Source organism: Condylura cristata, unplaced genomic scaffold (genome assembly GCF_000260355.1).
Source record: "Condylura cristata isolate star-nosed mole 26May11 unplaced genomic scaffold, ConCri1.0 scaffold00008, whole genome shotgun sequence".
NCBI lineage: Eukaryota > Metazoa > Chordata > Mammalia > Eulipotyphla > Talpidae > Condylura > Condylura cristata.
The window spans coordinates 9,897,265-9,959,005 of NW_004567109.1; the positions used below are offsets into that span (position 1 = coordinate 9,897,265).

General features: G+C 54.6%; 3 protein-coding genes across 3 annotated transcripts; all 3 read left to right on the top strand.

Annotated features, from left to right (window-relative positions):
- The first annotated feature begins 8,592 nt into the window (after nucleotides 1-8,592).
- On the top strand, nucleotides 8,593-11,288 carry C1QA (complement component 1, q subcomponent, A chain). The gene is made up of 3 exons (XM_004678585.2): nucleotides 8,593-8,665; nucleotides 9,434-9,603; nucleotides 10,544-11,288. The coding sequence occupies exons 2-3, from the start codon at nucleotides 9,441-9,443 to the stop codon at nucleotides 11,116-11,118; spliced, it is 738 nt and encodes a 245-aa protein (XP_004678642.1). The 5' UTR covers nucleotides 8,593-8,665; nucleotides 9,434-9,440; the 3' UTR covers nucleotides 11,119-11,288.
- Nucleotides 11,289-14,169: 2,881 nt separating this feature from the next.
- Nucleotides 14,170-18,682, top strand: C1QC (complement component 1, q subcomponent, C chain). The gene is made up of 3 exons (XM_004678586.2): nucleotides 14,170-14,280; nucleotides 14,640-14,833; nucleotides 17,915-18,682. Exons 2-3 carry the CDS (start codon nucleotides 14,653-14,655, stop codon nucleotides 18,469-18,471), a joined length of 738 nt encoding a protein of 245 aa, XP_004678643.1. The 5' UTR covers nucleotides 14,170-14,280; nucleotides 14,640-14,652; the 3' UTR covers nucleotides 18,472-18,682.
- Nucleotides 18,683-21,991: 3,309 nt separating this feature from the next.
- C1QB (complement component 1, q subcomponent, B chain) lies at nucleotides 21,992-28,977 on the top strand. Its single transcript, XM_004679375.2, has 3 exons — nucleotides 21,992-22,143; nucleotides 27,034-27,236; nucleotides 28,286-28,977. The coding sequence occupies exons 1-3, from the start codon at nucleotides 22,016-22,018 to the stop codon at nucleotides 28,858-28,860; spliced, it is 906 nt and encodes a 301-aa protein (XP_004679432.2). The 5' UTR covers nucleotides 21,992-22,015; the 3' UTR covers nucleotides 28,861-28,977.
- The last annotated feature ends 32,764 nt before the right edge of the window (nucleotides 28,978-61,741 follow it).

Sequence of the window (61,741 nt, forward strand, 5' to 3'; positions counted from 1 at the left end):
ACGCTCACGATTAAGAGCCTCGTTTACCGCACACCTGCTGGGTGTCCGGCTACTCCTCACTTTGTGTACTGCCCAGCGTGCAGGACAAGCCTGAAAAGTGTGTGTTGCGATCCCCATCTGTGAACGAGAGAACTGTGGCTTCAGAAGTAAGTGGCCAAGGTCTCACAGGAAAGGGGGGCGGGGCTGAAACTGCTTCTCCACCTACCTCCCCCCATCCTCCAGACACAAACCCTGCAGCCTTCTGGGGACCCTGAAAGCGAGTCCCCCACCCCCATTCTCACCTCCAAGCGCCCCTAAACCTGAGGGGATCAGGGCCCGGTAGCTGGGCCACCGTCCCCAGCCTGTGCCTCTTCTGCAGGGCTTCTGGCTCTGACAGCCTCTCCCAGGAGCGGAGAGGCTGGTTTGCATACTACGACTGTCATTTGCATACTACTTAGGAAAAGCCTTCGCTCTTCCCACCTGCAGCAAACTCCAGGCTGATTAGTTCTCCCCACACTGGAGAGTTAATTACTCTCCCGTAGACCGGGTGTTTATTTGTAATCAGCAGAGGGCTGGGAGGAGGGGCGGGAGCGGGCAGGCGCAGCTGTCCTTAGCCCACATCCCAGGGCAGCGCCCTGGCAGAAGTGAGCCAGAACCCAGCTCTGCCCCAACACGTGACCTGGGCGTGTCCAGGCTCAGGAAAGAAGGACCCATGGGCGTAGCTCAGGGAGCTGCCCCAGAGATGCTGGCAAGACAGAGGCGAGACTCAGAAAGTCACGGTGAAGAAAGGCGCGGGAAGGGGAAAGCCTGGGCCAGGACGCCTTCCCGAGCCCCAGGGCCAGGCTGGTGGGGGTCCTCACCCCAGGGACCCAGACGGGCCAGCTCTCTGAGCTTTAGGTTTCCACCCATCACTGGGAGTGACAGCAGCAGCCCAAGGCCAGGGGCTGCGAAATACAGAAATCTCTACTTAGATGTGAGAACTATTTCTGAGCTCCCAGGTTGGGAAAGATCTAGGCCCCATGGGAGATTTAATTTTTTTTTAATTAATTGATTGATAGAACTGGGGTGTAGGTGAAAGGTGGGGATTGAGAGGATTCACCAGAGACAGAGTGGGGAGCAAAACAGGCAGATTGACTGAAACACACTGCTGAGGGAGCAGTGGGGAGACAGGAGAGGTCTGCTGTGCCCAGTGGGTCACTCCCTGGCTGGGACCCAACTCAGGCAGCGGTGGTGACAGCGCTGAGACTTAACCCCTAGGCCACCAGGGAGATTTAGTGACCTACCCTCCTCCTCTCCCCCAGCAAACCTAGCCTTGGCCTCCTCCATCAGGCTCGGGGCCTGCTTTCCACTTGTCAGACGCTAGAAGATCATGTCCAAATGTGTGGGGCTCCAAGGTCCAGCAAGCATGTCAACACTGCAGACACCCTCAGTCACTGACAGGGTTCCAGAAAGGTATGGGGGGGCTGTTTGGAGTCCCCAGGAACTTAGAAAAAGGCAGGAGCTCTGCCCCAGAGATCCTGCTGCGGCAGGTGGGAGTGCAGTTGGGACTCACAGCGCCCCCTGGGGGCCCCTGGGCGTTGCTGCTTTGGTTCACCCCCTCATGTGTTTATAGAAGGGGACAGAGAGGTGGTGCCAGGCGTTTCACCTCCCCTGCTAGCCTGCATGGCCCCTTGTTCCGCCTAGGATTTACTGCCTACCCGTGAGGCTGTGTTGGTGCAAAAGCACTGAGGAGGACAAGCATAGGCCACATGCACACCGGGCCGAGTGGCGTGGGCCCGGGCCGGGGCCAAGCCCGAGAGCACAGGACACGTGTCCTACCAGTACTGACACCCAGGCGGGCATCGACAGGGGGAAGTCAGAGGGGTCCCGGGTCTGGGGCTCGGAGCCTGCGGCCTCCCGCCATGGTCTACCTGGCCCTGCGTCAGCATCAAGGCCTGTCGCGTCTCGTCTCGCAAGGGCTCCCAGATCCTTGATCATTTGCCTGAATGCACAGTGACCCCGTGTGCCCTGGGCCCCCAGGGTGGTTTGCCAAGGAGGCCCACAGGGCAGGGAGAGAGCCCAGACCCTGCCCCGGGGCACACCAGCCCCTGCTGGAAGGTGGGGCAGAGAGAAGGGCCCGGCCACCGCCCTGGCAGCTATGGGGGGGGGCTCAGGTGGGGGCTGGAGCAGTGACCTGGGGGGGGGAGTTGAGGTGCCTGTTCTGGGAGGCGGAGGGGAGCGCGCCTGCCTTCCCAGGGGCCAGAGACAGGAAGAGCCACCGACAGGTTTTGTGACCTCTGGAGGTTGCCGGATAAACTGTCGGGGGTGTGTGTGTATTTAGTGTAAGTATATGTCAGACACACTGTTATTTATTTGAAATTCAAATTGAACTTGGCACCTTGTATTTTTATTTGTTAAATCTGGCAACCCTCGACCTGTGAGCCAGTCCCCTCACCTCTGGGTCTCCCTGAGGACACTGTAATTAGCGAGGTGGCGTATGGACACTGGCTGGCATGGGGCAAGCCCGTTTGTGCAGCTGGCAGATCATGGCTTCAGGGTGTCCGCAGTACCCGATCCCCCTCCTCCCCTTCCAGAGGCCCTGCTTCTAGACACATCACTGCTCTCTCCCACCACCATCTGCAGGAGGCCCGGGGTGCCGCAAAGACACCTGTTGTGGTGACCCCAGCTCTCCCACTGACAGCTGCTTGCCTTTGCGCCAGGCACCTCCCTTCTTAGAACCTCGGTTGTCTCCTCATAGCGCGACCCCCTGGACTCCTGGGCCCCAAGTGAGCTGGTATGTTAAGCACCACTGCTAAGCCTAGCAGCAGGGCTAAGTAACGCCCATTAATACCTTCAAATACACCAGGACACACTGCAATTGTAAAGCATTCCCAAGGGGCGATGCCTGGCCTGTGGAAACAGTGAGAAAGGTGGGGTTTCAGGGCCATGCCTATCCAGAAACAATGGGGAAGGTGGGGTCTCAGGGCGATGCCCATCTAGAAAGGTGGGGTCTCAGGGCGATGCCTATCCAGAAACAGTGGGGAAGGTGGGGTTTCAGGGCGATGCCGATCCAGAAAGGTGGGGTCTCAGGGCGATGCCTATCCAGAAACAGTGGGGACGGTGGGGTTTCCGGCGGTGATGGGCCGGTGTGGGAGGTCACTCCGGCACCTGGGGCTTCTCCCTGGCCACACTCTGCGGACTTCACAGCTGTGTGAGCTCCTTGGCAGCCAGCATTGTCCCGGCCCTTTGGGGACCGTGTTCCCTGGCTTCGCTGGCTGTGGGGTACCAAGAGCCCACAGGATGCAGGATGCAGCCCCCCAAGGCAGAGACAACCCCGGCTTGGCGCCCACTTCAGCTGTGTTTTCCAAACTCTCCTAATCCTTTCACTCTTGCATCTTACCTGCCTGCTGGCCAGGAGCTTCCATTAGCTGGATTTGCTGCTGGCTGCCCCGGCACCTCACAGGCTGCTGGAGGTCTTTCTTTCTGGGTGTTTTAGTTCTTTCCTTCTCTGAAGCTTCCCCAGGCCTCGAGGGTGCAGCCAGAGTGGGCGCCTTTTCTTCCTATTTTGTTTTATTCTCCCCCAAAGAAATCACATTTGCCTCATTTCGTCCTCTTGGAACCTTTTCTCCCCAGCATCTCGGTGCTTACCTGAGTGGCAAATGGGGAGAGGAGGAGACAGGACTTTTGCTCAATGCCACCACGTGCAGGCCCGGGGCTGTGCCACACCCCACCGTGTGGGGGTCAGCATCATCTCCCGTGTAGGGGAGATACAGGGGCTTTCCAGCCCCCCACTGCGAGTGCGGATGCCAGGGCCGAGGGGCCTGGGCACGGGGCACACACACCTTTAATCGTGGACACCTGGGCTTGAGAGCACAGGTGCACACATGTAAGTGCTCACACCTGTGCCAGAGGCCAAGCTAAAAGGACATGTCACTCGAGGGGGTGACGCTGGGAGGGGCCTGGCGGAGGCGAGCCCACCAGAGAGACCAGAGAAAGGCGCGCAGGCACGGAGAGGGGGCTTGGTTGCCTCCGGGGCCTTGAAGGCCCCTTGCCCGCCCGCTCACAGACTTGCCCCCACACCAGACACAGGCTTTCTTGGGGGCATGAGGCAAAGGGCGGGCAGAGGCCATGCTGCCTCCATCTCCACTCAAATTGCTGGTTTACAATCTCTGTTTTTTCATAAACAATCCCCAAAGCGTTTTAATTGACCAAGTGATGCAAAGAACAAAGAAGCTCTGAAGATGAGCCCAAGCTCCCACTGCTCCTGCCCCAGTTCCCAGGCCCCCCCCCCCAACAAAACCCTGATCCTGTTAGGGATGGGACAGTAGGAGAGGGCCAGAAGACCCAGGAGGAGGGAAGGGACTTAGCCAGGCGCCAGATTACCTTGATCTCCATCATAAAGAGCAGGGGGAAGGAGAAAAATGGGAGGATGGAGACCAGAGGGTCCAGGAGGTTTGATTTTTTCTTTTTATAACAGTTTGTTTTTACATCATTTTGTACATTTTTTTTTCCATCTCGATTGTAATCCCCGCGGGTTTCCCATCACCAAATCACCCATGTGCCACCACCATAGTCCCATGCATTTCCCTCTCTTCCTCCCCCCACCCCCCGTTTTTGATCCCATTCCCCACTCCACCCCCGCAAAATGTCTCTGGTATATGGTTGTTCATTATTCTTGTTATTTTCTCGCCTGGTCCATTATACTCCTGCTATGAGTGAAACCATCCGGTATTTTTCTTTCTCTTTCTGGCCTATCTCACTAAGCATGATCTTTTCCAGCTCCATCCAAGTTGCTGCAAAAGACATGTGTTTCTCTTTTTTGGTTGCTGAGTAATATTCCATTGTATATATGTACCACATCTTTTTTATCCAGTCATCTACTTTTGGGCATTTGGGCTGCTTCCATGTTTTTCCAATTGTAAATAAAGCAGCAATAAACATGGGGGTGCAGGTATCTTTTTCAGTCAGTGTTTTTGTGTCTTTTGGGTAGATACCTAGGAGTGGGATTGCTGGGTGTAGGGAAGCTCCATGTTTAGCAGTTTGAGGAACCCAGGAGGTGTGATTTTTGAGGAGCAGGAGGTGGGAGCAGTGGGGGGGAGGGACAAGTAAAGTCTATGCCCCTTTCCTGGCTTCATCCAGAGGATTGGGCATCTGTGCTGACCAGGCAACTGGCGAAGAGGGCTAGAGGAGGAACATGCTTGGAATCTCTATTCATCATAACCCAACATCCACCAGTGGCGGAGGGGCCCAGCGAGGGGCTACAGTGGAGTTCGAGTCAGCGTCAACACGGAGTGTCACAGGCCACAGTGGGGAGGCATCTTAGGAGCAGAGACGCCTAAGGCACACACACCGTGGATTCCATTTCCACAGAGGTCAAGAACGGGCAGAAGGACCCACGCAGCTAAAGCTGGAAACTGGCCACTCTGGCAAGGGGGTACTGTGGACTAGAAAGGGGCAGAGACAACCTGCATGGTGACAGAGATGCTCTGTACTTTGAGCTACATGGAGGTGCCTTCTACGACTGTACATTGCACCTCGATTTTTATAAACGAATAGAAAAGAAATGCAAGAATTTCAGAGTCGTGTTCTATGCACATTTGACAATCTGCATTTTGCCTAAGAAGCTTCAGAGAAGGAAAGAGCTAAAAACACCCTCTGAAATAAGATCAGGGTGCTGCCCAACCTGAGGAGCCTCCCGGAACCTGTTTCTGGAATGAGCATGGATGGGGACACCTAAGGACCCAGGCTCCCCAGAACTCCTCCCAGTCTAAACCCCTCACCTGAGTATGACTCCAGTCTTTAAAGTCTGGGGAGAAAGAGGATATGCATTAGGCTACAAGCACTCGAAGAAAGAAAAATCTGCTCTCTGTTAAAGCCAAAACTGACAGCAAAGAACTATTGCAACATGGCAACACATTCTCCAAAATAGCCTGCCCTAAGATTTTTTTCCCCAATGATAATATTGACCATTTACAATTTTTGCCTAATATGCTGATTTTGGACCCCTGCCCTTGAGTGAGATGTGACTCAGCCATGAAGAATTTGACTGGTTTGGAGTTTTGTATTATAGTCATTAATTTTTTGCTCGTTCTCTAAATCCCTGACCACCTGCTGAGATGGGGGGCTGGTGGGTCTTGGTGTGATGAGCCTTATGGGGTTTCCTCTCATCCCTACATCTGCCTGCCCTCCAGGAGCCTGGAGAAATGGAAGAAATTATAATCCACCCGAGGGGAAGAAGATGTCTCTGTGACAGTCACGGGTGGTATCACCTTCGGACTCATCTGCTTTTCCACACTAATGCTATGTTCATTACTATTGATGCCTTTTATTTCCTGGGAAGTGTTTGTACTCTTGCAACAGCCTGATAAGTAAAATCATCCAACACTTGGAAATAAGGCAAACAGATAACTGTCCTTTCAAAGTCAAATTACAACAGTGTCTCACGGCCCTCCTTAGGGGCCCACTCTAGGGAAATGTCACTTTGCTGGACTTATTATTTACTATTGATTAGGTCCCAGGCTCTGTAAAGATAGCTGGTAGCTGGTAGAAAACTGATAAGTTGCCAGTTATTTTTGTCTGGTTGAGATGCAAATGATTTCTTTCCCATAGAGAAGATCGCCCCAATGTTGTAATTTTTTTGCCCTGTAGAACCGAGCCTGTTTTATATCTAACTTGGCCATCTATGACTGGTCTGGGATTCTTATCTTTTTGGTTATTAACATTATTATTATTACTTAATAATTATGACTGTTGAATGTTTCTCACATTCATCATTAAGCTAGATTTATCATCCTGATGGTGCCTTAAATAATAAACTGTCAAAATAAATTGATACCCACTTACATATTTCTGTAAGAATTATGTGTAAGAGCTGATATTTCCTCATGCCAGCTCTGCTGTTTTGTGTGGCCTCGGGCAAGTCTTTCCTGGCCGTCAGTGTCTTCCCCGGTAGAATGGGAATGACAGGCTGCTAGGTGTGGCTGTGATGTGAGCTTCCTGACACCTGCAGGGGAGCCAGTTGCCATCAAGGAAGGTAGGGCACAGAGGGGTGCTCCAGGAGATTTAGGGCAAACTTCCTGCCTCCAAAATGACCCTCATCTTGATAGATGAAGAAAGTAAGGCTCAGAGAGGTTAGGTTCCTTATCCAAGGTCACAGAGATATTGTTCATAACAATGACTTATTTTTTTTTAGGGTTTTAAATTTTTTAAAATAATATAATAGGATATTTTTACATCATTTTGTGCCTTTTCCATCTCAGTTGTAATCCCCGTGGGCTTCCCATCACCATAGTCCCCACCCCCCACCCCGGTCCTTTATGCTCCTGCTTTGAGTGAAACGATCGTATTTTTCTTCTTCTTTCTGGCTTATTTCACTAAGCATGATCCCTTCCAGCTTCATCCATGTTGCTGCAAAAGGCATGAGTCTATCTTTTTTGATTGCTGTGTAATATTCCGTTGTATATATGTACCACATCTTTTTAATCCAGTCATGATGACTTATCTTAATATGGTTTGACCGTATAAACTTCCTGATAAGTTTGTAGACTTCCTTGGTAGCCCCATCTCAGATAAAGAAACTAAGATCCAGGGAATGGTGAATCTTGCCAAGCCCACTGTGAGTCAGATGTGGGCTGAGTTGGTGAGATTCCAGCTCCAGACTTCCAGCTCCTGAAGTCTGGGTGCCAGGAGGGGCTGGCGGACAGAGCATGGGCCCCAGGCCTGGTATCTGCTGGGTCTACACTGGGTGCCAAGATTGCAAAGGAAAAAGGAGCCCGAAGGTCTGAAAGCCTGGCCTTAGGCAACTTCACCCGTGCGTGTACAGCAGCCTTCTCTTTCTTCCTCCACCTCCTCCTCCCTCAAGGAAAAAAACAAACAAACACGGCCACAGGAAGAAGCAGAAAGATGAGTCAGTACAGGCCTGAACACCGGGGTCTCCAGATCTGGGCGAGACAGGGTTCCTCAACCTAAGGCCAAGTTCTCAAGACCGAAGTGAGCTGTGCTATCAGTACCGAGCTCCTGGTCTGTGAGAGAAAGCAAGGCTGGGTGACCTTCCGCTCCTAACAGCACTTCTCTAGATGGTAGAATCCTCCTTTTTAAGCCACGTCTCTGTGTTTTGTGTGTGTATTGTGTCATGGAGACTTCAGGGTAGCCCGGCGAAGTAAATCTTTGGTTCCCGGTTTACACATAAGAAAGCTGAGGCCCAAGAGGGCCGCTACCCGGGCTCCCCAGGGTTCCCCGAGGACAGGCCAGGCCACGGCAGGCCAGGGCAGGTTGCTGGGCTTCTCACCACATGCCACTGCTCCGTGTGCTTTGCTTTGCTCAACTTTTCCAAGCTTTTGACAATGACTACGCGTTGTTTTCACTATCAAGAAAGAGTCTTAGGACTTAGCAAACTCAAAGGAGCCTCTTTCCACGCTGATGGCTGTCTGGTTCTCACTGCCCCCGCCCCCAACCATGCAGACCCCCACCTCGCTGTCCTGCCCCCACGCAGCTGTGGCTGAAGAGGGACGTCAGTGTCCCGTTTTGCTGAGGTCAGCTTGCTGGGCTCTGGCTTCTGGGGAAAGGCCAGGGGCAGGCCCACGCCAGGAGACGGGAAGTGGGAAGGGATGTGAAACTTGGCCGCAGCTCAGCCCTGCCCTGCTGAGTGTCCCACAGGGGCCCCGGGTGGAGGTCAGGAGCGTCCAGTCGAGTTGACCACCCGAGGCAGGTGAGGCCAGCGCCTGGGGTCCGTGAAGCTCAGGGGACCAGGGAGCTGGGCTAGGAGACTTGACCACTGAGGCAGGGAGGGAGGCAGAGCACAGCTAGTGGATTCTGTGCCAGGACGGCACAGGGGGGAGCCCTTGATCCAGAGGGGCTGAGTGGGGGGAAATCTTGACTCTTTGGCTCAGAGCTTGGGGGAGAGCGGGAGGCTCAGATTCAGCAGCTCTAGTCAGAGTCCCTGGGCCTCACCCCCCAAAGCACAAGAAGCTGGTGAGGAAAGGGCCGGGTGTGCAGGAGAGAGCAGGTGTGTCGTGTCCGGTCTCCGAATCCCCGTGGCATGCACAGCCCTGCCAGCCGGGCGAGGGGCGTCAGTTAAATAAGAGCAGGTGCTCAGTAAATATTTGTCCAGTGGAATTGATCGTCGGTAGAAGTGTATGAATGTGTGTGTCCAGGAGAGTGAGGGATGGTGTCCATTTGGGGGTCAGTTTGTGTGTCCTGGACGTGGGGGAGATTTTTACTGCTTACCCTGTGATGTAGGGGTGCGGGTAAGAGTGTGTAGCTGGGGATGTGCTCAGTTGCGTGTATGCATCGAGTGAGTTCGTGGTTCTGTGTGTATGTAGGGGGCCCAGGGGCTGAGTGCAGGGGATGCCAAAGGGTCCCAGGCTTCGTGTGGGTGTCAGCACTGTGTGTATGTGGGCGGAGGGAGTCATTGTGAAAGCGAGGTGTGTCTGGGACTGCTGTCCAGCCTGCCGGGGCCCTGCCCGTGTCTCCACAGTGGCATCATGGGGGCCTCCAGGGGCTGGCTGGTGGCCGGCGTGCTGGCCCTGTACCTGGCCTCTGCAGTGACCCAGGACGTGTGCCGAGCACCAGACGGGACGAATGGGGCCGCAGGAATACCAGGCCGGCCTGGGAGGCCAGGCCTCAAGGGGGAGCGAGGGGAACCCGGTAAGCATTCCTTCTGCACCCCCAGCCCTGCACCCCTCCCCCTGCTCTGGGATCCAGGATGGAAGCTGGGGGGAGGGGCCCTGAGAACACTTGGGCCTCCACAGGACGCCCCTGGAGGGCCGCTGGTCCCAGAAATGAGGGGCCTTGGCTTTCTCTCTGGCCAAGTCTGCCGGCCCCTGAGCCTCTTCCTCATGGCCTGAGTCTCCAGAGAACAGGCTGCTACAGGCAATGAATGCTGACCCAGCCATTGGTCACTCAATTACCAGGATGATTAAGGCCCAGACACAAGGCTTAGGAGCGCTTGTCTCACTGTACAAGCTCAGCACGTTGCCTCCTTGAGCCTCCCTTGCCTCACCTATAAAATGGCAGCGATGTCCTGCCTGGCTCCGACAGGGCACGACCACCAGCCACCCCTTTGCTCCCTCCCATTCCCCCAGTGCTGCCCCTGTGTCCAGGTTCCTCGTCCCTTCAGCCTTCAGAAGCTCCACTTTCTGGACCAAAGGCTAGGGGTGAAGGAAAAGGGAGCTCGCCTGTAACCCCACTGGGCCTCCCAGCCCATGGCAATCCAGAACTTCTGCACCGACATTTGCAACAACTTACACCCAGGCACCCTCCACGTGGCCCCTGAACCTGAGGCCAGTGGGGCTGGTCGTCAGGGGTGCAGGTGCAGGGCAGGGCGGGAGCAGCCGGAGGAGCCAGGTTCTGCTTTTCCCGGAACCTGATCCCTTCCCAGGACCCTTGACGTTCCTCTCCACTTTCACAAGCAAAGCAGCTGAAACTCAGGCAGGTTGAGATGATTGCCGAAGCTCACACGGGGTCTCTGCCCGTGTCTGGAAGGCCCAGGCGCTGCCTTCTGCCCTCCCGCTGCCCTGGGCCCCGCCGTCCTCCTGAGGCCGGTAGACACTGGGCTCCCATTACTGATGTGCCTTTCTCCTGACAGGGGCTCCTGGCGTGAGGACGGGCATCCGAGGCCCTAAGGGCGACCGGGGGGACCCTGGACTCCCCGGAGTCCCTGGCATGATGGGCTACCCAGGGCCCAACGGCCTCTTAGGGAACCCTGGCGCCCCAGGAAGGAAAGGCATGAAGGGCAGCCCGGGGAACATCAAGGACCAGCCCCGGCCGGCCTTCTCGGCCGTGCGGCGGAACCCGCCCTTAGGGGGCAACGTGGTCATCTTCGACACGGTCATCACCAACCAGGAGAGCCCGTATCAGAACCACACGGGCCGCTTCGTCTGCGCCGTGCCCGGCTACTACTACTTCACCTTCCAGGTGGTGTCCAAGTGGGACATCTGCCTGTCCATCATGCGGCTCACGCAGGGCCACCAGCTCCGGCGCTTCTTGGGCTTCTGTGACACCAACAGCAAGGGCATCTTCCAGATCGTGTCGGGGGGTACGGTGCTCCAGCTGCAGCATGGGGACCAGGTCTGGGTCGAGAGGGACCCCAAGGGCCGCATCTACAACGGGCCCGAGGCAGACAGCGTCTTCAGCGGCTTCCTCATCTTCCCGTCTGCCTGACCCAAGGAAGGGGCCCCTTCTGCTGCCCGCTGTGGGACCCCCGTGACCCCAGTCCGCTCACTCCTGCTCTCTGGCGGCTACTCTGCTCCATGAAGTGGGAGGCTGTCGCTTTTGCTGCCCGAAGGGAGATTATTTCTGAGAACACGTCCTGGAATAAATACTAAAGTCCATGCCTTCTGAGCTTGAGATTCTGTTGGCAGGGGGTGTGGGCGTGACTGCCGGGCCGCAGGAGCAGGCCCGCACTCAGGCATTCGCGACCTGTGCTCAGAGGTCCCAGGAGTCTCATCGGCCTGGGTTCTAATCCGGGGTCCCCACTGGCCAGCCGTACCCACTCACGCACACGCACGAGTGCAGGTGACATAGCTTCCGTGAACCTTCGTCTCCTTACCTGTAAAGCGAGACTGACACTGGCACCTCCCGAAAGGTGCTGGGGGGGGTGACGTGATACATGAAAGCTGCCAGGCAGCGCCTGCTTCGCAGTAGGGCTGTGCACTTTGTAAGTTTTAGCTGCTTTTATTTTTCATTTAATCTCGATCAATGGCGAAGTGGAGGCCGGGTGATGGACAGATGAAAAGCCCTCGGCCAGCGTTTAAGGGGAGGATCTGGGATCTGGACCCATGTCGCACTGATGGCCAAGCTTGCGTGTCTGACTACGCCCTCCCCCCCCCCAGGTATGCACCTGACAAATGGCCACCTGCTTCCCAGCCCCAAAGCTATAAGGCCGGAGCGGGGTTCTGAGAGGGGGAGCGATCGGCCAAAGGGAATCCAGAATCCCCCCCCACCGCCGCGAAGCCACATTTCCTGGCTGACTGGAAGGCTTGAACTCTCCCTGCGGGCTGGAAGGGCCTCGATGGCTGTGGTGCCCACCCAGGTCCCACTTAGCCTGCACGGAGCCACTCGGCAGCAGAAGCCCCACTCCGGCCTCCGTCTGTGAGCACACCAGACCCTAGGCGTTGTCCAGTGTTGGAAGCATCCAGGAACATTCCCCCAAAGGAAGCCAGTTTCATTCTCCTGCTACGATCACATGTGCACCCAGCAGCCACAACTCGCACACACGCATGAGCACACCCCTACACGTGTGCCGTCCTCCCTTGAGGTGCACCTGAACGCCCGCCCCTTCAGACGCTCCCAGGCGCACCCTTGACACACACATTAAGTCACCCCTCAAATGCGCATACACACTGGGGGGTTGTATGTTGTCAGCGCTGCCTGCATGCACCCCGCAAGCCATCAGAGCGCTGTCGTGCATACCTCGAGAGCGTGTGCCAGACACACACTGGCACGCGTCTCACACATTGGCCTCCGTGTGCTCACACCCCAGGGCCCTTGGGACACGGGCGCCGCGGCTCCCGGCCTCTCCCTGACAGCCGAGTCCTCGCCACGCCGTCCCCACCCCCGCCTCCGGTTTCACTCCAGGCCCCTCGGCTGCCCTGTCCTGCCGCCTCTGGTGACCGGGAGAAGACAGAGCCCGACCCCCTGGGTCCCACTTGTGCCAAGGCTGCCCCTGCCCCCAGGACACACCCACCGGCTGGGTGAAGAGACACCTGGGAGCGCCTCCTCTATGCTGTTTATTTCCTCGTCAGGGACCAACTTAATCCGAGCCAAACAGGTGAGGATTTGGAGAGAGGGGACATCCACGCAAGGTCACACCACCAGAAACTGGCAGGGCTTCAATTTGAAGCAGCGCTGCCTGACTCCAAACTGCAGAGGGACAAGGGGAATGTCAGGTGGGGGCCTGGAAGTGGCCAGAGACAGTGGGTGTGAGGAGGACTTGGCCGTTCCTGTCCCCAAATCCCACCCATACCCACCCGGCGGGAGGCCCCTCACCAGCCCTGCTGCCAGAGCCCAGCTGGCCGGCGGGCAGGCGGGGCGGCGGAGCACGGGCCGATGGTGCCACCTGCTGGACGATCCAGGTGCAGGCGCAAAGGCGGCCAGGTGGAAACTGGGAGCCGGGTGGCAGGGCTCCACGTCCCCACTGTGCGGGTCATTTATGCTCTCCCAAGCCCTCGACCTGCTGGGGACTCCCAGGACCAAGTGCACGTACATCATGCTCTCGCTCGCATTCTGCATCCCTGCACCTCGTGGTGGAGTTGCAGATGGGGAGACTGAGGCCCTGCGGGGTCACCCAGAGAATCTGCGGCAAGGATCTGGACTGCTCATACCAGCAGGACTGAGCAGCGGGGGCGTCCTCCATGGAGTGTTCATCACTGTCCTGACGGGGCTGTCAGGACCCCCATTTACAGAGGACAGGGGCAGGGGTGAGGCAGCGGTCGGGGGCGGAGCTGAGGACGGCAGTGCTGGCAGGGAAGATGGACGATCGGGGACCCAGGGGCCCAGCAAGGAAAGCCAAGGGCCTCTGCCATCCCCACCCCCAGAATACAGATGGAAAGGTGGGCTGGAGGGGGCTGGGGTTGGCTGGAGGCCTCTGGGAAAGGGAGTGGGGGGCTGGAAGGAGGCCGAGGCTGCTGGCTGTGGCCAGAGACATCTGTCCCCCGGAGCAGCTGCCGGCCATCAATGCTTATCCACCTCAGGTGTCCACCTAAGTGCAGTAAGTGTGGGGGGGGCTGGAAGTTTCTAGAACAAGCCCTGCCACGTGACAAGTGCACCCAAGGCTGCTTCTTAGGAAAATCAAGCAGATGGGTCAGAACAAGGCTGTGGATCCCAAGAAACCACTCACTGTGTGACCTTGGGCAGTGACTTTCCCTCCCTGAGCCTCGGATTCCTCATCTGTAAAGGGGGATCCTGACCCCCCCGAAGATGTCATGGAACAACTCAGTTTGAGTTGGGGGGGGATGGGCTTTAGGGCTGGACTTGGCGGTAAGGGAAGTCAGCCAGGAGACTCCTGACACACGCACACACAGGCCCTTCACCAGATCCGGACAGAGGGCGTTTCCTCGTTTGGGACACGCATGACCCGGGAGTGGGGGACACAGAGGTTATCGCTGTGGTCAGCCTGGCTCAGCACTCAAGAGAAAGTGTTAAGTCAGGGAAAATAAAATGGGAAGGGGAGTGTGGGGCTGGGGGGAGGGTGAGAGGCGCAGAGGGCGGCCCAGCCTGCTCTGGCCCTTCCTCGCCGTGTCCACTGTCACCGTGTCCTCCTGCTGGGCGAAGGGAAGCAGGCCGAGGGCACCTCTCTGACCGGACCGGAAACCTCCAGCCCTGGTGAGTCTGGGACCCCTGCCCGAGGAGGGCATGTGGCCGCCCCCCTCCCCACCCTGAGCCTTCTCACGCGCCTGGACTAGAAGTCCCCACTCTCTTTGCATCATGTGGCCCTAAGGGGCAAGGGGCCTGGGGTCAGGATGGGCTTCTGAGAGCCCAGGACAGAGTGAGCAGCAAAAGGGCAGGCAGCGTGTGGGCCGGGCAGCGGGTGGGGCCAGCAGCACCTGGGGCCGGGCAGTGCATGGGGCCGGGCAGTGCATGGGGCCGGGCAGCGCCTGGGGCCGGGCAGCGCCTGGGGCCGGGCAGCGCCTGGGCCGGGCAGCGCCTGGGGCGGGCAGCCAACTCCGCTCTCTCCCATCCAGCTCCTTCCCCAGGATGGGCCTGGGCTCCCGCTCCTGGCTCCTCCTGGGGCTGAACCTCGTGCTGCTCCTGCTGGCACTGCCCCTGGGCAGCCAGGCCAGCACCAGCTGCTACGGGATTCCCGGATTGCCCGGGTTGCCCGGGACCCCAGGGAAGGACGGGCACGATGGACTGCAGGGGTCCAAGGGTGAGCCAGGTGAGTCTGCTGGCCAAGCCGGGTCCTGGGGCACAGGGGCGGGAGTGCCCACCGGGGCTGGCCCGGAGCTGGGAGCCGTAAGGACAGCAGGGCCGTTCCCAGGGCACAGGCTCAGCACTGGCCGGCTCGCCTCTCTGCTCCCAGTTCCCGCACCTGCCAGCAGGGTGAGAATCAGCACGCCTTTCCTGGCAGGTGGCAGGAGGGCGCGGAGAAGATCCAGGTGAAAACCTTTGGCAAACTTGAGAATGTAGCGCTGATTTTCTCCCCCCTCCCCCACTCCTTGTCCTGTGACATGACTCCTGGGGAAGGAGGGTCCCACCGCAGGAACATGTATGACTCAAGGAGGACCAGGCTTCCAATCCCAGCCCCGCCACTCCCCACTGCTGAACGCACGCCAATTCCTTAACCTCACAGTGCCTCGGTTTCCCCATCTGCAAAATGGGAGCTGGGAGGGCCAGTGCTCAGAGGCAGCTGTGATGATTAAACACCTCTGAACAGACACCTGCCCCAGCACAAGGCAGTGTGGGCTTTGCTGATAAAGATCCATCTCACCTGCCTCCCAAGGACCCTGGGTAGTTGGAGGGTGGGGGAGAGAAGACCACAGCCGTGGAATCTTCTGTCGGAGACTCACAGGTAACCCGTGACGTGAGCCCAGGGGATTGAGGACAGAATGGGCTGCTGTGGGAGCACTAGAGTCTGGGGAGCCTTGTCTGTGAGTTGGGGTACAACACAGAGGCTGCGTGTGTCTGTTGGGAATGGGCCTGCGTGAGATGCGTGGCCCTGGGCAGAGGTGATGGGGGAGGGAGAGAGAGGCTGGGGTGGGGGAGGGGAGCAGCGGAGGGGACCCCTTCTTAGGAATGTCCGGTCATCCTCCATCCCAGCAAGAGTGCGTTTTGCCCACATTCCAGAAGGAGCCCCAGGTCTGCCGTGTTCGGGGACCCTGCCACCCCACTGGCCAGGTGTCTGATGGCCAGCAATGACCGAGCTCCTACTAGGCTCCAGACACGATTCCAAATGCCCTGCACATATTTGCCTCGGAGGGCAGATAAAATGGTTAACTCTGGTCTATAAATGAGGACGCCGAGGCCACAATCCTTTAAAGAAGTGATTTACACCCCTTTTGTGATAGTCAAACTGGGGTTCAGAGAGACTGAGCAATGAACCTGAAGCCACACAGTGGACTCCTGTCCAACGTCAGAACATGCCCTTAATGTCCTCCAGGGTCCCCAGGGACCCCCGGCCCCCCCCACTGCTGCGTCCTGCCCTCCCAGTCGGCTGTGCGCAGACACCCTGGAGGGTGTGACTGGCCTGCTCGGAGTCACCTGGTGGCCTCCACAGGGGCCTGCCACGGCTGGGCACTCCCCAGGCGCTGCGCCACACGCAACCCCACCCCGTTCTCCAGCAGCCCTCTGGGGCCAGAGGTGCTACTCCTTCGTCTCAGTCCGGCACCCAGGCCCCGGGAGGAGCGATCACCTGACCTGAAGCCCATCTCTTTGGGGTCCTGACCCCTCACTCCTAAAAGGCACACAGAGCCAGGGGATCTGGCCCAGGAGGCCTGCACAGACCCCCAGTGCTGAGTCAGACGAGCCCACAGGGGTGGTCACAGAGGGCTCCCTGGGAGAGGACACTGGGGCCAGGTCCTACAAGATGAGCACAGTTTGGACAAGGAGAGAAGAATCTTGCAGAGACCAGATAACCAGGACCGGCACTCGGATTCAGGCAGCCTTGACTTTGGTCCACCTGCTCCTGGCCCTGTGGCCACAGGGGTCTCAGGGTCAGTTTCCTCACCTGTACAATGAGACCAGCGGTCATGAAGGGCTCAAGGGGGCCGAGTGGGACTGGGCGCAGTGCAGAGAGCAGGCCCCTTCGTGAGGGCTTGTCCTGGACTCGGGCCAGTGCTTCCCGCCCGCTGAGCTGGCCTGGGGTGATTCAGCTCCAAGGGGACACAGGTGGGAGTGGGCTTAGGCTTATGCAAAGCCGAGGCCCCTCTGTGGACAAGTAATACAGCATTTCGGCTAGATTTGACGTGGGGGTGGCAAGACTGGACAGCACACACGCACACAGATGAGTGTGTACGGGTGGAGCTTGTGGGGTGAGGCCGGTTCTGGTTTGATGCTCTGGTGACACAGGGTGGGCCGCTGGGGAAGGTATGTGGCGTTTCCTTTCCTTTTCTTTTTATTGCAATTTCCCACTGGCCTAGAATTATTTCCACATAAAAAGTTGACAAAAGTTATAAATACAGAATTAGGCAAAGGGCCTTGAGGGGTCAGTGAAAGTTAGTGGGGCCTGAAGCTTAAGTTTCATGAGATTTCAGGAATGTCCCTCCGGCCAGTCTTCTGATTTATATCAAGAAAAATTATCACCTAGACTTTTAAAGATTGATTTATTTATGCATTCAGAACTGGGGTACAGGCGAGGTGTGTGTGTATGGGGGGGGATGGTGTGAGAGGACTCACCAGAGACAGAGCGGGAAGCAGAACAAGCAGACTGATGAAGTACACTGCTGAGGCGAGCAGCGGGCGAGACGGGAGAGGTCTGCCGCGCCATGTGGCCAGGGATCAAACTCGTGCTACAGTGGCCATAGATAGCTTTGTAGTGCTGTGCTTCAACCCCTTGCGGCTCCAGGGAGGGCCCCTATCACCTAGACTTTTAAGTGAAGTCTACATGAATTAATGGGCTCGAGGTTAAAAAGTAAAAAAAACAGTGCCGGCCAAACAGAAGCTGTCTGAGCCTGCAGCCTGGGCCCCCCGGCATGATCTCCAAGGCCCTGGCCAGCTCGACACCTCCTAAGCGGGCTAGTCCAAGCCTCCAGATCACTAATGTGGACCCTGAGGCCGGGAGACGGGAGCACCTGGGTGCCTCCGAGGGCAGGGAGGCAGACCTGAACCTAGACCTCCCTCCCCTCTGGCCAACTTTTAACCTCCCTCTCCTTCCACTCCTTGCCTACTGCTTCCCGCTGGCAGGTGCATCTGGGGATGGAGGCTCCAGAGCCAAGACCCAGGGGTGCACTCCCTGGAGGATACCCCCAGCCTCCTTCTTCCCCATCCCTTGCCCATCATTTCCCTCCCACTCTCTCCCCAGGAATCCCAGCTATCCCTGGGACACAAGGACCCAAGGGTCAGAAGGGAGAAGCTGGCACACCTGGCCATCCTGGCAAAAATGGCCCCAGGGGAGCTGCTGGGCTTCCTGGATTCCCTGGCCCCATAGGACCCCCCGGGCCACCGGGCCTGGAGGGCAGGTACAAGCAGAAGTACCAGTCAGTGTTCTCCGTCACACGGCAGACAGTGCATTTCCCGGAACCCAATGCCCTGGTCAAGTTCAACTCGGTCATCACCAACCCCCAGGGGGACTATGACACGGGCACGGGCAAGTTCACCTGCAAAGTGCCCGGCCTCTACTACTTTGTCTACTACGTGTCACTGAAGGCCAACCTGTGCGTGCAGCTGTACCACAAGGGCATCAAGATAACCACCTTCTGTGACCACCTGACCAATAGCAAGCAGGTCAGCTCGGGCGGTGTGCTGCTGCAGCTGCAGACGGGCGAGGAGGTGTGGCTGACGGTCAACGACTACAACGGCATGGTGGGCACCGTTGGCTCCGACAGCGTCTTCTCCGGCTTCCTGCTCTTCCCCAACTAGGACGGGCAGCTCTGCCCCAGCCCCGCTCGCCCACCTCCCTCAGAGTCCCTGCCCCATCGCTGCCGTGGCCGGTCTCTGCGTCCTTACTCCAGTCTTTCTCTCTGCTGGGTGGACTCCTCCTCCAGGAAGCCCACCCTGACCCTCTGCCCCACAAATGCTCTCCCTCCACTGCTCTCCGTCAGAGCTACTGCTTTGACACTTAGCCAGCAATCCAAGAACGGCCCCCCGTTTCCCCCAAGAGGCAGGGAGATCTATCAATAAAGAATTGAATCAATAAACATGCATGACTCAGACTCTTCATTGCCAGTTCCTGGAAGAAGCAACTCTTCTTGCCTGCTCTTGTTTCCATGGCTTCTCAACCTTTGGGCTCAGGCCAAGGGCAGGTCTGCGTCTGCCTCAGCCGTCCATGGGCTCTGGGCTCAGACAGGGCATCCAGCTGGAGCTAATAAAGGTCAATGTCTCAAGACATGTGGCACCATTTGGCCATTTGGGAGAAGGAGCATTGAAGGAAACGGGTGTCTGCTGTCACTTGTTTGAGGCACCACTGTCAATGTAGGTATTTGTGCTCACAGGTCAATGGGAGTATGTTTGAACCCCCAGACCTATGTGGACCTATGTGGAATTTCAAAGGCGCCTGTCACAGAAGGGGTCTGGACTCAGGTAAGCCCAGAGCACTCATGATGTGTGATAGATCACTACGAAATTCATCAAATGAACGAATAAATGAGTGAGTGGGTAAATGAATGCCTAAAAGCAGAGTAAATGGATAAGTGAATAAAAAATAATAGTTCCGATTTATTGAGTGCTTAGAATGTATTATAAGCATTATAATGCATTATAGGCATTATGATAACACATTTATGAAATTGTTTCATATTCATGACTATTCAGAGAGGGGAATTAATGGGAGTGGTGATCTGGCCCTGGTTGATCCTTTGCCCCTGATATTCCTTCATCCTGGAGCTCCCAGGGGAGCCTCTGTCCACCGGGAGAAATATATTCAACTGTCAGGATTCAAACAGAGATCACCTCCTCCATGAAGCCGTCCCAGATTTTACCCTTTGTGTGCTAACAGTACCTTCCAAGTCTTGGACCACAAAGCCATCCTTTGGTAGAGCCAAATTTGGTGGTAAGACCTGCAGACTTATTTACAAAACAAAACAAAGAAATTTCTGGACCCAGTGCTGTTTTATAAAGGTTTGAGAATGACAGGACTGTGGGTAAGCTGGCAGTTTGGTCACATACAGGCTGAGCTCGCCGTTTCCTTGAGGGTGGGCCACTTTGATAAATGCCTGGCATATAGTAGGGGCACGGAAATGTATATACAGGCAGGAAACAGGCAGAGACCCACACGTTGATATAGAAAATCAGCAGTAAGGGCAAAGGAACTAGGTGACCCAGGCGGCCGGGCCCCTCTGGCAGGGACAGGGCTGTGATCACGGGTCCCTCTGCTCACGACTCTGTGCATCGAGCCCTTAGCAGTGTCCCAAACAACACACCTTTCTTCTCGGCTGTCTTTTGTTTAAAAAAATCAATACACTGCTTACATAGGCCACAGCGTCACATCAAAACCTGTACTTTTAGAAGTGACAACTTTGGGGGCCATTTTCATTTTCCCTAATTGTTTCCTTGTTGATCTGTTTGTCAGGAGGGACAAACATCTTTTCAAAACGCCAGCTTGCCTGCTGGGCCGAGGTGGGCAGGCATGGAGGGGTGGAGGTGGGACAGGAACCACAGCAAGACACCCCAAGCTGCAAGGAATCTCCTTCAGCCCATGGGACATTGTGGACATCAGACTTCTCCCAGTTTTTGGAAGGGTCAGCCCTGCGCGCTTAGGGACACAAGTCATCAATTTCATGGCATAGAAACCCCTCCACTCCTGATCCCTGATCCAGGCATGGCCCTTGGGCACCTCGGCTCCTAGAATTCTGTCTTTCCTTCATATATATAACACCCCAGGCACGCAGGAATATCTCACTGGTCCCCCAAAACAACCCCGAGAGGTGAGCACCATGGTTTGCAGGTGGGGAAACTGAGTTTCACTTGAGGCTACATAGCTAGACCAACACCAAGCCAGGACATGGCCGACTCCAGCCTCTTTCCGCTGCTTCCTGTTCTTAGCGTCCCCTGCTTCTGCCCCAAGTCCAGACCCATCTTTTCCTGTTGCCGTCGGCCACCAAGAGCTAGCGTTCCAGGCCCAGGAACCTCGGAGCCTCAAGCAGCTACACAGACTTGCAACCGATCACCCCCTTCTCCCTGCTCAGAATCCGCTGCCCGCCACCAGTCCCCAGGCCTGGGTCTCTTTGCATCTATGGTTGCTGACCAGACGCACTTTGGTTGCATTAAACTAGTCTCTCCTAACCACCCACATTTCCATCCACCAGTATGCACAAGCTCTAGTGTTTTCTATCTCCAAGCACAGATGTCCCAGAAGACCCTCCTGACCTCGGCCAGCGGCCGGTGCTTGACGGGGCGGATGCCTGGGCCAGTGGCTGGCTGCCAGCTCTGCCGGGCATTGCAGAGGGCATGGACTCCAGCAGTCACTCCCCAGTGACAGTTACTGGTGCATTGAAACCCTATGTCATCTCATGTTTGACCCTGTCTCCCGGGGGAGAACGGACACCCCTCCCCCAAGGGGGGTAGGGTAATGACTGAGTCACTTGGTGGCTCTATCTACAGCCCCTAGCACAGACAGGCTCCTGATAGCCTCCCTCTGGGCCTCAGTTTCCCCTACATAAGGTGAGTGGGATGTCTGCGTGACCTCCTAGCCCCTCTCCAGCCCTAATTTGGTGTGATTCCAGGATCAACAGGCCCCTGCCTGTGCCCCTGCCTGTGCCTGTTATTATCATCGACTGAAAGCTCTGCTGGCAGAGGAAGGGGTATAAATAAATAATGAGCCTATTTAAAATTCATTATTAGATTATTTCCCGAGAATAGGGAAAGAGCAGGGGTGCAGAATGGGAAGAAGGCAGAAGACACAAGCCCAGAAAAGAGCTGCCTGGGTCAAGGAGTGATATGAACAATTAGCATGAGCGCTGCACTTTCCAGTAATCTCCTCTGTTCCCTCCGCTCTCCCATTTGAGAGCCCAGTACCGGAGCCACATCTAGGGCAGGTGCAGTTATGTTCGCATAACACAGGAGAGGAAACTGGGGTTTCCTTGCTTGAGAACATTTATTGGAAAGTAGCAGAATCAAAAGATGAATCAAGATTTTCACTGAGATTGAGCTCAGGAACAGGCAGGCCACGCTTTCGTTTCTCTGAGGAACACCCTTGTCCCTCCTGGAAATCATGAGGTCGGGGCCTTGACAGGCCAGCCACTGGCTGTGGACATCCTCCCAGGACCGGGCTGTGGACATCCTCCCAGGACAGTTGTGCAACCCACAGCTGCTGAGCCAGCGAAACCCAACTCACCACCCCTTGCCTCATTTACAGTCAACCCTCCAGTTTGCAGAGAAATGGGACCTGAAACTGCCCGGGGCAGCAGGAAAGTGGGGAGTGGGCTGTCAGGAAGGGGAAGACCCGCCAGACCCCAAGGGCAGGGCCATGCGCAGGGGAAGGCCCTGCCCGAGTCTGGGGAATGGAGCTTCCGCTTCAGACAGACAGAGCGGGCGCCCAGTTCCTGGCCCCACTGCTGCCCGGCCCTGCAGCGTCAGCGGACACCAGGTTCTCAGGTGAGGCTGGGGCTCCTGTTTGGGGGGACTGCTGCTCCCAGGTGCCAGGGAGGTCGTCTGAAACAGGAGCCATGCACAAGGGCTCGGGGTCCTTGAGTCCCCAAGCTGAGCCCGCTCGTTCTCCCGGGTGCTGGTGATCTTGGGCAAGTCACGGCACCCCTCGGGCTGCAAGTCCCGGCAGAGAGCCACCCCGGAGCTTGGTGAGCTGCAGAGGCGGCATTAGAACCCAGGTTCTTGGCCCCACCCCATGCCCAGCCCGGCCTTGCCCCAACACCTGCCTCTGCTGGCTTCCTTACCACCTATGAAAAACGCAGCTTGACCCTTTTCAGGAAATGACTCACAGGTGGACACTGAGTGAATGCCATGGTGGTGTAAAGGAGAGGGGGCCCAGCCCACTTGCCCCTGTGAGGGTCCTTCTCGCCCAGTTCCCTGGCAGCTCTCCCAGCACAGTCACCGTGCCAAGGAGGCTCGGAGCGATTCAGGCCCCTCTGGGGCAGCAGGGAGCCTAGGGTGCAGGTAAAGGACCGCTGGGGAGGAAGGAGGTAGAAGAGTGGGAGATGCGGGAAAAGTATGGGGAGCAAGTTTGGTGCGGTAGAGCGTGGGCAGAGGGTAGGTGGGCCAGATGGTCCAGTTTGCACCCAAGTTTGAGACTCAGTGGCCCTAAAATGGACCAGAGGGTCAACCTCTGCTTCTGCCAAAGTCCTGCCTCCACCACCCTCACCCCACGCTGGCAGCTGGTGGGAGCTCCCCACACCCGGGCAGCCTCCACCTCACAGAGCACCCCCGCCCCCACGGCCTAATTTCCTAAAGGAGCAGTTGCTCCCAACCATTTCCCATCACATCCCTCAACTTGGGATTCTTAGATGATGGTGATAATGAAAAATGGCTGATATTTGCACCATGCCAGGCTCTGTTGTGAGTCCTAACTGTCCTCCCACCAGCCCTGGGGCCAAGGTTAGCGCTGTGCCCATTTTGTAAAAGCGGGTACTGTGGCAGGAGAGCAGGGACTGGCCAGGCCCTTAGGACAAAGCAGCAGCGGCCGGATTTGGAGCCCGCGGGCTCCCTCTACTGGCGGTGTCCTACCTAACAACAGCTGCGTAATAACAACAAAGGCCTCCACCCGGCAGCAGGTGCCGGCCCTCTCAGCTGCCTGGCGCCAAAGCCACCAGGCACAGGGAGCTCCTAATGGAGCGCCTTGTATGTTTTAGAATCAATCCTGTGAGTGTAAGTTTTTTTTAATATTTATTTATTTATGCACACAAGAACGAAGGTACAGGCCAGAGGTGGAGGGGGCGGGGGGTGGGGGTGAAGCGGAGAATTCACCAGAGGCAGAGTGGGGTGCGAAACAGGCAGATCTACTGAAATACACTGCTGAGGGGGGCATCCGGGGAGACCAGAGAGGTCTGCTACACCATGGGTCAGCTACATCATGGGTCAGCTCCCTGGCCGGGGAGCAAGCTCGTGCTGCAGTGGCTGCTGCCTCGCAGTGCTGCGCCTTAGCACGTTGTGCCACCAGAGAGGGCCCGGAGCGTGACTCTCACAGGTGGCTGCGTGACCCCCATTGAGGCCCACACCTCACTCATGCCCAGTTCCAGTGTGAAATGAAAGCGCACCATGGCTCTGGGGAGAACCAAGTTTACGTGCTAGCGGCATGGAAAAGCACAGAGCCTTGTGCCGGGTCAGGGGCCAGCGGGCTATCAAAGCTGTCGACTTGTCACTCTGCAAAACTTCCCGCAAGAGCCTCCCTCTCTTTGGGGCTTCACAGGCCCTGGTGCCTCCTACCTTCGCTTTTCTTGGTTTTCAGGACAGGGTCTGGCCTAGCCCAGGAGTTTGGGTGATGAAGTGATGAGGATCACACTGAAGGGCTGAGGCCCATTTTCTGAGCACATGAGCCAAATCCAATGGATTTTTCTGGTCTTGGGTAGGCCTCCACCTCCAGATTCTGGGCTGGTGCTGCCAGGATGCTGCCGAAGGGTCGCGTCTGGCCACAGTCCTACCCTTGATAGACTATGGGCAGATTGCATGAGCCTCAGTTTCCTCATCTGCAAGTTGGGGAAGATTCTCAACCCACTTCCCTAGAGCACTGTGAGGACCAGACAACAGCTGGCCTCAAGTTCCATGATTCTTTCCCAGCATGACCTCGCCTGGGTCCTCAGCCACCCTCCCATTTTAAGAGCATGAAATAGCTCAGCCTCTGTGAGCTGAGAGGTAATGAGGGAAGGCTTCCTTGAGGAGAAAGCCTTTCACCCAGACCTTGAAGGATGGGGAGAATTTGACTAGGCAAATGTGGAATGGGCTGTCTTGGTAAGTCTTAAGCTGCCCATCACTGAGATGGTACAAGCTACAAATGAAAGAGCCCTGGGTGGAGATGTTACAGGGGAAACTTCACAGCAGGGTGAGGGTTCCTCAAAAAGTTAAACACAGACTTACAATAAGACCTAATATTCTGCTGCTAAGTATACACCCTAAGGAATTCAAAAGAGGTACCCAGAAAAACCCTTGTGTTTGTTTTTTTTTAAAGATTTACTTATTTATTCATGCAGAACTGGGGTACAGGCCAGAGATGCGGAGGATGAGAGGATTCACCAGAGACAAAGTGGGGAGCAGAACAGGCAGATCATGAAGTACACTGCTGAGGGGAGCAGCGGGCGGGCAGAGAGGTCTGCCGCCATGTGGATCCCCTCCGGGGCAGGCGGGGATCAAACTCATGCGGAAGTGGCTTAAGCTTGCCAGTGCTGTGCTTTAACCCGCTGCGCCACCAGGGAGGGCCGTGTTTGACTGTTTTTAACAGCACTAGTCACAGTAGCCATAGGTGGAATGTCCCAGATGCTCATCATGATGAATGGATAAACAAATTGTAACAGTCATACTGTGGAATATTACGGGGCCCTGAAAAGGAAGGAGGTGCTGGCACATTCTACAGTATAGATGAAACTTGGGCTGGGTGAAACCTTATGCTAAGGAAGAAGCCGGCACACAAGGTCCCTGGGGGGTAGGGGTCCATGTAGATGAAATGTCCAGAATAGGTAAACCCAGATTCAGAAAGCAGAATAGCAGTTGTTGGGGCGGAAGAGGGGAGGAGCTGGGAAGAGACTGCTGAATGAGAACAGTTTTATCTGGGAGTGATTCAAGTGCTTTGGAATTTGTTAGAGGAAATGTGCTAAGTGCACCACAATGTTCCCTTGAAAGGGCTCCCTTTTAAAATGTTGTATGTAGCTCATTCTCCCTCACTGGCCTCACCAGCAGATAAACGGGTAGGAGAGTAGTTTGTATGACTTGATGGTGAAGGACGTGTAACCAATCTGCTCACAAAACTGCAATTTTTCTTCTATCTCAAATTTGCCCCTAAAATCTGGGGGCCTAATCAAGTCATGACAGCTCCCGGGGCCATGGAAACCCTGTGGGTGACTTTGCTCAGCGAAACTTGCAAGTTGATGAATTGAAAACTTCACAGTTTAAAAGCAACAAACCCCAGTTCAAAAATTTATCATTTCACTGATGGGGGGGGAGGAGGGAGAGAAGTTCATAGTCTAACATAAAGGAAACCAGTTCAAACTTCAGTGCCAACCTAGCAGATGAAAAATAACACCCAAATGCCATAAAATTTCAACCAACAATTTAGCAATAAAAAATAATCGATACACACGACCTCAAAGAATCTCAATGGCAATTTGTTGAGTGAAAGAAGCCAATTTCAAAAGGTTACAGCTGTACTGAGTGAATTTATATGACTTTCTGGGGGGAAAAGAAACTATAGTAATTGCGACAAATGGTTGTGCCAGTTTAGGGGAGCCAGTGAGGTGTTACTCAACAGGGTTGGCCTGGGAGTGTTTGGGGGCAAAGAAACTGTTCTGTATCCCAATTGGAGTGGTGATTAAGTAAACCTAGAGATGTGTTAACATTTACAGAGCTGTGACACGTTCCCCACCTCCAATAAAAAACATGGTCAGTTTTACCGTGTGATCATTTTAAAATAAAATAAAAAGTTCCCCCTGAAATAAGTTAGTTTAATATTATGAGAATGTCATTTTGATTTAGAATGAAAGACCAGGCTGGATGGTCTTTTAGGTCCCTTGCCCTGAGAACTATTGCCATGGAGGCCCGGCCATGCTCCTCCAGCTCACGGCCTCTTGCTCATCCTCCTAAGGATTAAGAGGGGGCCATCTCATCAGGACCCACAGTTTTGGGAGGAGCCTGAGAATATTCTGGAACTCTGGCATCAGTGCCAGCGGGCCGAGTGTGAGTTCCGGCCACCGCCCTTGCTGCGTGTCCCGAGCTGATGGTTTCCCCTCCCTGCGCTCCTGGGTCCTCTTTGGCATACAAATGGCGGCCTTTCCACGTAGGGCTGCCCTAGGATGTGCGTGGTCTTCAGTGAAAGCAGCCCAGGCTCCCACATCCTGATGCTGTAATGAATAAAACCCCAAACCCACACACCAGCCCAACCTCAGCTCCTTCCCTTGGCCCCTCATTCCCTGTGGCCACTGGGGCCTCCCTGCGGCCCACATTCCAGGCTCTGTCCTGCCTCAGGCCCTTGCGTCCACTGCCCTTTCCTCTAGAGCATTCCTCCCCCAGTCCTTTCTGAGCCTCCAGTTCTTGGCCTAGACCCTCCGGGTGAGAGGCTCATTCACAAACCAGCCCCCTTCCCACCCCCAGCTCCCCACGATCGCCCTCCCGAAATCCCTCATTTACTTGCCTGCTGACGTGGACCACTGTCCTCTCCCAAACTGTCGGCTCCATGAAGGCGGGAGTCCACCATCTTGTCCACCACGGAATCCCCAGCACGCACACAGGGTCTGGGGGATGGGCCACTCAGTGAACAGACGAATGAGAGAATGAGTGAATGAACAAATCGACAGTGGAAATGACCTACCGCATCTTGTCCTCCTGCAGAAGTGGCCGCGACGGTGTGGCGATGAAGACCCCAAGGGTGGCAGTCCCGGTGCTGCTGCCGCTGCTGCTCCTGGAGCTGCTGGACTTCTCCTGGGCCCAGAGCAGCTGCACTGGGTTCCAGGCCATCCCTGGCACCCCAGGCATCCCCGGGCTGCCTGGCTCTGACGGCAAACCTGGGACCCCAGGGATAAAGGGAGAGAGAGGTACTGTAGGTTTGGGGAAGCTGTAGTGTCACTGGCCAAGGCCCCACCCCAGCTCCCCACCTCACAGCTGTCCAGCCGAGAGGTGCAGCACCATGCACAGTCTCATAACAGCTCTCAAGGCGGGATGCCCACTGCACTTTATAGGAGGGAACAGGGGTGTCCAGAAGGCCGCTGATTTGCCCAAAGTAGCCCAGGAAATGTTGAGACAGCTGTCTTTCTGAGCCCAGATAGAGAGGGCACCCCGCAGTCACAGTCTGGGGCTCCCGCCAGAGTCAGTGACGTCACCTCTCTGTGACTTCCTCACCTGTCAGAGGTGGGCGATAACACATTGGCAAAGTCATGGCTGGGTTCAAAGGAGCCTCCATATCCCGGGAGTGAGTTCACTCACCCAGCGAGGCCGCGGTTGGTGTCCAGCACTCATCTCGCTGAACCCTCGCAAAATGCCACCATCCTTATTTTAGAGGAGGAAGCTGCACCTGGAGGAATGTGACTCAGTTAAGGTGGCACAGCTAGTAATGGTAGATGTGACATGAGACGCACACTCGCCTGTCCCCTGAGCCCTGTTCTCAGCCATGGTGCCTCTCTGTGCCAGATCAGGCTGTGGCTGCCTGGGTGTGGGCCCGCAGGACCCTAAGGCCCACTTCCAGGTTTAACAAAACAATGCTGAGATTGAGTAAGGCTGTCTGCCATGGAGTGGGTGGCGGGGAGGGGTAGGGTGTCCCCAGGAAGTTGCTCATCCCTGCTCCAAGCTTGAGCCCAAGAAGGGTGACGGCGTGAGCCGGTGAGGAGGCTGCCCAGTGCCTTCTTCTGCTCTCCTTCGCCAGTCCCATTGCTGTCAGGCACATCACACACAGACAGCTGGAAGGAAACCAGCCCTCATCTGACTCCCCCATCTTCTTTTTCACTTATGGGATGCTGAGGACCAGAGTGGCACAGGCATCTGCCTGAGATCACACAGCCAGACTCCTGCCTCGCTGTCCAGGCCCAGGCCTGCGCCTCTTGGTTCCCAGTGACCTCTGGCCTCATTTCTATTATCTCTGTTTTTCCAGGGCTGCCAGGGCTAGCTGGAGACCATGGCGAGTTTGGAGAGAAGGGGGACCCAGGGATTCCTGGGAATCCAGGAAAAGTTGGCCCCAAGGGCCCGATTGGCCCCTCAGGTTTACCAGGGCTCCCTGGTCCCCCTGGCCCCCAGGGTGAATCGGGCGACTACAAGGCCACAGAGAAAGTCGCCTTCTCGGCCACTCGGACCCTCCACATGGCCCTCCGGCGAGAGCAGACCATCCGCTTCGACCGCATAATCACCAACGTGAACAACAACTACGAGCCTCGCAGTGGCAAGTTCACCTGCAAGGTGCCCGGCCTCTACTACTTCACTTACCATGCCAGCTCGAAAGGGAACCTGTGTGTGAACCTCATGCGGGAGCAGGATGCCAAGCAGAAGGTGGTCACCTTCTGTGACTACGTCTCCAACACCTTCCAAGTCACCACTGGCAGCGTGGTCCTCAAGCTGGGCCAGGGGGAGCAGGTCTACCTGCAGGCCACCGACAAGAACTCCCTGATCGGGATGGAGGGGGCCAACAGCATCTTCTCCGGGTTCCTGCTCTTCCCAGATGTAGAGGCTTAATTCAGCCCGGTCCTTCCCTCCCCACCAGCAACATTCAACCTCACTCCCAACAACACCACCCCACCGAAGCACACAGTAGCGCCCCATGGATGTTGCTGAATAAATCAACTCTTCAAGGTCAAAAGACTGGTCTAACTTTGAACTCTGTGTCCTAACACCCAGCACATAGTAGGTAGTCAGAAAGGCAGCTTAAGGGCTGGTTGAATGACTGGACAATGAACGAATAACTTCTGAAAGCAAAAACCCCATCTAGTTGGGGGTGACTAGAGGACACCACTGTCTGGGTCCCCAGCTCTGTGCCAGCCCCACAGCAGACTGGAAAGGGGGTGCTAACACTCACTGTGGCCTTCACTCCTAACTGCACACTCACCTTCATTCTCTTTCTCTCACTAGCTTCATCCTCTCATCTGTCCCTCATCCTCTTACTAACTTCACACTCGATCTTTGGAGGTCAGGCCCATTTTACAGAGGAGAAAACTGGGGGTTGGAGGGATAAAGGGGTTGTCCTAGGTCCCACAGCAGAGCTGGAATTCAAGGGCGAGTCTATCTCCTAGTGATCTGAGGTTTCCCTCAAGGCAACAGAACTAGGCCAGCCTTAAAAGCAGTTTCTGCTTGAAAAGCCCTTCCCCCACCCAAGGGGTCAAGGGGCCCTTCAAAGTCTTAACTGGCCTTGGCATCAGGAGCTGTCCTGCTGAACGCTCCCCACTTGCCCTCCCTGATAGCTTTCCTGCCTGGCACAAGTCCAGTCATCCAGGTAGAACAAAGATCACCCCCCCTGCTCAAAAACCTTCAGGGGCTCCCTACTATCAACTGGATATGGCCCCAGCCAGTGAGCCTGGCACTCAAGGCTCTGTGGGTTGGCTTCCAGTCTCTCTCCCCCTCTCCTGGGCAAAGAACATCTCTGTCCTGTGTTGGTTACAGCAACCTCAGGAGTAGACAGCTAATCTGGTGGGTCTCAAGCTTCTGAAGTCAAGAGTCCCAGGAGGGCTTGTTAGAATTTGCGTGGGCTCTGTCCCACATGGTGCTGCCGCTTAGGGGGCCCCACTTCATCCACCACTGAGATCTTACTGATCCCAGTAGAATGTTCTTTTCCCACATCATCCAGGAGATCTGGGGGTCAGATCCAGGCCTCTTCACCCACGGACCCCTCTGTTAGCTCTCTTCCCTGCTGCCCAGAGTCTAGGGGTGCAGCCCGGTGGGTAAGGCGGGCCAGAGCAGCATGCCCCCCAACCGGCACCCCCCCCACCCCATGACCTCATACTTTGAGCCGGTGAGAGGAAGCACGGAGGTGAAGGGCAGCAAAGATGGAAGATGGGGGTGAGTAAGAAAGAGTAATAACAGCCTCCGCCGTGCACGATCCTCTAAATCAGGCTCCCCCCTCAAGATGGGAGCGCCGAGAGACAGAGCAGGACCTACGTGGCCGACATCACACTGGTAAGGGGGAGAGGGATTCAAGCAGGTCACCTCAGCTCCGGGGCAGCTCTCCTGCCTGCCCGGCACGGCAGGCAGAGTCACCCCAGCGGGCTGTGTGTGTGGCGGCCAAGGCATGGCCTCTGGACTCAGACAGACTCAAGTTCAAATCCAGCCTGGGCGTCTTTCCAGCTGCCTGGCCAATGGTCAGATGACCGGCTGGTGTCCTGTTCTGTCCTCCAACAAACAAACTGTGCCTGGCATTCTTGATTCTTAGATTAGAGTCTTAGAAGTAGACTTCTGAAGAGGAAAGGAGATGCAGACTCTGAAGGCTGAGGATCATGTTTCTCAGTGGAGGGACAGGCTGCAGGGGCAGCTGCCGCCACCAGGGGGAGCAGATACGGAGGACAGCCTGGAGGAGGGGCTGGTGGACCTGGAGGTGAGAGGGGGCCTGGGTTAGGTGCTTCTCCCTGAAGTCCATCTCAAGCCCCCTCCCTGGAGGAGGTCTGGGGGGGTAGAGCTTCCAGCGTGGGGCAGAGGGCTTTGAAGGCCCAAGTTGTTCTAAACTGGAGTTCTCAACAGTGTGGTTACAGCACCACCTGGGAGTTTGCTAGAAATACAAACCCCCAGGCCACACCCAGCCGGGCTGGATCAGAAAATCTGGGAGGAGGGATTGCAACCTGTTTTAACCAGCTCGCCAAGTAAATTTGAAGATGCTAAATTTAAACCAGGGGATGCCCAAGTTGTCTGTAAAGAGCCATCCAGAAGCTATTTTCTCTGTGGGTTGGACAGACACTGTTACAGCTACTTGCTCTGTGTCTGAGCATGCAAACAGTCATGGGCAATACAGAAAGAGCCTGGCTGAATTTGACACTATTTTCAGATGTCACAAAATATTTTCCTTTTGTAATTTTCCAACCATCTAGATGTGTAAAGGGCACTGCCAGCCAACAAGCTGAACACACTCCATGGGCCAGACTGGCCGGCCTGCTCCCTGCCCAAGTTTAGCTCCTGGTGGAAAGAGGAGCAGGACTGTGAGCCCAGAAGTGCCCAGAAGGCTCCCCTGCAGGCTGAGGATTAGAATACGAGAAAGCCCTGAGACAGGGACAGGAAAACTCTAGATCTTATTGCCTGGGGCTGCAACGGGCCTCTTGGTCCATCCTTAGCAATCCAAGGTTCAGGGTCTCCAAGGTTAGTGGACACCCAGCCCCCTGGGCACTTGCCCAAACTTTGCCCCTGAGGTTCTGATTCTAGAAGACATGGAGGTACCTAGACTCTACATCTCTCAAACATCCCTGGTGATCCCATTGTAGGTGCTCCCAGAAGAGAAGACTGGGATCATGGACGTGGAGATGTGACCAACAGCCTAACCTTGGCCCCAGGAGTCCACTGGCCGCAGGGGGCGAAAGAGAGGGGAAACAGACTTACCACGAAGCCCGTATAAGATGAGAAATGCAGCCAGGGAGGAAATCCGGGGACTCCGGAGCTAGAAAGACAGGAGGTTGAGTTCGAATCCCCCCGCTACCTCTGCCAGGCTGTATGCTCGCGGGCTAGTTACGGCTCCTTGTCTATAATGTGGAGGGGATGATACCGCCTGGAAAGTCGGGGTTAAATGTGGTTAAATGTGGGGTTCTAGGTGCAAAGTACGTAGCCCCCACAGTAATCTCTCCATGAGTATTCACTGTAATTATCTATGGTGGGGTTTATTGGAATAACATGCAGCTCCTCGAATGATAACGTGCATGAAACTGCCTGGTGTCTTGGGCAAATGCATAACTCTTGGTTAAATGCATATTCTAGTCCAAAGCCTGGCCTGGGCCCCGAGACTGCTTCCCTGGGGAAACCAAGCAGCCAGGCAGGGGCCGCGCCAAGTGTCCAGGGCTAGGTGTGGTTCAGCATGTTGACCTGCTGTGGACTTGAATTCTGTCACCCATGGGTGGTTAGTTAGCACAGCCACCGGGAGATGGCGAGCCCTGGGGATGAAGTGCTGGCCGTGGGGCAGGACTGTGGTCGGGGGTGATGGCGAGGGAGCTCTCTGGCAGACAGGAAAGGGCAGGGGTGCAGAATTCATTTCCCAGATGCAGAGCCCCCTTGCTTTCTGGCCTCCTGCTGACAACGGGCACCAGGTGCCCTGTTTTACCGCCCCCAACACTCACACAGTCACCCTCCCTGCACAGCTCACGTTTATTTTTGCACGTAGCCAGGAGGCATTCTCATAGACAATCCTGTGGGCCAGATGCAGGAGGAAAGAGGTTGTTTGTTCCAGATATCCAGCAAGGCCACCCAGGGAGGGACACCCACTCTGAGGGACCTGGCAGAGCGGGAAGTGCCCTGGATAGGAAGTCAGGAGTCCCCAGTTCTAGACTGGCCTCAGAATCTGACTTACTGTGTGACCTCAGGCAAATTACTGTCCCTCTCTGAGCATGTGCTAAACCTACTGACAAGCAGAGTTTGCTGCCCACAGGAAAAGGAAAGAACTATTATGGGGCAACGGACCACGGAGGAAGCCACAGCCGAGGCCCCAGCACATCTCACTTACCCCTTATCCACACAGAACACAGCCAGGGTCAAGAGGGAACGCAGGAGGCAAAAAATGGATACCAAAAAGCCCAGAAACTTCATGTGCATGAAATTAATGGAGGAAAGCATAGGTGTGCTGGGTAATTCACTGACTGATTAATTAATTGATGACTCTTTCTTCTTTCAAAGATTATAGGGCTTGGAGACAGAGACATATCATATAGACCCAGTAAATAGTTGTTGAATGGGAGGAAGAAAAGCAAGATGGAAAGAATGTCAAAATGCTGTCCTACTGGAAAGAAGGGGACTGTGTGATGTTTCATAGGCCTTGGGAGAGTGGCCAAGGGGAGGTTTGGCATTTGCGAGGGAGACAAAGGCAGGCTGGGAGACCCTGAGCCCCAGGAATGTGCCAGTCATCCAGACATCAACCCCCTTCACCCTTACAATGACACCCCCCCAGTGTGAATATTGTTACCCCCTTTCAGAGGCAAGAGGATTGCGGCTTACTCCCCAGGGATTCTTCCCTGAGAATGTGGGGATCAGTTCCTGCAGTGAATATGGGCTCCACAGGGAGCACATTTTGCTAGTAGCCCCCTTCCTCATGCCCATGCTACAGCACATAGTAGGGCCCCACCGAGCTGGTGATCAGAAAGAACCACAGGCCGCACCGACACAAACGTCAGCACCCCCACCTGCAAAGGGAGACCGCCAGCTATTGAGTCGTCCAGTCAAGCTACAAGAAGCAAAACAAACTTTGCAAACTGAAAGTCCCATGCCCACCCTGCCACACATTTCCCGCCCTCCCTCCAGCCTGGCTTTGCGGCTGGACTGTAGGGCTGCGGGGTGGTGGGGAAAGGTGGGGTGTAAGGGTGTGGGCTGGGGCTCTGATTAGCCTGTCTGGGGGCAGCTCTCCCTGCAGGCACAGGTGCCCTCGGGAGAGACAGCTGGGCCCTCGTTAACAAGGTGTCTGCAGACTGTGTTTGGAACACGTCAGCAATGTGATTAAAGACAGCACGTAAATGTCAGCCTTTGCAGGACGCACCCCAGCTGGCTTCCTGGGAAGGAGACCTCAACAAAATGTCTTCATTCCTTCTGGTTTAAGGCTGAGGTCATGCACAGCTTGTCTGGGGGAAGGGGGTTTGGTTCCAGAGCTGGAAGCCTATACAAGGTGCACTCGTGAAGAGGGAGCAGCGTGCTCTCCCGCAGGAGGGAATTGTGTGCTGGATTCACCTAGCCAGGTGGAGCCTGTCTGTCACCTATTAAATGGGGGCAATAATATCTGTGCTCCAGACTATTAGGGCAGGGCAAAGGCACCCAGGTGCCTACTGCAGCTGGGAAGCAAACCACAGACACTGTAGCGAACAGAGCTGCATGCTTTGTATCGTAGGTGCTCGAAGACTGTCTCGGCTTGGACCCCGCTAGCAGGGACTTTGACGCCCTCAGTGGAACAGCATTGCTGTAGGCAGTGAGTGCAGAGTAAGGAGCAGGGGCTTGGTGCCAGAGTCACTGACTATTTGACCTCAGGTAAGTGGCCATGGTGGGAATTGCCTTCCTCCTCTGTAAAATGGGGTCTTGTCCCTGGTCTGTCCAGGCTTTTTTCTCTGTGGAGTGCTGTGATAACAGGGTGGCCCTTAGGAAAAAGGGAAGTTCCAGGTTCCCTGCCCCACCCAGAAGGAGGGTGGAGCTGAGCAGACAGAAAGGAGGGAGAAGAAGGAAATGAAGCAGGATGGAGAAGGAGGAGGCCTGAGGAAGCCACCTGGAGCAGCAAGCATGTGATGAAGAAACGGGGCTTGTTTCCTGACCCTGGACTGGTTAAGGCAGATGTGGGTGAGAGACCTGTAGGGAGGTGACTATGGCAGTGTTTATATTGATTTTGATGTTGCTCTTTTGCTCTCAGATTTGTCTGGCCATTTCTGACCCTTTTCCATGGGTCCCGGACAGAAGGTGCTTTAGTCTTGTGGCGACTTTCAGGGCTTGCTTTGGGACAATCCCTTTTGGATTGACTTTTGCCCACGAGGGGATGGGTAACTTCAGGTGTTTGCTTTAGAAGTGTTCCGTATTGTGTTCCGTATTGTATATTCACTGTATTAAAGTCCCTTTTCATTGAAGTTTTATATGTTTTGTCTTGAGGTGGCAGATGGCAGAACCCACTTAAAGCAGGCAGGTTTGGGGGCTTCAGGGGTGTCCCTCTCCCCCTGTCCTGGAACAGATTTGCTGCCCTGTAACATGATGAGGCCACAGGTTGGCCTGCCAGGCCCTTGCCAGCCCTGTGGACAGGGCACAGAGCTTGCTCCAGTTCTGGTGCCCCCCAGACCTGGGTTTGAATGTTGCTCCACCCCACCCCATTCCCACTGCCTATGGGGCCACCGCCAGGCCTTTGAACCTCTGGGCCTCCATATGCTCATCAGTGGTGTTAGGCGCCAGGGCTCTGCAGGTGGCGCAGTGTGGGGAAGAAGCACTGAGCTGGGAGCCAGAAGACCTTGGTTCAAGTCCTGACATGAGCATCCACTGGCTGGGTGGCCCTGGGACCTGCCTCTCCCCATCTTGAGCGGTGTCAGTTTCCCTTTGTATAAACTGGAAGGGGCTGGTCCAGATGATTCTGGGCCATCTCAGCCCAGACACATCGAATTTCTTCCAGGAAGTAAAGTGTTGGCTGAGACTGGGCTGTGGGGAAAGGATTGTTTAATGGTTAACAAAGGGACAAAACTGCTCATTAGATACTGCTGGAGTCCCCCAGCCCAGCTGGAGATAAACCCAGAGTAGGGGCGGAGTTCACACTGCAGCCTAAGCCCCAGATAAAGTAACTTGGAAGATAACCACCTCCCAGATCCAGGAATGGGGGTGCCAGGGCAGGGGAGGGGAGTTGAGATGCAGCTTCACAAATTGCTCCTTCACCTCCAAAAAAAGAGAATAATAGCAGGTAAGTCTAACTGGCTCCTTTCCAGACTCTGCTGTTAACTTCTTAACTCATTTAAGCGTCACGAGCAGGTGCCGTGAATTATGCCCATTTCACAGACATGGAAACTGAGGTAGAGGGTGTAGACCTCACCTTGCCAAGGCCTCACGTGGCAGAACTGGGACCTGGACTCATACAGTCTGGCCCCAGGCTGCTCTCTCGATGAAGAATCATTGAATGAGCAAATTCTGTGCATCAGTCTCTGTACTGCATGGTTGTTATTCACTGTAGAGCATCTATCAGAGGGAAGTGCTTCATGAATCCCATTTCATAGATGAGGAAACCAAGGCCCTGAGAGATGAAGTGCCAGCCCCGGTCACATAGCTAAGGCATGGCTTTGTGACATTCTGACATAGGTCTAAGTTCTCGGCCCATGCCCCTTCCAGGCCGACAGGTACCCTCTCCAGAAACACCAAGGGGACAAAAAAGCAGAGTCAGAGGGAGACAAGGCTTATATAGCTTATGACCAAAGCCCTTCTGGTCCCTCCTCCAGCCTGGCGGGGTGAGGGGCTTCAGAACACAAGAGATGGTGGGGGGACCCCCATACAAGCTAAGAGCTTTGAGGAGCTGTTGTGAAGCAGGGGGGCAGGAGCTTTTATTGAGTGACTGCTGTGTCCCGGGCACCCCACTCAATTCTTTGTATTCACTGTCCCTGAGTTCTCTGTGAAGCAGGTGGCATTATTCTCTTTCCCAGCTTATGGATAAGGAGACCAAGACCTCCCAGGGCCTCAAAGGGTTAACTTCCCTGAGCCTCTGGCCCTCCACTGCAACATGAGGGCCAGACCAGCTCCTTGCTCCAGGCAGCTGAGGGGTCCTCCGCTTGGTGGTTCGCGCTCCAGATATTAAATTACTCATAAAATATTTGGCCTGTCCCCAAAGCGGCTGCCGCCTCCTGCCTGCTCCCGCCACTCACCTCCCACTACCAGGTCAAGTTCCTCGTGGAGGGGCGGATTCAGAATATGAACAGACCTTGGCCTGGAATTAGCTACATAGGTGCAATCAGCCTAGGAAGAAGGCCTCGGTAGGGCTGGGATTTTCCAGGGGAAGACAACCTGGGTGACCCCCATTCTGGGTTTCCCGAGACTGGTCTGAGCTGAGGACTGCTCCGGTACATCCCAGGGCTACAGGGTATGAAGAACCTCGAACTCCTGGTGGCCCCAAGTCCCGTGGGACAAGGCCAAGGGTGACCTGGAACAGGTTCTCATTGTTTGAGGGGCAAGTGGTCTCTCCTAGCCTCCTCCCTCCCCAACTCGTTGTCATGGCAACCACCATGGGGGGTGGGAGGTTGGACAGCTCAGCTACCCAGCATGCTCTGCTTTCACCCAGTTTTCTCCCTCACTGCCCTTCGGCAGGCCAGGCGCAGGTGGGGCTGATGCTGCCCTGTCCCCAGCCTGGGAGGTTCACTCCCGAGGGCACCACCTCCCTTCCCTGCCTGTAGGCAGGCGGTTTCCCAGCATGACCCTCAGGAGTGGGACTTTCATGACTGTGGTTTGACAGAAAATGATTTGGGGGGTCTCTCTCGAGCCCCCTGCAGTTAATGAAGTCAGTTAAGCCCTGGATTAGAAGGTCGGGGTCACGGGTACAGCCATGTTTGCAGAGTAACACCCACCCCACCCCTAGCTCCCACCAGCTGTTTCAGAAATGCCTGATGCTGGTCGTCTAGGGAACTGGTGCAGTCTTGTGGATGGGGCCTGGCAATCCCACCCCAAGTGCCTGCGGTCACCGTCCTGCGGGGGACACGCACTGCAGTCTGGGCATTGAGAGCCTCGCCTTCCTCTTGTCCAACGGAGGCCATGTCTCACAGTAATAGTGCCTGGGATGTGGGGGAGCAAGTGCGCACCCCTAGCATGGCGGTTCATAAATGCGATGCCAAGGAAAACAGGCTTGGCCTTAGTGACGACACCACCCCTTGGCGTACACTGCCACCAGGGGGCGGTAGTCACTGCCAAGCTGGAGGGTCTTGGCGAGATTCAGGAAAGTGAATTTCCAATTTTTATCTCTCCACCACAACCTGTTTTTTACTTTCATGTTAAAGTTTCAGGGCCTTATAGACAGCTGAAGTTAATCAGGCTTTAAAAAGATACATTTTGGCCATGTACCAGCAGATGGCCCAATCTCTGTACCAGACTGCCTTGCCTTCAAACGCTGGCTCAGGCCCTTGCTACTGTGTAACCTTGGGCAAGTTTCTTACTCTCTCTGTGCCCCCAGTTTCTTTGCATAATGGAGATGATAAAAGGTAGCTCCCTTACAGGGCTGTTGAGATGACTTAATGAGTTAATGCATATGAAGTTCTTAGAACAGTGCCTGGCACAGAGCTCAGCTCTTAAAAAATGTTGGTTATTAATATTTAAAGATGATGCATGAAAGCAACATCTCAAAAATAATTTGTATGCTGAGATTCACAGGCATATCTTTCTCTCCTCGGCCTTTTATCTAGTGTTTCTAATCTGGCGATTCGTTTCGGGCCTGCACTGCCAGACGCCTGTAATCTGCTCAGATGCTGCTCCAGCTCTCTCGGCCCCACATTCAAGGCCATGTCCTAAAACTTTCGCACTTAAATATTTGTGGGATCCATCCTTTCCACTCCAGGCTCACCCCTGATCTCACTGCTGAACCTCTGCAACCATCCGCTCCCCTTAGACCTCACGGCAACCCCAGTAATTTTTCTAAAATAATAATAAAAAAAAAAACTCCTGGGCCCTCCTTGGTGGCGCAGCGGGTTAAAGCACAGCACTGAGACACTAAAGCCACTTCAGCACAGGTTCAATCCCCAGCCCCGGAAGTGACCACATGGTGAGGCAGACCTCTCCTGACCCGCCCGCTGCTCCCCTCAGCAGTGTACTTCGTCGATCTGCCTGTTCTGCTCCCCGCTCTGTCTCTGGTGAATCCTCTCACCGCCCCTGAGCCTCTGGCCTGTACCCCAGTTCTGTACGCATAAATAAATCTTAAAAAAACAATCCTCCCTTGCTCAAGTGCCCTCCACTGCTCCCCAGTGCCTGCAGAATAAAATCCAGGGGCCCTCCTTCTGCCCCCACCTCCAGCCTTAGCTCCCACCCTTTGCTGTCCGCTGCCTATGGTTCCCCCACAGCCTTGGGTTGGCTCCAGGTCTGTGGCCTGTGCAGGGATTATTCTCTCTGTCCACATTTCCTCCCACACTTTCCTGCGTATTTACCTCCTGCCTGCTCCACCTCCGATATGGCTCCTGTCTTCCCTGCTCTGAGAAGCCGTCTCTGATCCCTCTGCAGTCTCCTGATCCATGGAGACCCTCTTTGCATGCCCTGAGCCCCCTGCGTGCTGGAAGAGGCATTTTCAGTCCGTCTGCAGCCCCAGAAACGCCTGCGTGCTGCAGTCTCCGGGAGCTGCTCCCCGAGTTGGCCATAAATCCAGGACTGCGTTCTGTCTTGGTCAGCCTGGAGCATAGTCTCACTCTCTCTGCACTACCCCCCTGAACCTCCTACGCATCTCCCTAAACATCAAGTCTTCCAGGAACCTTCAGTTCCTCCAGTTCCCCTCTCATCCCTGCATGAATATGGGCTCTTTCTTTCTTTTTTGACTATGGACTATTAGCTGGAAGGCAACATTCACCCCCTCGTTCAGGAGGCAAATGCAATAGGCATGAACATGACACCTGTCACCCCGTGGCTGTACCCCAGGCCGGAGCAGTGCCCCACCGCATGGAGATCAAAAGTGTGTTGGGTGAATGAACCATACGGCCAGGGTTATATGTCTTGACCAATGTTTCCCAGCAGAAGCGACACTTGGCAAAGTCTGGAGCTGAGCTGAGGGGACAGCGGAGCTCTAGGGAAGCAAAGTGAGGCCAAGGATACTGTTCACCACCCGCAAGGCATAGGACAGACACAACAAAGAATGTTCTGGCCGAAGTGTCAGCAGCGCCAAGGCTGCAAAACCCTGATCTGGAGTTTGTTGCGTACGAGTCTGTTTCCCCAGCACACCGTGGGGCCCAGGGGTCCAGCTCTTATTTCTCTGTTTCTGGGCGACTCCCCGCTGGTAGACATGCAATCAACAACTTTTCATAGACCTGTTGTGGAAGGATTTTTGCCCACACGGCCCACCCCCTCACTGCTGCCGTGTCTCACTTAGAGCTTGGCCTCACACGGTACTGGACACGCGTCTGTTGGCCCTCCTGCGTCTCGAGGCCTCAGTGTGCCAAGTCTTTCCACTTCCAGCCTTCCCTTCCTCAGTCTCCTGGGCCTGCAGCCCCAAGCTGTCAACAGGCAGGACAGAGGCAAGAGGGCCAGGAGCTCCTTAGGCCACCGGGGGTCCAGGAGCCGGCCTGGGTCAGCCACCTCCTTGCTGTGTGACTCAGCTCATGCGACCCCTTCTCTGGGCCTCAGCATCTCAGTGAAGGGGAGAGGGGCAGTGTCCAGACCACCCCCTCTAACAGAATGTCCTTCCCAGAGTCTGGGTGCTCTGGGTGCCTGCTCGCAGGGTATGCTGTCTCCAAGGGCGTTGCTATCAGCTGTGACCCCTGTGCCCCCAGAAGCAGCCAAACAAGCGGCCTTTGTGGTCTGGGCGCAGGCGGCCACAGGGAGCGGCACAAAGGGTGGGAAGAAAGGCGCAATCCTCTTAGGACCAGCCGCTGAGCTTTCCCACTGCGGCCCATCTGCTCCCAGGGAGCCAGCACGGCCTGCCGCCGGCCCCATGCTGGAAAGCAAGCAAAAGTGCCCTGCAATGAAAGGCGGCCAGGCCAGCCCCGATCCCCACAGCAAACACAGGCCTGGCCCGGGGCCTGGGAGGGGGCAGGGCTGATCCCTGGGGAGAAGGTGGTTAAAAGAGCGGCCCCAGGAGGGGGACCCGGGGCTAATCCCTGCCTGCCCTGCCTTCCCTTCCCACACCCCTGCCCCAGGGGTGGGGGAGGAGCTGGGATCCAAGGTCTTCCCTCCAGCGCTGAGCCTCATTGGGGCCTTCACCTGCAGCCCTTATCTTTTCCTTGAGCGCCCATCCCCCAAATGGGCTCAGCCTGACCAAGTCATTTGCCCAGGTCACTCAGCTGCTGTGCCGCAGAGCTGGGGTCTCAGCTCAAGGCTGGATCTAAACTCATTCATGCACGGAACTGAGTTTCTGGGCCAGGGCTCTGCAGCCAGGCCGGTTTCTTACAGCCACTTTTGACAGAGGGGGAAACTGAGGCCCAGATGCAGGAGAAGGTCACTGGCCCAAGGTCACTGACCTGATGAAGTCCTGCATTTTGGTTCCAGGCCCATGGCTCCATGTGCACCTTGGGCAGGTGAGCATCTGCGAACTTAGACTGCTCACATGTGTCTGAATGTGTGTTTAAGCATGCTTGTTGTGGAATTGTGGGACCTGGGCCTGAGTTCACCTCACTGACCTATGGCCCGGCACCCCTGTAGTCCCAGAGATGGCTTTGGAGAAGAGCTGGTGCTTTGGGGCCAGCTCCGCCATCCGGTTGACATCCTCAGGCTGGCCATGGCCCCTGAGGAGGCCTGCTTCCCTCATAACTAAGTGGACATCTGTGGAGAGGGGTGACTGAGCATTTGGTGAGGTGCTGTAGTAAAGACTTTAGCTCTGGGTCTGGCAGACAGGTGTCCAGTAATGGCTGCTGCCCTTGGTATTAAATGGCCCAGAGCAGGAAGGATCCCCCAGCAGAAGGGAACACTGAGTTCCCACTGGTTAATGGCTGGCCCCAAACACTCATTATTTTTTCCCTCCCGTGGTTGGATTTATCTGGTGAGTGAGGGAGGAGGCAGCAGGAGGGGAGGAGGGAAGCCCTGGGATGCCCAGGGGAGGCTGAATGCCTTCCAGAGAGGGACTGCAGACCAGCTGGCTCCCCCACCCCCAGGCGAGGCCAGGAGTAGTGGAATCCAGAGTATCAGCGCCCAGACGTTGTCTCCTGTACACACACACAGGCGCACGTGCACGCACAGGGACGCACACGCATGCACACATACAGGAGCACACGGTCACAATGCGCACAGGAACACACACAGCAAGCACGCACACGGGAGCACACGCTCACGAAGCACGCGCGTGGGTGCGCGTGCGCACACAGGAACACACGTGAACACAGGTGCGCGCGCAGGCGCGTGCACACATGCGAACACGCATGCGCGCCTGACCAGCCATTTACAGATCCCTGAGCTGAGGTTCGGGAGAAGGGCTGAGACGCCCTGAGCATCACCCAGCTCCTGCTGGCTGCCCAGGCCCCCAGTTGCCCTCTCCCCTCCTTGGGAGCTCTGCCCTGAATCCCACCAAGCCCTGTGCCCACGGAGTCTGGCAGGGGGCACGGTGGCCCGTGTCTATAGGCCTGTCAAAGCTGGCGGTGAGCCATCCGCTCCTCCCTCCCCAGACCTGAAAACGGAAGTGGACCCCATTGCTCACCTCTCTGGCCACCCCCCCCACCCGTCTTTGCTGCTGCTTGCTCTCTCTGTTGTTTCCTTTTTTCAGTCTCCCTGCCCCTCACCTTGCTTTCCCCAAAGCCTCCAGGGCCCAGGACACGCTTTCCCCAGGGACCCGCTGTGGGTCCCTCTCAATAGGCCACTGCCTCTCTGACACCCCCACCATGGGGAGGTGTCCTCCTGGGGAGCTAATGCAGTCAGGGCAAGCTCATGGTTTGGGGCCAGTTCCAGCCCTGCCACACACCAGGACGCCCCCACCGCTGTCACCCGGCCTGGGCACACAGGGAAGTCCTCCACAGAGCCCGCCACTGAGTGAGGTAAGGAGCCTCCCAGAACTTTATTCACCTCTAAAATTCCTCTTGTCGAAATCCTGGGGTCACACTGGTTTCTCTTCAAGGTGCATCCATGTTTCACCTTTTACCAAATTCTGGGATCTCTTCACCTTTTCCCCGACTGACCTCCAGGTCCTTGTCCCCAGGGGCCACATCTCGTCCCCCCCCCCCGAACTCTGGCCCCAGGTCCTCAGTCTTCCCCCTCCAGGAGCACAGTGGGACTGATTTGGATTCACCCCACGGTGTCCCCAGCCTGCCACGGCCTTCCCACTTCACCTTGGCCTTGGGAGACATGGAAATAGGCAAGACCAGGAGTCAGGCAAGCTGGGTTCAAGGCCCAAGTCTGACCGAGGATGCTGGACAAGTGCCTGCTGCTCCTCGCCAGCCAGCTGGGGATAATTCCAGGCTTGGGATTATAATCTAAGAAGGGGACCTTGCAAAAGGAATTGGGTTAGAGTGATAACTGTGGACTGATTAATTTAATATAAGAGAATGTCCACTCTGCCTGAGCCTTTTATACATATGGAGAAACTGAGGCTGGGAGAAGCTGCCAGAGTCCCACAGTGAGCGGCAGCAGCACCCAGACTTGAATTCCGGCCCGGCTCCCAGCAGCTACTCAGCACAGGCTATCAAAGACAGCCAATTCCAGAAGAGAGATCAAAGGCCTGCTTCTTTATTCACAAAGAGAAATCCTCATTAAAACATGGCCAACGGCTGAGGCAACCAGGGAGACAGACCACGGGAGCACAAAAAGAGAGTTAATGATCCCAGGCAGCCTGTGCCGAATGGCAAGGGAGACATTCAGAGAGGCCGAGGTGGGGGCCGGTGGGGTGGGGGCAAGGGCAGTCAGGGAGGGCTTCCTGCAGGAGGAGGGGTCTCAGACCTGCCTTAGGGGGAAGACAGGGCATCCAAGGAGAACTGACTAGGTATCACTGATTGAGCACTTAGTGCATCCCAGGCAGTGAAAGAATGGGAATCCTCTCTCCATTTTCCAGAGGAGAAAACCAGAAGGTAAGAGACTCTGGTCAGAATGAGACCACAGGGCAAGCCGACGCCAAGATCCGTACCAGACCCCTGCGCCTCCAAGCCATCATTGGGCTGTGCAGCCCCTGGAGAGACTGTGCGTGAGAGGTCAAGAAGGGGACTGGAACACGCCTGTCAGTTTGTCCAGAGCAAAATACCTGAGACTCCTAGCCCAAGAGCAGCCTGGCCAGATGTCCAGCGAAAGGCCCTGAGAGAACGCGGGGTGCAGGGTCAGGGTCTCCCGCAAACACCTATTCTTTGATTTGATCAAATAGTTCATGATCATCTACTATGTAGCAGACACGTCCCAAGTGCTTGTGCCATAGCAGTGACAAAAACAGATGGCGTCTGACCTCCTGGAGCTGATGGTGCTGAGACAAGTATGAGAATAAGCACATCAAATCATTTCAGAGGTGTCCTAACTCAACAGCAATTGATCATCTTTCAGTTCCAGAGGCCAGAAGCCTGAAGCAAAGGACCTGGGCCACCCTTCCCCCGGAGACCCAGGGAGGCGCCTTCCCTCCCTCCAGCAGCTGGAGGCCCCTGGCTTGGTGTGGGTTCCCTAGTACCACCCAGTCCTGCCTCTGTGCTCTCGTGGCCTCTTCTCTGTGATGCCCCTTACAAAGATTCACTCCACTTTACAGAAGAGGAAACAGGCCCAGAGAGGGGAAATGACCCAATTAAGGTCACACAACTGAGGGGGTGGGGAGCAGTGGGATAAGTGAATCGATCAGGCTTTTTACACCATTAGCTCTGTAGCTGTCACCTGTGGCCTTGACCATATAGAAGGTGCTTAGGAGCGTGGGCACAGGGCACGTGGGCCTGATTGTGGACACCTGCATGTGGGCGTGCACGCATGTGTAAGTGTGCACACCTGGGCCTAGAATTGAGCTAAAAGCCGAGGACAAGCAGCGTGACCACAGAAGAGACAAAACCAGACAAAGGCCAGAGGCTGCCAGTGAGAGCCCAGAGAAAGATCTCAAAGATTCACTGGGGGGCCCCTGCCTGCCCTGCACCTGGTAGCCCAACTACAGGACCCAAGATGGGAACCCCGGATAGACGGATCCCCAAGTACTCCAGCTCTACATGTTAGGGGCCAGATGCTCGTCACTTCCAGGTAAGGAAAACACACAGCCCGGAGGCTGCAGCCCTGAGGGAGAGCTGGCCCCGCTCATGCTCCAGCCCCTTCCACCCCCCACCCCAGCCTCCTCGTTCTTCCTCGGGGGACCCCCAGCCTCACAGCTGTGCTGTTTGGGAGGGGCCGATACTACTGCCTGAGCCTGTCCTGCCTCTGATCAAGGCGGGCACAGGCCCCCGGACAATCAGCAAATGGACTCGTGCCAGGCCAAGGGGACTCGTGGGAGAGAACACTTGGCGATAAAGCGCTCGGAGAGAGAAAAAGGGGCAAGAGATAGGGACGGGACAAGCACATTCTTTGGAAGCCCAGGTCCAGCCATGCCGTCGTGGGCTAGCCATGGGCAGGGCTCCGCCACTCCTGAGGAGGGACTAGGGCAGCCTGGGGCGGGCATTCTTATACCCGCAGCCACCTTGCACAGTACTCGAGCGTGGGCGTCCCTGGATGGTGGAGGACCCATATTGGGGGGCCTAGTCCAGTGTTTGCTTCCACCAGCAAGGCGCCCAAATTCCTAAAACAGCAGGAGTTCGAAAATGAGAACCCGGAACCCCCTGAAGGAACCCCCTGAATACGCTCCTCCCCTGAATTCCCCACCCCCCACTGGACACCTTACATGGCCCCAGAACTCCGCTTAGCTCTTAGGCCTGCAGCACCCCTTTCCCCAAGAACACACATATCCCTAGTTGCCCTCTGACTCAGCCCTTGCTAAGCTGCTCCTTGGCTGCTGCTCCTTGGAGCTGGCCTGGATTAGGTAGTGTTTGCTCAGCAAGCCTGGGAGGAGACAGACCCCACACCCTCCCCCTCAGCTCCTCCAGGCCCCACTTGGGTCGCACAGCAGCAGAGGGGATGCAAGCCAGCCTGGGGACCTCCCCTAGACTGCCTTTCTGTCCTCACTGAGAATCTCCTGCCCACATAGGCTCGTCCCCTCCACGGCCCAGGGGCCAGGCTCATGTGGGAGTCGCACACACTTCAATCCAGATGCCAACACGAGTTATCATTACGCCCCAGACTGCCCCCTGACCAGACCCCTGGCACCCAGCCCCTGGCTGGAGCCTGGGCTGTGTCCCAGCCCCACTAACAGCACCTGACCCTGCCGCCTCCCAGGGCCTCAGAGGAGCCGGACCCAGGCGCTGCCTCCTCACAGCCTCGCAGGCCCCAGGACTCTCATCTAACTCATCTTCCTCAGACGTGTTCCATGACACTAAAACAGACATGTAAGCGCTGCAAGAATGAAAAATGCCACACTGGTCATGAAACAGGTCAGCTTTGGCAAACACAGTTCTCTTCCATAGACTATCATTTAACATGGAATGGGTTTATCCTTGTTGCCTTGAAACAATAAATGTTTAGGTTTTGTCACCCGACTGGATGGAGTTCAAGCCCCATGGCCTTTTTAAAATCTCCAGACCTGCCCCCCAAAACCTACTTCGTCCTTTTCCACCTGGGATCACCTCCAGGAGGCCTCCCTGCTTTGCTGCCTCTCCCCTGAGCTGCTGCCCCATCCTCTCGCACAGCCCTCTGCCTCACCCTCTGGTGAGACACTGTTTGGTGTGTCTCTCAGTAAGTTTCCGGCTCATCTTTGTGTTACCCCCACAGAGTTGTCCTCAGTGAGCTAGTAGGTGAGTGACTAGTCCGTGCCAGGTGCACAGATCTTGATGGTTCTGGAGTGTGTAGCTAGGAGGAGCTTTGAGGCAGGGCTCTGGCAAGGAGTCGCGCAGGATGGCTGGGGGATTTGCCTGAGGTTGTAGCAGTTTTTACAGGTTAAGCCGTTTTAACAGTGTGAGCATGTGTTTGCTTTTCTGTGGGTTGGCATTACTAACACCTCTGCTCGCTGCAAGAAATGTAAGTCATAAAGGGTGGTGCATGTGCAAGATTTTTATTATGACAATTAGTACTGGGAAGAGATGGCAGAACTGGGAGGCCCTGAGCAATTGATTCATAAACCTCGTCGTGCATGGTGAGGTGAGAGAGCAAGGCTCAGACAGGTGGAGGTGCAAATCTGTCCCATTGTGACTCAGACAGCAGCGGGATATTTTCAGTTTTGGTTCAAAACTCTGAATCTCCTGCTGTCACCTATGGGGCCCCAGAATCATGGAGAAATTTCCTCAGCTGGCAGCAAAAACCTCTGACTTGCCTGGGGTAGCTTCCCACCTCTGTGCCTCAAAAGAATAAACTGCATGATCAAAGCTCCAAATCTGTTTCAGGTTCTTAAAAATACATTTTAAAAGATTTATTTATTGATGCATACAAGAACTGGGATGTAGGCCAGTGGTTCAGGGATGAGGGGATTCCCCAGAGACAGAGTAGGGAGCAGAACAGGCAGATCGATGAAGTACACTGCTGAGGGGAGCAGCGGGCGGGTCAGGAGAGGTCTGCTGCGCCATGTGGTTCAGCTCTCTGGCCGGGGATCGAAATTAGGTTGTAGTGGCTGGCAATCGCTTGATAGCACTATCTTTCACTCCTGCTCCACTAGAGAGACCCAGTATCATTGGCCAGTAAGCAGAGGAAAACCTGTCTAACACTCTCCAAAGTCATTCTAGTTATAACAACAGTGAAACAAAAAGTAATAATATCCAATGTGGGCAAGTATGAGCTGAAATGGACACTTTTAAGACTTTCGATGGCTACAGCAGTTGGTGTGATCAAATCCTGTAGCTAGTCTTTTAAATATGGTATGCATATCTTTTGACCTAGAACCAGTACTTGAGGATTTTCTTCTAAGGAAGTAATAAAAAAAATTGACTTCAGGAATGTTTCATAGGAAGGGGAAGAGAAAGAAAAGAAGTATCTAGTCCAAGGAAGCCAATGCTATCTATCACTGACTGAACATGTACACAATGGAATCTAGGAAACACTGCGCAACCCCTCAAAGCTCAAACTGGCAATGTGGAAGTCGGGTAGGGAAGGAGGTAAGTAGATGTAGATAGTAGATGTAGTAGACTGTGGAATGGGAAAAAGCAGGTATGAACAACACAAGCAGCACATTTCTGGGAAGTCTGCTGTTTTACAATGTGTATAAAAACAGACAAACATTGAAGGTAGTTATTGTTGGGTGCTGGGATCATGGGTGACACATTATATAAAGTATATATTATACGTAGTCATATACATGAGTATAGAGTATCTATATTATGATAAGTGTAACTTTGGAGCTGCTATGCCATGGTTGTATGTTGTGAAATAATAGAAAACACTAGTCAAGTCCCTCTCGCCACTGAAATCCTAGAACAGGGACCCCTCCTTGCTTGTGCCCTCATCAGCAGCAACTCATCCCTTTCCGCCCTGCTGTGAGACATGAAGAGCAGGTAACAGCCAACCAGAGCGGAATGTGGACTTGGTGGGGGAAATGCGTGACCATTGACCAGGCCATGGGCTATGGAGCTTGTCTGCAGTGTCTTGAGAACATGGGAAGGCCCTTCTGTGACTACAGAGGCAGGAAACCAGGTGTCAGGGGAGACAAAGGATCCGTGGGGAGTGAAGTGGGACTCGGAGCCCAGCCTGGCAGGAGGGCACGGGGTAGCTGCCCAGCCAGACAGCGGGTCTCACGGGGAATCCCAGTGACCTGAGCTGCCGGAGGGGGCTGGGCTACAGTCAGACCTGCATGTCCTGGGCCTTGCACTTGATGAGCTGTGCATCTCCCAAGATAGCAAAGCTACATTTTGCTTTTTAAGTTTCCAATCTGTCCCAGACTGATAGTGTTGTAGAAAATAATCAAAATGAATGAGGAGTGAGGTCTCTGAAGTAGTCAGACTCCTAGTACAGAAAGTAGGATGGGAGGGAAGCTACTGTTTAGAGGCTATTACAGCTTCCATTTTGGAAGCTGCAGAAGTTCTAAAACTCTCTTCCACAGCCCTTAATGCTGCTGGGCTTAAAAATGGTTACGATGGCAAATCCCACAGGATACTTTTCACCCCGGTAAAGAAGTTTGATAACTGGCAATGACAAAGACATCTCTACATGAAGTGCTGTTTTGCTTGATAAAGTAATAGTGCTAAAATTCTGCAAGAAATGAAATAGTCTATTTGTCTTAGAACAATTTATGAAATAGTTGGGTAACTAGAAAAACGAGCAAGAGCTTGGACACAGCAGCCGTGTCACGTGTCTGTGAAAGTTCTTCCGCTCTCACTCTCGGCTTCTGCAGAGCTCATGTGCCGGCCTGACACCCCCTAGGCGTACGTGAGCAGCAGAGACCCGGAACACGGCACTGTACCGAGGCCGTGCTGAGCCTGGTCTCTCAGCACAGCTCACTTCATCCCCGCTCGCCTAACTGCACAGTTCAGGCCCCAGGGTGGGGATGGGAAGCCCAGTTCTTCCTGCATCCCCAGCACAAAGGGTGTGTCCCTGACACAAAGGAAGGCGGTGGCCAAAGTCCACCGAGGCTGGTGGCTCGTGTGGCTGCAGCACGGTGGATGGATGCAGCTCTGGGCCCCGGGAGGTTTTGAGCAGCATCAGAAAAGACTTGCTCTTATGGAAGGAAAAAGACAAATTCATTAACTTGGTCGATCCTTTTTCTTCGGCGGCACAAATGCAGTGAATTCCCAGTAGGCCCAGGCGTCTGTTCCCTGGCTTGTCTTTGTGTTGCAGTGTTGCAGAGGTGCTCAGAGTATCTGCCCGGGGCAGCCCAGGAACATTAGCAATATCACACAATTCAGGTCACTCTGCACACACTGTGTGTGTGTGTGTGTCTGTCCAGGTGGGACATGCTTAAAGCATGGCACAGATTGCTTACATAAGTGTTAGGTCTCATGCAATTGCTTTGAGCAGTTACTAGTAAAAATTGAAATATATGTGCCAAGGGGCTTCCCTTGTGGTGCAAAGAGTTAAGTATCAGCATGATGAAGCTGTCCTCAGCTCCTCAGCCACTGTAGCATGAGCTCGATCCCCGCCAGGGAGCTGACCCACAGGGTGCAGCAGACCTCTCCTGACCTACCCCGCTGCTCCCTTCAGCAGTGTATTTCAGTCAGTCTGCCTGTTTCTGCTCCCCACTGTCTCTGGTGAGCTCTCTCACCCTCCCCCACCTCTGGCCTGTACCCCAGTTCTTGAATGCATAAATAAATAAATCTTAAAAAAGAAAAGAAATATATGTGCCAGGATTTCTATGAAGAACTTAAATCGTTTGTAACATGTTCTTCAATAATCATAATTTATCACTTGCAATCCCGTTACAACATTTAAGCTCGCTATGTAAAATTCATGGCTCATTTCCTAATCTAAATATTGCCTTAAGAATATTATTGACAATTTGTTGCTCCATTCTCAACAGACCAAGTGTTTCCCAATTGAAATTAATTAAAAACTATCTAAGAAATACAATGACATGACTATCAACAGAACAGAAATGAGGTGAAAAGTTTGATTGTGACAATACAATGACTGATGTTGCTGAAATTAAGGCAAGAAAGCTAAAATGGGTAGAGTAAATATACAATAATTTATGAATCTTGTAAATTTTTTCTATCCAACAGCATCCGCTTCTCGAGAGACAACCCAAGCATACAGAGTAATAATTAGATTCCATCATCTTGGAGACTGCTGATTTTTAGTCAGAAAAACCATAGCTTCACACATATTCTGTATAAATTATATATTTCTGGGTGTCCTCTAGACATGGCAGAAAACTCCTCCCCAAACGAGTGATCAAGCAGGAGGAGGAATGTCTTTACTCGACCAGGTTCCCTATGTCACGCATCCTCACGTCTGCTTTGTCTGATGAGCTGGAGGAGTCCCCAAGACCAGACCACCTTGAGAAGGAACGTTGGGGGCCTGCCCCTGAGGGGCAACTGAGAAGGGGGCCCAGTTGCCACTCGGCAGGCGGCCAGGCAGCCGAGCCCACGCCACAGGGCCCTGTTGCTCTCTGGGTAACAGGCCTCTTCGCTCCCCGGCCACATGTAATGATCACAGGAACACACCAGTGGCCTCATTTCCGCTTCACAGATGGGGCAACTGAGTCTCAAAGGCAGGAGCCTCCCCAGAGCCACACAGATTGCGGCGTGGAGCCCAGGTCAGCCTAGAAAGGGGGAGCCGGCCTGGGGCGGGCTGTGGGGCGTCTCTAGAGCTGGTGGCCAGGCTCTGTGCAGAGCCGGGCACACGTGCCCCTCCTCACACACTGCTGAGGAGAATGTCTGGTCCCTGCACTCTGAGGGCAGGCCAGGCCTGGAGCCCCGTATCCTGCCTGGTGCTGCCCCTCCCGAGGATGAGGGGGTGAGAGAAACAGACGACACAGCCCACAATGGCCATCCTGCTCGACCACTCACTCAGCTGGGGACCCCTAGAAGCTGCTTCACTTACCTGGGTTTCCTCCTGCATGAAATGGGCATTTTAGTGCTCACCTCACAGGACTGTGGAGAACCGGGAGTGAGCACATGTATGTGAAGCGCTCAGGACTGTCCCCAGGTCCTGTAGAGACCCTTCATGTGTTGGCTTTTGGGTTATTTTCTGTTGTACATGTAAATATATAAAAGTGTGTGGTATATCACAAAGTGTGATAGCAAACAGCATGTACAGAGATATACTGTTCGAGGTATTTCTGTCACCAGTATTATATTATGTGAATTATTATTATATTCATTTACATGTGGCAGGGGGAGGAGGAGACAGAATTGACACGACTGAGTCACTGAACAGACTTGATCTCACTCAGTCTTCACATAAACTGTGAGGAGGGTAAACTCATTACCCACCTCTGCACAGACAGGAATACTGCAGCTCAGAGCAGTGAAGTGACTCACCCAGGGTCACACAGACCAGGGATTCGAGCCCAGTTCAGACCCCAAAGTCCGTACCCTTTCACCCTTTCTTCTATGCCTCCATCTTCTCCAAGGAGAAGCTCTGGGTTCTGACTCAGTTCTCCAGTGGTGACCAGTTTAGGCGCCTCTTGGCTAGAAAAACGCACCGCAGATTCTTGGAAGTTCGGGCCCCCGTCTGCACCCGGCTAAGTCAGGGTTCCTCCAGCTGCCTCCCCCACAGCCCTGTCCAGTCCCAGCCTTGATGGGTGTTTTCTGCACAGCCCTTTCCTGCAGCCAGAACCACCAGGAGCTCAGAAATCACTTTCCATGAGCTCATTTGCATAATCCCCACAATCCAATGCAGCCCCAGCTTCCCTTTGTGATATTAATTAAATGGAGGGGAAAGTCCTGAGCAAGGAGAATCGGCTGTTGATTTTCAACCATTGTCCCTTCACACCACCCTACCGCTCACCCCTCCCTGATGCAGCGTGGGTATGGTGCAGAATCAGAATTCAGGTTTGAACCCCCAACTGTGTGTGTGCCCCCATTGCTGAGGTGGCCTGGGGCTGCCTGGGCCCCTTGACCTGCTGGAGGAAAGAATGCTGACTCCTGCTCTGGGACCAGCGATCGGTGAATGTTAAACGTTCAAATGTGTGTGATAAGATTTGCCATTTGCATTGAAAAATTAATCCTAGAGGAAAATAATAGACTCTGCGTTAATAGGGGGCACTGACGGGCTGGCAGCCCTCCCATGCTGTCGCAGGCTGAGCTCTGCCCTGCCTCAGAGCTGCTCCTAGAATCCGAGAACCGCGTGCCTGTGTCGTGGGTGCCTTGTCCTAGCCCCATGGCTGGAAGTCTGAGGCCCAGTGCAGACTCTGTAGCATAACCTGGGGATCTCCTCACCGCTGCTACCCACTAAATTGCTGTGTGACCTTGAGTTAGTCACTTCCCTTCTCTGAGACTGTTTCCTCATTTGTCAAAGGAGAGAAACGGATGCCAGACTACCTTGAAAGTTAAAATTCTGGATTCTGTTTCACCAACACCAAATGTGTGTTGAGAGACACATTCTGAGCCCCTTTGCTCCAGAAGAGTCTACCCAAGGGAAGGCCGGGAGGCTGAGAGGTCTGGGGTGATCCTTCAAAGCCTTTCTCCCTTCCCGCTTCTCATGACCCCTCACGAACCCCAGAGGTCTGTTGCCACTGAGTACAGAGAGAGAAAAGCACCCTGAGGTCTGGGATCTAGTCCTGACACTCACTGCCCAGATGGACCTGTGACCGTGGGGGGCCCGCCCTCTCCCTGAGACCCCAGGGTGGCAGGACTTCGCACCAAAGCTCTGCCCACACTGGGTTGGCTGCATCAGCCCACCTCCGAGAGGCACAGGGCAAGCAGTCAAGGCAGGTGCAGCAGAGGGACACCTACAGAGGGAGGGAAGGGGCATAGGTGTCTCCAGCAAGCGCCCTGAGAGGGCCTGGGGGGGGGCTCAGCACAGCCCCCCACAGCCGCTGCTCCGACTACCATTATCTCAGTGGGTGGAAGTGCCTTAGGTTCTGAACAACCAGAAATCATGTTCTGCCTCCCCAGCCTTTTGCTGGGTCCATGAAGACCTGATCACACATTAGAGATTCCTGTTTATTGATCGCCCGGTGTGTTCCTCCAAAAACTTCTGAGTCAATTTCTTGCAATCCAGAGAATGATCATAGCTTATATACCACCACTTATCGGAAGCCTGCCTGCTTGTCTTCATTCTCCCTCCTCCTCCATCCATCCCTCCATCCATCCATTTATCTCTCCTTCCATTCATCCATCTGTCTCTCTATTCGTCCCTCCCTCCCTATCTCTCTATCCACCCATCTCTCCATCCATCCATCTCTCTCTCTCCATCCATCCCCCCTTCCTCCCTTCTTTCTGTTACAGGGCAACCCAATGTGAACTGGGCTGCCTGTCAGTGGGTCTTTACCCATGTGCTTAAAATTCAGGTGTACTGCAGGCACACACAAAAGGGTCAATAGTTGGGTTTATTTGCAAAGGGAAAGGAACAACCCAGGGAAAGAGAGAGAGAGAGAGAGAGAGAGAGAGAGAGAGAGAGAGAGAGAGAGAGATCCAAGTTAACTAGAGCATCCTACCAGTTCTGCTGACTTGGAACTCCAGCAGCACACTGAAAGCTCACCAAGAGCCAAGTGACCAGCTGCCAGCCATGAGGCCAAGGGAGAGAGAGAGCTCAGCATGACCCCCTCATACATATCCCCAAAAGTGGTTGCTTAGCTCCGCCCTTGGGTCCTCACAGTTCTCCCGTTGTTATTGCTGGGAGTTGTAGTTTCAATGAATGGAGTAGGGGGTAGAGTCCACAAAACTCTGCAGAATTCATTCTGGACGTTCTTTCCGCCTAACCCTCCCTCCTTTCCTCCTTCCCTCCCTCCTTTCCTCCCTCCTTCCCTCCCTCCCTCCCTTCCTTCCTTCCTTCCTTCCTTCCTTCCATCCACCCACCCATTTGGTAAACTTCTAGAACACCTCTTGTGTCCAGTCCTCTTTAGATGCGAACCCTGTTTGGGGCTCCCAGAACCATTCCAAACAGCTCAGTTACACCTGACTCTACGATGTCCTTAAAGAACAACCGGTTCTTCTGTGTGTCTTCCCAGGCTCCACGCCCAGCCCAAGCTGGGTCTTTTCTGACTGTGCCTTGTGGGAAGCTCTCCAGGCTTTTAGTGCCTCCACACCCTGCTCACCAAGCCCTGCTGCACCCCTGTTGCCAGGCACCCATCCAAATACTGCCTTCAAACTCTTCGAAAGGGGCAAGCTGGGAAAGAGCCAATCAGGTAAACTGGCAAAAATCCCTGCATAGTCCTGAACAGCACTGACAGCAGAGGCTCCTGATGGGCGCAGTGGGGAGCCATAACAATGTTCCTTGGATCTGGCATGCACCAGTTGACAGAGGCACTTCCCAACTCCTGCCACCTTTCATCTCCACACTGGGCCCCCTGCCACGAGGAAACTGCCCCACCATCCCACCATCCAAAGGCATGCGGAAAGTCAGTGGCAGCTTTGGGATTTGAACTCAGGTTTCCCGATGTTTAATCCAATGACCTTTCAGCCACTTTCCCCTGGAGCTGCGAGCTTCAGAACCCTCTGTCCAGGTGCCTGGAGCCCGACTCCTCGCCCAGAATCCATGAGTCTGTTGGGTTAAGTCACTATGGACGCCTCACTGTGGACTCCACCATAAGGTAGAGGAGGTTACCAGGTTCAGGGGGCTGTTGAAGCCCAGAGCAGAGGGTGGTTGGGCTCAGGCTGTGCAGACAGGCTGCCTGCACCAAGTCAGACACCAGCCACCTTGCCAGCTCCCTGGGGACAAAGCTGGACAAATCAGGCCCTGCCAGGATCTCCCAGGTCCCTGGAGGAAGTGACTAACTCTTAAGCGGCAACTCCCATGGCTCATCAATACTAGGTGGCCTTTTATCACCGACTCTCAGTGCCAAGAAAGTTCTTTTTGTTGGTGGGAGAGATGTTTCGATTCACGCTAGCATGCAGTTACTCCACGTGCCAGGCCCTCTGGGATTCGGAGATGAACAGGCTGCAGTCTGCCCCAGCACTCCTGTCATGGGGGACATGAATTAGCAGGGAAAGTGGACTAATGTCTCACTGGATCTTCTTGTAGCAGGGGTGGGGGTCCTTGCATTGTAGTAACATCTCAAGCCTTTGAGGACCAGGCCTGTTTCACAAAAAAAAAAAAAAAAAGGAAATGGAAGCTCCCAGAGCTAAGAATCCTCCTAGCTTAACATCACACAGGATTTGAACACACGACTTTACGACTTTCTTTACTTCTAAAGCCCGGGTTCTTTCCACTCTGCAAGGTTGTTTTGCAAGAACAAGATGAAGGAAATTGGGGCAGGCACCCTCAGCGTGCTGTGAGTAGAGAGGTGGAGCTGAGTTCCAGCAGGGCTATGATAGCAAGTGGCAAGTCCTTTGGGGGAAATGTAATCTGGGAGACAGGGTGGGGAGGCCATGGCCCAGAATGAAGCTAAAGACGAGAAGAACCTGGAGCTGGGGAAATGGAGGAAGCGTCTTGAATATTAAGGATGACAATTTGCCTGGAGCAGAGGGTGCTTGCAGGTGAACAGTGGGAAGATGAAGAAGAGAATGAGGGCTGGACGCTGGTCCTGAGGGCCTTTAGTGCCAGGCTAGGCTGTCTGCATGCATTGCAGGAAGCAATAGGGAGCCATGGCAGATGGTTGAGCTAGAACATGGCTTAACTGGAGCTTTAGAGTTTCAGGAAAACCCTTCAGTGGTTGAGAGGCTAAGGCCAAAGAGCTAGAGAAAGATGAAATGAGATCCATCTCCTGTACTTTGTGTCTAGTTTCCCTTTGATGTCAGAGAATTAAAAACATTGAGAACTTGCTGAGGAGCAGACTTAGTGGAATATTTCATATATTATCTCAGTTTAGGCTCACACCTCTAGGAGACAGGCACCATTATTTGCCCCTGCTACAGCACTGGAAAGTGGAATCAAAGAAAGCCCCAGGGCACGTGAGAAGTGGACTGGAGTTGGAAGCCAGGCATTACCACCCCGAAGCGCTGGCCCTTCACAATGAGAGCAAGAGGGAAGCCCTTCTCCAGAACGAAAACTCAGATGAACTCTACCCTGGAAGGCTGGTCACAGGGCGTATGGAGACCCACCCCAGAAGCCAAGGCCTCCAGCCCGTCCGTGTTGCTGGAGGGTGCAGTCACCTCCATGACCACCAGGTGGCAGTGGGAACACTAGTTGCCTGGAGCCACAGCCCAGCCCAGCCTCTCCAGCTCCAAGTCACAAAGAGCCAGGGCTGGCAGTGAGGCGTTAGACAGTGTGGTTGCAGGAGACCTTCCTCTCTGGTTGCTCCTTTCCACGTTTCCTGCAGCCTTTGTGTGCAGCGGGGCTAAGTTGGGTTTGCATGGACCTTCAGGTGAAGCAGGAAGGCATGAGAGTTGCCAGGTTTATGGTCATCCCTTGTCTGGAATACCCACAGTTGATAGCAATACTGTTGCTTGCACATTTTTAATATTTAACCCTGGGGAAATGTTTACTCCATAGTGCTAGGTGGGGAGGGAAATAGGGCACAGCACTGTACACAGAGCAAGATTATAGTTAACGTGCAAAATGCTTGTGCCTAGAGAAATGCTGGAAAGAAATGGATCAAAATATTCACAGTGACTCTCAGGTTGGGAAAATTATGGGTGGTTTTATTTTCCTTCTTAGCTTTTCTCTGTTTTCTTTAATATTAATAATGAGTCGATGCTACTTTTATAGTGAGTTAGAAAAAAGTTTTCTCGAAAGGGAGTGGGAAGATGTTAGCTGTCGAGATGTTTAAAAATCTTTTGACTGTCGCCTCCTCCAGAAAGTCTTCCTTTCCTCCTTTTCTGGGCAGAGGTAGTGACACCCATCTCCGTGCCCCTGGGCCACTAGGACAGCCACTTAGAAAAGCACATGTTACTCCATGGGACGGTTATTGCTGTCAGTGTTCAGTCTGTGCTGTCTAATATGGTAACCGCTATCCCCAGCCACATGTGGTTGTTGAGCCCTTGAAATGTACTAATATGAATTGAAAGATGTTGAAATATAAAATACACTCCGGATTCCAAAGGCTTAGCATAAAAATGTAAAATGGCTCAATAGCTACATGTTGAATCAGTATTTTGAGTATATTGGGTTAAACAAATATATTAAAATTACCTGTTTCTTTTTAAATTTTTAATAGAAGATTTTGAATAATTTGTATTAATTCTATGGGTATTGCTGGTCCATGAGCTTCATGAAGCTAGATTGCCACTGCCAGCATATGCCCAGAGGGAAAGGGCCCCCTCTGAAGTCACACAGCACACGAGTGAGTGGCAGAAGCAGAACTTGAACCAGGTCTCTACCAAGAAGCTTTCCCTGGCACCAGCTGCAAGTGTGATCTGATCTTGTGCCTCCATCATTGCTGCATTGAAGCAGGAATGAGGGGCGAGGTCGGACTTGGGGACTAAGACATCCTGGGGTGTGTTTGGGGGGGTTCTGTGTTTTCTTCCAGCTCTGTCACTCAGCCAATGCACTCATTTTGTATTTATGTCAACTAGGGATCAGAGAAGGTGAATATTCTGCCCAAAGTCACGCAGCAAGTTTAGGAAGGGCTGAGACATACCCGGGAGTCTCAATCTAGAGAGCAGGTCAGCCCTATAGGCCAGGAGGATTTGGCCTGGGTTAGCACTCAGCTTCCAATAAGCCAAGTTCATGCTGCTTCCCTACCTCAGATCAATTCATTCTGTACTTGTAATCCTTGATGGCTTCCTGTTGTCCTGAAAATACCATCCATCGTCCTCCTCCCTGGTCTAGTGTCCACACTCTAGATTGCTATACTTCAGTTACTATGTCTAGAAGGAATATTCCTTTGCATTTGCAACTCCTTCCACTTGGACCTCTCTCAACTTGTGGCCTCCTCATCATCCTGCTTTCAGCTCTCCTATTTGTTCCCTCCTTGAAGAGGCTGACTCTGATCCCCCAAGCCAGAGCAGTCCCCTCCCAGTCATTCACCTACCATTGCCCCCTTTTATTGTCTTCCTAGCATTGGTCATTATCTTAATTACCTTGTCCATGAAGAGGATTTTCCACAACATAAGTCCTGTAAGCTTCTAGAAGACAGAGCCTTGTCCAGGGCTGGGTCTCTGCCTCCTTTGTATGAGTCAGGTAGAAAGTGCCTGCACAATGTCTATTAAATCAAATTTGATTGAAAGAGACAGCACAAGTCGGGGTACTGAAACTGAGCCCCAGCTGCTCTGGCCCCTCCCCCAAATCTGCCCTGTGTCCTTGGGCAAGTACTTTCCCCTTTCCTGGCCCCAATTTCCCCTTCTGAAAAATGGAGCTTCCAACACGCAGGCTGGCTGGCAGCATAGGCTGGGTGAATTAGCATCAGTGGAGCTGAGGGGTGTGAACACCGCTTTGTAAACTGTTAAAGCGTGATTGCAAATGTGAGTAGCTGTTGTCATTAGACAAATGAAGCTTAAGCCGCCTCCTTCCTAGCAAGTAGGAGAATGGGTCAGAGGCTCCCGGGCCTCCTGCCTTAGAAGTGCATCTTGTAGGTCTGGGCACTGCCTGCAGGCAGCTCCTAGTCTTCAGTCATTAAAGAGATAAGCAGGCGGGGAGTCTACAGTAGTTCAAGAGATAAGATGCAAATTGCAAACTGTCAAACAACCCCAGAGTCATTGGCCTCAGGCTGAGTGGGGCTGACCAGCTTTCTGGAGACCTATGAGAGCAAAGGGTTTAAGAAGGGTGAGGCCAAAGTCCCTTAAAGTTCTTGGTAGGGGGGTGAGGTGGGGCAAACCCAAGCCATTAGAGTGGAGGGAGTAACCCGTGTAGTGCAGAGCTGAGACAAAGGCACCCCTGACAGCACTCCTCGCTGAGACCAGGGAGGGGCCAGGGCTGGCCAGACTGCAAACCTGTGTCACCCTATAGGATCCCAAAAGGGAACTAAAATAATGTTTAGAGAAACATGTGAGACAGAAGGGGAGGGAGTTGTTGACTATCGCTCTTTTTTATAAAAAGATTTATTTATTTCTGCATATAGAACTGGGGTACAGGCCAGAGGTGCAGGGCAGTGAGAGGATTCACCAGAGACAGAGTGGGGAGAACAGGCAGGCAGACTGAAATACAGTGCTGAGGGGAGTAGTGGGCGGGCCAGGAGAGGTCTGTCGTGCCTGTGGCTCAGCTCCCTGGCCAGGGATTGAACTGGTGCTGAAGGGGCTGTGTCTGACTTCATAGTGCTGCGCTCCAACCCGGGGTACCACCAGGGAGGGCCCTATTATCACTCTTTTTAGCATAGTAAAGGCCCTGGACATGTCCATTTAGTCACTGCAGACAGTGTTGAGTGACTCACTTTCTCTTCAGGTCTCAGTTTCCTTGTCTGTGATATGGGAAGTTAACTCTGAGTTCTACATTTTCATAAGTCTCCTGGGGAATCAGTGCTGGGGTGGAATTGTAGCTCGACCTGATATATGACCTCACAGAAATGACTTATCTGGACCTTAGTTTTCAGCATCTGGTCAAGTTGTAATCCGGGAGTCCCCAGGAAAAGGGGGACCCCCAGATTCCCTGCCCCACCCAAAAGGAGGGTGGAGCTGAGGCGGGAGGAGCAGAGAAGAGAAGGCAGGATGGAGCCCAGAAGGTGACCTGAGGGAGGCACAGGGAGCAGAGACTCATGAAGAAGCAGCTCTTGGTTTTTAGCCCTGGGCTGGTTGAAACAGATGTGGGTGTGAGACCTGTGGGGAGGTCTCACTATGGCAGTGTTTATATTGGTTTTGATTTTGCTCTTTTCCTCCCAGACTTGTCTGGCCATTTCTGACCCTTTTCTTTGGGTCCCGGCCAGAAGGTGCTTTAGTATTGTGGCAGCTTTCAGGCCTTGCTTTGGACCAATCCGTTTTGGGTGGACTTTCACCCACGAAGGGATGGGTAACTTTGGGTGTTTGATTTAGAAACTATATTCTGTGTTGCACACCCGTTTTTATTAAAGTTCGTTTCCATTAAAGCTCTTATATGTTTTGTCTTGATGCAGTGGATGGCAGAACCTATTTAGAATGGGCAGGTTTGGGGGTCAAGGGAGCCCCTCTCCCTGCCCTGTAACAAAGTCAGCACCTATCTCATAGGGTTGAAAGATTAAAGGAGTCAATGTATAAACCAAATTTAGCTAAGTGCCTGTTACCAGGTGCTTTAAAAGTGTCACGGTACATGCCTATTTTGAATCAGTGAAGGAGGTGGTGGTGGGGGGTTGGTGAGTAGGTGACAACAAGAAACAGAAGAGCTTGATCCACCAGCACATAAGGTGCTCAACAAACAGTTCTTGACTATGGAAAGACAGGCCCTGGCTGTGCTGGGGTTGGCCCTGAGTGGCAGTTTGGTGTGCAGGGCCCAGGTTGAGTCACTCTCAGAATCTCTCAAGCCCTGGGTCCCACGGAAGGTCTAAAGGGGAACTAAAAGAAAAAAAAGAGAGAGAGACCAGCCCTACCACTGGATATTGACCCACCTAGGAGGAGTCTGTAGGCTTAGGCGGGAAATCTCACCCTTCTCAAGGTGACTTCCTCCTGAGGCCCTCCAGATGACACCCATTTCTGTTGCGTTTTGGAGCTTCGAAGATTACCCAATTTCCCAAACCTTAGATGGGGGTCTTAGTGTCTGTGAAACCTTTTCTTGGTAAGGAATGTAGGGTGAGCTCTGAAGGGAGTGGCTTGCTGGGACATGTGGATAGTCTTAGAGACAAAAGCGCAGGAAGGGTCTGGGTGGTGTGGTCTGGCATTCACAGTCAGTGTGTCCAAAGGCCCTTCCTTTGCAGAGCGGGAAGCTCCGGTAAAGTCCTGCTGCTGCTCCCAAAGGCCAGGCCCCTGCAGCCCACCCGCCATGGCCCAGGGCCTGATAATGATGATGGTGATGAAGGCTGTCAGGACACTACAGGGCCACAGCGGTGGGCCGGGGGTTGTGTCCGCCCTGAAGGGACAGCCCTGCACACGGCCCTGCACAAACCATGGCTGCACAGACAGGTCCATTTCGTGGGGGTGGGGAGGCATTCCCAAATACCCCATCTGCTTCCTACAAACTCAAACTGCATTGGGACAGATATGAACAGTGGAGAAATCCAGTGGACACATAGAAGGGGCTGCCGGGAGGGGCCCACGGATTCACTCAGATGAGAATAGGAGAGTAGGCCTGGGGTCTACCGGCGGGCGAGCCCACCTCTGTCAGCGTGACCCCCCCACCCCACCCCAGCTGGGCCCCAAGGTTAGGGCCAAGGCCCACTCTGTCAGGCGGAGGCCCCAGCCCAGCCCCAGTGCCTGGGAAAGCCGCCTGTTTTGTTCCCAGCGCGCCCCCCCTTCCTTTTTTTTTTTTTTTTCTCATTCATTGCAGTTCGGTCCCTCTCGGAGCCGCGGGGACCCGGGTGGCAGGACTGAGGCGAGGGGGTGGCCCTGACAGGTAGACTCAGCCTTCGCTTTGGGTAGCCGGTTCCCCCGCCCTCCCCCAGGGTCCCCTCTCCCTGCCCCTGTCAGCCGCGCCAGACGCTCTTCGGCTTTGCAGCATTCAATAAAAATTCAGAAACATTTGGGCTGAAATCGCTGCTTTATCTGGAGAAGCCACAGGCCGGGACAGACCACTGCTGCGCGGGGGTAGTCGGAGGTCTCCGTCGTCCCTGGGCGCGGGGTCTCTGCGCTCCAGCGCCCGCGCTGCCCCGGGGTGGCCCTGCGGACTCGGGGCACTGACGCCCGGGGGGCGCGCGCGGTCAGCAGGGGTCCCGGGAGCGCGCGGGGGGCGGCGGCCCGGGCGGGCTCCCCCTCGCTTGTGGTTCAGGTGGGCCATGCCCAGCGCTGGCGGAGCCCGGGTCCCTGTTCTGCCCGGGCTGGATGGCTCATTCTGCTGGCTGCGC

What these genes read in the sequence shown, in the direction of transcription:
- C1QA (XM_004678585.2), top strand. Translation starts at nt 9,441, where the DNA reads ATGGGGGCCTCCAGGGGCTGGCTGGTGGCCGGCGTGCTGGCCCTGTAC. An exon ending in GGGGGAGCGAGGGGAACCCG is followed by an intron (nt 9,604 to 10,543) that starts GTAAGCATTCCT and finishes TTCTCCTGACAG; the next exon opens with GGGCTCCTGGCGTGAGGACG.
- C1QC (XM_004678586.2), top strand. Translation starts at nt 14,653, where the DNA reads ATGGGCCTGGGCTCCCGCTCCTGGCTCCTCCTGGGGCTGAACCTCGTG. An exon ending in GGGGTCCAAGGGTGAGCCAG is followed by an intron (nt 14,834 to 17,914) that starts GTGAGTCTGCTG and finishes CTCTCTCCCCAG; the next exon opens with GAATCCCAGCTATCCCTGGG.
- C1QB (XM_004679375.2), top strand. Translation starts at nt 22,016, where the DNA reads ATGCGCAGGGGAAGGCCCTGCCCGAGTCTGGGGAATGGAGCTTCCGCT. An exon ending in AGCGGACACCAGGTTCTCAG is followed by an intron (nt 22,144 to 27,033) that starts GTGAGGCTGGGG and finishes GTCCTCCTGCAG; the next exon opens with AAGTGGCCGCGACGGTGTGG. An exon ending in AGGGATAAAGGGAGAGAGAG is followed by an intron (nt 27,237 to 28,285) that starts GTACTGTAGGTT and finishes CTGTTTTTCCAG; the next exon opens with GGCTGCCAGGGCTAGCTGGA.